Genomic DNA, 72,089 nt, shown 5'->3' with positions numbered 1-72,089 from the left:
TTTGTGAGCTCAAATGTGTAATTTTAGACGAGACTCTAAAAAAATTTTTTTTTAATATGGGACTGCAGTATTTTGTTGCTTACATAACAAGAACATATCACACTTTGGATGAAGATTTCTTCTCCCAGCTTTGCAGGTACTCCCGAAATCTGGCAGACTGAGAACAAAGCAGAAACCTTAGACATGTGAACTAGAAGCAGGAGAGGACATTATAAGCACAGGCATTAGCAGGAAATCCCGTTTCGAGGTGTCGTGACTTCATGAGACATAGAGGAATAGGAAAATGCGAGTCCTCCCTCGTGTGTGAGAGAACTGGTTCTAGTACAGACACATAGTAGCTGAGAAGAAAATTCAGAGGAGGAATTCTACTGCGACTGCAGGCTCTTTTCATCTAAACCAGTGTTTGGGGAGGAATTGCAGCTTGTGTGGTTGTTGCTATTAAGTACCATTATTTTTCATGTATTAGTGTTTTACCTTCAATGTTGTAACAGAAGAGTAAACTCTGACAATTCTTTTATTCATGAAAGGAATATGGTTATCCGGCTAAATTCCTTTTGCTTAGGCTAAGATAAAACAAAATTGGTTCTATCTTAAGGAAACAAGGATGAATGATAGCTTATTGGATCAATGAAAAATTGTTGCCATTGGATAAGAATATGCCCAGTGGACAAAAATTGGTTTGGCACCTCCAAGTTTTTATGTTTCATGATATGCTACACAAGTGCTAGAATTTATTTATTGCTATCAACTTAGAAGAAAATAAAAGTTACCCCATCAGTACCATAGAATTGTATTCCAATACTTTTCATCACCTGAGGGACATTCCACAGGCTGTGAAATTCTCAATAAAACTGTAAACCTCATTGAATTGTCTCATACTGAGTTGAATATCAATAAAACTACAATTTCATTGGCAAGCACTGGCCAGCAAAAATGGAATCACATTGATTTACATTATCATAGTTTAATATCTTTTAACAGACATTGTCCCTTAGGTTTACTTCTCAAATAACTTTCCTCTATCTTTAAACTTAACCTTTCTGTGGGACTTTATTTCTTAGGAATCTCATCTATTCCCATCAATGAATCCTGAAATTGTATTTCTAGACTTGCATTTCAGTTTCTTGATGATTTGCCTTGGATTCCTACAAGGAACTGAAATGTGGCAGGTTGAAAAATGAATCCATTCACTTCTTCTCAATATTTCCCATAATGTGCTATTCCTATTGACGTTCTCATTTCTGTAAATAAGCCTAGTGTATTAATGCAATGAATGAATGCAAATTCTATGTTTACAACGCATCAATATTTTAAACCCACATTTCCATTTATAGTCCATTTCCTCTACTGCAGAGCCTGCTAATTCCTGAATTCTTTGAAAATTTCTTCCAAATGCAACTCTTGGGTTTATTTCTTTTGCCTTCATAATTCATCTACAATAACCCACTGCTGTTTATCTTCCTTCTGCCACTCCAAATATTTACCTCTGAGGTTCCCTTCAAATGCCATTAGTTCCATTAGGGTTTTTTTCTAGTGTCACAAACATATACAGTCTCTTAAGTGAATTTTCTTATAAATATTGCCCCTCAAATACTGTCAATCATGGTTAATCCTTTTTAAAATGATCAACTCTGTATTTGTTCCCCTACTTTTGCCCCCCACGCAAAAAAACTTAGTGTCTCCTGCTGCTGAGAATGGTGTAACTTACCCTTCTATCCCAGGCTGTAATTTGTACATAAAAGATGAACAATCAACACCATTAAATTTAGTCAGCAACTCAATTCAGGCTCTGTGAATTTACAATTTATTTTCTAGCAAAAACAAATGTCATATTTTTCTTCCAATGGTTATGCAACTGAAGAATTATCTAGAATCACATCAATACCCAAGAACACAAATGCACAGAAATAACTATCGATATACTTTTGCTTTGATTTATTAGAAAGCATTTCCGCCCCTAACCTGAAGAAGACATTAATGTCTTCTATTTGGCTAAGGGGCCTGTTAAAAATATTGGAGGTTGTTTTCACTCGCTGAAGAACTGGAATATTGGCTAGAAGTTCCTGTCATTGACAGATGTGGTGTGAGCACCTTCCACAGAGTAGATGTTACATATCTTTTGAATGAATTAATTTGGATGACTTTTAATATTGAAAATAGTGTATTTTTGGTAAAATTAAATGAGACATTTTAGTTCGTCTTAGAATTCAGTAAAACCTTGATTTGCAGATAAAATCAGAGAGATATGTAATTTATATACTCAATAATTCTTTAAGTATCCTCCATATTTACTGATATCTATTTCTCTTTATTACCCAGTCTAAACCAACTTGTATTGTTTCTCCCATGATGCTTAGATTTGAACATGTGTTGAATCTAGCAAACTTATCTGCTATGAAAATAAAAATAAGTATGTTTCATTTGAGATGACCACTTATATTTTCTTGGCTATTTTTTGGGTGGCATGATTCTAATAGTACATGCCCTTCCTTAACTTCTGTTTCATAATTGACATTAAATAAACCATGAAACTCTGGTGCTAAAATAGACAATTCAACAATTAAAGAGACAGATAATGAAGATAGTATTTACTTTAACCCTGCCTCCATTATTCTAAACCGCTTAACAACAGTAATAAAATATTTTAGCAAGAGTTTCCAGATGCAATAGGAATTTAATTTTCTTTTCAGAAAGGCGAACTTGTTCATAACTCACCAGAGGAGACTGGGCTTATAAGTTATTCAGTACTTCTTATTGTGATAAAATTGGGACACAGAACAATTTATTTTTTTCAATGTGGCGGACACACATAAAGCTAAATACTTGACGTAAAAATTAATATGTGAGTTACAAATTGTTACTTTGGGAAATATAAAGTCTTGGTGGTTTCAATATTATAGATCTGAATATTTCTCTCTGCACCTTCATCATATAAAAGGTTTTGCTGATGGTTATATGTGAGTCGGTAGTGTGTAGACCATTATGCTGGCTAAGAGGCAGCAACTTTTATCCATGCTATAGTCACACCCAACCCCACTCACACGCAGGATGGGAATAGCTTTACATCTTTGCTTACTGACTGTGGAAGCCATTTAGGGTTGTCTATTGCAAGGAATTTGGAAGGTATGGATCACGTTGTCCTTTAAGACCCGTTTTTGCCTAATGTTGTCCAATTTCAGTCACAGAACTGCAGCAGATATTTGAGAAACATTATGTTCATATAGCCATTTCCATTGGCTGTTTTAGTGTGAGCAGTGTTGCTGTACATGTAGTTTAATTGTGTTTTTTAAAAAGTATTCTTTTTCTTTTTATTACAGTAATTAATGAATTTAGAACCCTCAGAAGGTTTTACAAATACATAGAAGAAAACATTCCTTATTTTATTGATAACATTGAAGTGTGTTCACACTTCATAGTTCCTCATACTGTGTATATGCATACATTTCTTACGTAAAACACTTAGTGCTCATCCCAGCAAGTGCCCTCCTCAATGCCCCTCACACATTTTCTCCTCCCCCTGGCACCCCCTCTCCCATCAACCCTCAGTTTGTTCTTTGTATTAAGAATCTCTTATGGTTTGGCTCCCTGTCAGTTTGTAACTATTTTTTTTCCTTCCCTTCCCCCATGGTTTTCTGTTAAGTTTCTCAAATTCCACATATGAGTGAGAACATATGATATCTGTCTTTCTCTGACTCACTTATTTCACTTAGCATAATACCCTCCAGTTCCATCCATGTTGTTGCAAATGGCAAGATTTCATTCTTTTTCATTCTTGCTGAGTAGTATTCCTTATTCCATATATCCATATATCTATCTATCTATCTATCTATCTCTATATATATAGATATATAGATATATATATTCTTTATTCATTCATCAGTTGATGGAAATTTGGGCTCTTTTTATAATTTGGCTATTGTTCATAATGCTGTTATAAACATTGGGGGGTACATGTGCCCCTATGAATCAGCACTCCTGTAACCTTTGGATAAATTCTTAGTAGTGCTATTGCTGGGTCGTAGGGTAGTTCTATTTTTAATTTTTTGAGGAATCTCCCCACTGTTTTCCAGGGTGGCTGCACCAGTTGGTTTCCCACCAACAGTGCAAGAGGGTTTCCATTTCTTCACATCCTCACCAACACCTGTCACTTCTTGAGTTGTTAATTTTAGCCACTCTTACTGGTGAGGTGATATCTCAGTGTGGTTTTGATTTGTATTTCCCTGATGATGAGTGATGTTGAGCATCTTTTCATGTGTCTGTTGGCCATCTGGATGTCTTCTTTGGAGAAGTTTCTATCAATGTCCTCTACCCATTTCTTCAATGGATTATTTGCTTTTCGGGTGTTAAGTTTGGTAAGTTATTTATAGATTTAGGATACTAACCTTTTATTCGATATGTCATTTTCAAATATCTTCTCCCATTCCATTGTTACCGTTTTTACTTTTGTTGTTTCCTTTGATGTGCAGAAGTTTTTATCTTGAGAAGGTCCCAAAATTTCATTTTTCCTTTATTTCTCTGCCTTTGGAGAAGTGTTGAGTAAGAAGTTACTGCAGCTGAGGGGTGCCTAAGTGGCTCAGTCAGTTAAGGGTCCAACTTCGGTTCAGGTCATGATCTCACAGTTTGTGAGTTTGAGCCCTGCGTTGGGCTCTATGTTGACAGCTCAGAACCTGGAGTCTGCTTCAGATTTTGTGTCTCCCTCTCTCTCTGCCCCTCCCATGCTCACGCTGTCTCTCTCTCTCTCTCTCTCTTTCAAAAATAAATAAAAGCATTAAAAAATTAAAAAAAAAAGAGTTACTGCATCTGAGATCAAAGGGGTTGTTGTCTGTTATCTTCTCTGGGATTTTGATGGTTTCCTGTCTCACATTTAGGTCTTTCATCCATTTTGAGTTTATTTTTGTGTGTGGTTTAAGAAAGTGGTTCAGTTTCATTCTTCTGCATTTTGCTATCCAATTCTCCCATTACTATTTGCTAAAGAGACTGTCCTTTTTCCATTTGATACTCCTTCTTGCTATGTCAGAGATAATTGGCCATACATTTGTGCGTCAATTTCTGGGTTCTGTATTCTGTTCCACTGTTCTATGTGTCTGTTTTTGTGCCAATACCATACTGTGTTGATGATTACGGCTTTGTAATACAGGCTAAAGTCCAGAATTGTGATGCCTTCACCTTTGTTTTTCTTTTTCAACATTACTTTGGCTATTTGGGGTCTTTTGTGGTTCCATACAAATTTTAGGATTGTTTATTCTAGCTCTGAGAAGAATGCTGGTACTATTGATTGGGATTGTATTGGATATGTAGACTGCTTTGGGTAGTACTGACATTTTAACTATTTTTTGTTTTTCTAATCCATGAGCATAGAATGTTTTTCCATTTCTTTGTGTTTTCTTCAATTTCCTTTATAAGTTTTCTATAGTTTCAGCACACAGATCTTTTACCTCTTTGGTTAGGTTTATTCCTATATATTTTATGGTTCTTGGTGCAATTGTAAATGGGATTTGATGTCTTGATATCTCTTTCTGTTGCTTCATTATTGGTGTATAGAAATGCAACTGTTTTCTGTACATTGTTTTAATATCTTGCAACTTTGCTGATTTCACATATCAGTTTTAACAGTTTTTTAGGGGAGTCTTTTGGGTTTTCCATGTAGAGTATCATGTCATCTGTGAAAAGTGAAAGTTTGACTTCATCTTTGCCAATTTGGATGCCTTTTATTTTATTTTGTTGTCTGACTTCCAACACTATGTTAAACAACAGCGGTGAGAGTGAATATCCCGCATGTTCCTGATTTCAGGGGGAAAGCTCTCAGTTTTTCCCCATTGAGGATGATACATGGGCTTTCATATATGGCGTTTATGATGTTAAGGTATGATCCTTCTATCCAGACTTTCTTGAGGGTTTTATTAAGAAAGGATGCTGAATTTTGTCAAATGCTTTTTCTGCATCTCTTGACAGAATCACATGGTTCTTATCCTTTCTTCTATTCATGTAGTTTATCACATTGATTGATGTGTAGCTATTGAACCAGCCCTGAAATCCAGGAATAAATCCTATTTGATCATGGTGAGTAATTATTTAATATACTGTTGAATTTGACTAGCTAGTATCTTGTTGAGAATTTTTGCATCCATGTTCATCAGGGATATTGACCTGTAATTCTCCTTTTTAGTGGGGTCTTTGTCTGGTTTGGGAATCCAGGTAATGCTGGCTTCATAGAATGAGTCTGGAAGCTTTCCTTCATTTCTATTTTTTTGGAACAGCTTGAAATGAATAGGTATTAACTTTGCTTTAAATGTCTGATAGAATTCCCCTGTGTAACCTTCTGTCCCAAGACTCTTATTGTTGGGAGATTTTTGATAACTGATTCAATTTCTCCACTGTTTATGGATCTGTTCAAATTTTCTATTTCTTCCTGTTTGAGTTTTGGTAGTGTGTAGGTGTCTAGAAATTTGCCCATTTCTTCCAGGTTGTCTAGTTTGTTGGCATATAATTTTTCATAGTATTCTCTAATAACTGTTTTATTTCTGTTGTGTTGATTGTGATCTCTCCTCTTTCATTCGTGATTTTATCTATTTGGGTTCTCTCTCTTTTCTTTTTGAGAAGTCTGGCTAGGGGTCTATCAATTTTATTTATTCTTTCAAAAAACCAACTCTTAGATTCATTGATTTGTTCTACTATTTTTTTATTCTATATTGTTTATTTCTTCTCTAATCTTTATTATTTCTTTTCTGCTGGCTTTGGGGTTTTTTGTTTCTCTGCTTCTAGTTCCTTTAGGTGTGAGGTTAGGTTCCGTATTTGGGATTTTTCTTGCTTCTTGAGATAGGCCTGGATTACAATGTATTTTCCTCCTAGGACTGTCTTTGTTGCATTCCAAAGTGTTTGGACTGTCATGTTTTCATTTTCATTTCCTTCTATAAATTTTCAAATTTCTTCTTTAATTGCCTGGTTGACCCATTCATTCTTTAGTAGGGTGTTCTTTACCCTCCATGCATTTGTAAACTTTCCAAATGTTTTTCTTGTGGTTAATTTCAAGTTTCATAGCATTGTGATGTGCAAATATGCATGGTATGATATCAATCCTTTTATATTTGTTGAGGGCTGTTTTATGATGTAGTATGTGATCTATTTTGGAGAATGTTCATGTGCACTCGAGAAGAATGTGTATTCTGTTGCTTTTGGATGAAAAGTTCTGAACATATATGTCAAGTCCATCTGGTCCAGTGTATCATTCAAAGCCATTGTTTGTTTATTGATTTTTGCCTAGTTGATCTGTCTATTGTTGTAAGTGGAGCATTAAAGTCACCTACAATTACCATATTATTACCAATATGTTTGCTTATGTTTGTGATTAATTGATTTATATATTTTGGTGTTTCAAGTTGGGGCATAAACATTTATAACTATTAACTCCTCTTGATGAATAGACCCCTTAATTAATTTCTCATTCATTCTGATACCCTATGTCTTTTGTTTGGGGCATTTAGTCCATTTACATTCAGAGTGATTATTCAAAGATATGGATTTAATGTCATTGTGGTATCTGTAGGTTTCATGTTTGTGGTAGTGTCTCCAGTCCTTTGCAGTCTTTGTTGCTTTCCACTCACAGAGTCCCCCTTAGAATCTCTTGCAAGGCTTGTTTAGTGGTCACTAATTGCTTTAGTTTTTATTTGTCTGGGAAAGCCTTTATTTCTCCTTCTATTCTTAGTGACAGGTTTGCTGGATAAAGGATTCTTAGCTGAATATTTTTCCTATTCAACACATTGAATATATCCTTCCACTTTCTTCTGGCCTGCCAAGTTTCAGTGGACAATTCTGCTACTACTCTTATGTATCTACCCTTGAAGGTTAAGACCTGTTTGTCCCTAGCTGCTTTCAGAATTCTCTTTTGTACTTTGCCAGTTTCACTAGGATATGTCCTGATGTTGACCTGCTCTTGTTGATTCTGAAGGGGGTTCTTTGTGACTCCTAGACTTGGATGTCTGCTTCCTTCCCCAGTTTAGGGAAATTCTCAATTCAAATAAACCTTCTACCCCTTTTGCTGTCTCTTCATCTTCTTCTGGAACTCCTATGCTATGGATATTATTACATTTCATTGAATCACTTAGGCCTCTAATTCTCCCCTCATGGTCTAGTATTTTCTTATCTCTCTTTTTCTCAACTTCATCATTCCCCATAATTTTATCTTCTATTTCACTTATTCTCCCCTCTGCTTCCTCCTTCCTTGCTGTCACAACATCTAGTTTATTTTGCATCTCATTTACAACATTTCTTAATTTGTCATGACTATTTCTTAGGTCCTTGATCTTTGCAAGAAAAGATTCTCTGCTGTCTTCTATGGTTTTTTGAAGCCAAGCTATTAGTCTTATGACTATTATTCTAAATTCTTGTTCTGATATATATCTTTTTTGAGCAATTCTCTGGCTGTTATTTCTTTCTGGAATTTCTTTTGAGGACAATTCTTCTATTTTGTCATATTGGCTAATTTTATGTCTTTTTATGCTTTTTACCAGTTTGTTATTTGTCCTGCACCTGTGAGTACTACTATATTAAAAAAGAGGCCATACACTGGTCAGGGTCTGGCATGTCAGGCAGTGTTTTTGGAGTGTGTTGCATGCTCTCTGTTGATGTGTCTCTGGTTGCTCATAGTGGTGGTTTAGACCTTCCATCAGGTGTGCTTTGATTTGTTTGTTGAAGTAACCCTGGAAAAAATTAAAAAGGGGGGTGCTGGAAGAAAGCTTGTAATGTGCAAAGAGAGAAAAAACAGTGGTAGAGGGGAAAAAACAGGCAAAGAATCAAAGAAACTATAAGGTTTAATCCAGAGAGAGAGAGAGAGAGAGGAAAATAAGGAAGGAGATACATACAGAAGAGGTGTAAAAACAGTAGAGTGGAAATGCCTGATTGAATAAACCAACAACCAGAAAAGAGAAAGAAAGAAGAAGAAAAGATAAAAGGTAAAATATATATATATATATATATATATATATATATATATATATATAAAATAAGAATTGACCAAAAATCAAATCAGAAAATGTAAAAGCACCAGACAGTTATCTGTTGGTGCATTGGAACTAGTGGCTTTGTCGGTCTGGAGGAGGGGCCATCTTGTTTGTTAGTGTCAATCTCACTCTGGTAGATAAGCATCTAACAGGCATGAAGGGGCAGGGTTTCATGTAAGCAGTTCCACCTCCACCATTCCAAGGTCCTTTCCCTGGAGTCCCACTGTGTTGGTGCTGGGGAGAAAAATGGTGACACCCCACTCTTTCTTCCTTGGACCAGGTATCCCAAACCACAGTGTTCAGGCAGTCCTCACAGCACTGTGTGGACAGGTACAGGCCAGTATGCCCCACTCCACAGTCTTCGACACCTTCCAGGGGTTTGACTAGGATTAAAATCCCAATGTCTTAAAGGATCCCACTCCCCAAGGCCCTGGGTTCTGGGGTAGTTCCACTCTGCCCAGATGACAAAGGGCCTCTGGCTGGTGCCTGCCGGGTCTTTTGTCTTTGGAGTGGCAATATGCCCTCTTTCCACAGCACTATGGGGAGGGACTTCTTTCTACCAATGCACCTCTGAGCTTGCTAAGGAGGCTCCCCCTCCCCTCCAGACATGTGCACCAGCAGCAACACAGGCACATGCATAGGAAAGCTGCCCCAGTCCAGAGAAAGTCCCACAACCCTGGATCATCACTCCCAAGGCTGTTTGCAAAGTAGAAACTGGCTCTCTCCATTTTTTCCATTCCCAGATCTGTGGTCCAGAGAAATTTTTCTCTTGTCCAAATACAATCCCACACTTGCACAGCCTCTCTTTCTTTTCCTTTTGTCTCTCCACAGAAGTGGATCCCTCCCCTCTGTGCCTATGCCACCGTTTTATCTCTCCCAATTCACAATCATGCATCTATGGACTGCCAAGCTGTCTCTGTGGGCCTCTGGAGATGTTTTTGTCACTCTATAGCCCAGATTCCTGGAATTCCAAGTGCTCTGACCTCAATACTGCTGGGTTTGAGGGACAAGGGAAATTCTCTAGGTTAACTTTCTAATGTTGGTGACCGATTTTTGTTTCCCTATCTTCACACTGAGCAATTTCCAGGATGTGGAGCTCAGTCTTCTTTCCAGCCTTTCTTCACTTGAGGAAGTCTTCATTCTAAAGATTTCAGTACTCAGTTCCATGTAAATTGAGCCTATTTTTGTTTATACAGATCTTACCTCTTACTAATGGGAAAGACCCTTGAATCATAGACTGTACGATTTTCCCTTATTCTATATATCTAATACAATTTTATTAGCACTGCTACCATTATCAATAGCAATGCTTACTCACTACTGCATATGCCAAGTGTTGTGCAAGGTACCTTTTTATATTCATCTAAATTAACCTTCACAAAAATTCTCTGAGATGCCTATTATTATTTTCATTTCACAGGTAAATATGTGAGTTCCAGGATGCTAAGTATTTTTCCAAAGTCTATATGACCCTAAAGAACAGATATAACCTATTACTATTACCTATTACTATTACTATTCAGTCTCATTATAAGTCATACACTACACAGAGTATTACTGTATTTACAAATAGTTCCTGTGTAAGTAAATTGGTTTTTTTTCTTTTTTTTAATTGTTTTCAGGTTTATTTTACCTATTTTTGTGAGAGAGAGTGAGAGAGAGCGAGTGAGCACATGGGTGGGATAAAGAAAGAGAGAGAATCCTAAGCAGGCTCCACACTGACAGCGTGGAGGCTGATGTGGGGCTTGAACCCATTAACTGTGATATCATGACCTGAGTGTAATCAAAAGTCAGATGCTTGACTGACTGAGCCAGCCAGGCACCCCAATTCTTTTTTTCTTAATAACTAATTCAAGATTCAATATGTAAGTTAACCGTGGAGATCAATGATCCTGAGAGAAAGCAATTCAGAATTTGAAACTGAAATGTGAGATGATAGATCATTCCCTTGTTAAACCTGTACAGTTTCTTAACCCATTATCTGAGTGCATCCCTTTCCAACTTGTGAAGCATGTTTCCATTACTCCATTCTGTTCTTTCTTGTTCTCCTCAGCTGGAGGCTGGATAATGGATGTGAGGTTGGGCATAAAGGATTTTGTTGATGAGTGAACAACACAGCCACAGATCTGCAGACCATGTAGAACAGTGGGCTCAGTATTGTTGTTAATATGAATCCATTCCAGGGAAATTTTTCTGTCTTTGGCTATGCAGCTCTCCATTAACTTCCTTTCTTTACTTCTTATGGCTTCAGAATGCCTTTCTCTTTCTTTTTCCACCTCTGTTGCTACTTCTTACTAAGATGTCTCTCCTGAATAATGTGGTCTCAGTTATTTGTGGCTCTTTTGAAGCTTTTCTTTTAGACAGGTTTCCTTTCCTGTTAGCAACAAAGGACAACACAAGTTTATTTGAAAAAAAAAGAAAGAACAAAAAGAAAAGATACGGCTAAATTTCTCCTGTAGGAGTGAAGTAGTCCTGAGTCCCTGGGCACTGTGGTCTAGGTGTTGAGAGCATGAACTCTGAGTAAAGACCTGGATTTTAGTCCCAGTTCTTTTTTGTTACTTGGTCAGCTGGTTTAACCTTTCAGAGGCTCAAATCCCTCATGTCTAAAATGAGAAAGCTGTAAAATTCAGCTGTATTTCATAGCATGGTTTACAATTAATGTCTTCTTTGTTTTGTAGCAGTGAACAAAAAGGGAAAGGGGAAAAGGAAGCCCTGACATTAAGTGAACGGCTGTAGATGACGACTCAGCCAGCTGGGGGGCGCTATCAGGAACCTGTACAGGGTGGGTAAGTACTTCCCCTTGCTGTCAATAAATATATGCAGTTTGACTGATTTCAAGTTTATTAGCCACAGATAATTATTGCATTTTAAAGCATAAAGTATATTAAAACTGTCATTAACCTTGTCAAATTGCTAAATTTGAAAAATGTTAGTACAATTTTCACTTCAAAAATCAGGTTATTTCCTTGATCCTTCCCCACATTCTTTCTCTTCATTGCTGGTTGCTGAACTGCATATTACCTTTTTAATTCTGTACCTTTGTTTCCTAGCATACCCTCATTTGCATTTCTAAAATCAGATGTTCCTTTCATATAAAACAGTATCCTAATTAAAATATTAAAAGATGCTTTTTGAATGAAGAGAATTTACATTGCCATAAAAAAATTCTGAGTGATGCAGGATGTTTCCTTTTTATATTTCAATGACACTTTCTTTCTGAATTATTTTGAGTTATGGAGTTAACCCTATCAGCCTTAAGGAGGGATTAAAAGTGTGAAAGAGAAATAGGCTGCAAAAAGAACTATGGTAAAAAAGGAAAATGTTGAATTTATAGTCGCCTTTGGGGGAAAAATTTGATGTACTTATTTTCTAATTGACTCTAGCCAAGGGATCTTATTTTCTTGACTGGTTGATTGATCGATTCATTTGGTCTTCACATGCAGAGTCGAGCTAATCACATTTTTTTTTTAATTAGTTCATGGCTTATTGTTCTCCTCAGTCTGAGGAAATCATACTTTTGTTTCATTTTGCTTTTCCTTCTTTCCCTGATGTCCATTCTCATCCTACTCAAAAACTTGCTTATATGTATGAAGCAAACCCTTAAAAGTTTCCTTTAAATATCTATCTACATGTTTATATGTATTTTAAATTAACTAAATGATGTATTATTCTATTTACCACTCTCCTAACTCAACAGTATGATTTTGAGGCCTGAATATTATTGCTGAATGCACCTTTAGCAACTTTCTGCTCATTGTTATCATCACTACTTTATGGATAGACATCCGAGTTATCCTCAACTTCCTTCGCCCACCTGCAACCCATGATCAATATCTAGCAGAACCCTGTGTGAACATCAGAGTTCAAGCACTCTGAATTCCAGTGTCTACACACGTTTAAGATTCCTAAAACCTTCACTATAGCTTCACAAAATGGCTGGACCTGTTTGGTTGCTCTAGAATTCTTATGTTCCCCTCTTCTGCAGAAGTGTGTACTGTCATTCTCCTCTTTAATTTTTGTATTCTGATGGGAGTAAGTGATAACACATCAATTTATTTCCCTGTTCCAAGCACAGTTCCAGAGGAGACTGCACAGTTGGCATCTGGACTCTACCACCACAAACTGCATGACTTCAAGCAAGTTTCTTAATCTCTTTGTCCTTCAGATCTTCATTGGTGAAGGAGAGACATGGCACAGAACTCTTATTGGTGCTGTGAAAATTATATTCACACAGATAAATAAAAGCACTCAAAACCATGACTGGCTCATTATAAACCCTATTTAAATGTCACTATCATTATCAGTTTATTTATCAAAATGTAAACTCCATGAGGGTACATTTCTCTTTATTTACCATTTTAAGCCCAGTGCCTAGAATAGTGTTTTTTAATGGTGAAGTACGTTGGTGATGCTGAATCTTTATTACATTCCTGAAAAACACTGAACATAACTATAGTATACCATTTTTAATATATTAAGAAATTCAGTTTTCTTTCTTTTTTTTCTGTATTACAGTCACATAAATCTAGAAAATAATCCACTAAAGGCTATATGGCAAAAAAATGAAAACCATAAATTAAATCCTCCATCCCATGCTCTCTTGGAAATCTGCCCCTCCCTGCCTGAGGGCACTTGGTCACAACCCTCCCCCAACAACTTTCACAGCCTTTATTCTAGTTTTTTCAGAGCTCATTTTCTAATTCTATAGCATTCTTGTGCTAAACTGTGGGAGGGTCTCAGAGGCCTCAGTCAGTTTTCCCCTTTCTTTATTAACTGAATCAACTTTGCAGATGATCAAATGCTGAGAGGAATTACCAATTCATTCTATGAAAGAATTACAATTCAAAAACATGTTGACTCAGATGAAATGGTCAAAATTCAATTTAGCATAAACTCAAATGTAAAGTATTACATTGGCAATCGACATTTCTATTGTCAAGCAATGGAATATGCAAGGATTAAAGGTACTTTGTATTAAATTATTGGGAGTAGTTGATCAACGTGTCTAGTATGAGATAATGCAATGTAGTTTCTGAAAAAATCTTTGGGGGATATCTGCTTCTGGTAGACTAGATATTTTGATAGGACCTCCTACATCAGAAAACTACTTTCAAAATAAATGTCTTTTGATGATGACATGAAAGTATAAGAGAGGTCTCCATGGACCTTGCAAATTCAAATTCTTCTTTCTTCTTCTCCTTCTTATAATTACCATCTGAGATCTTGTGTCTGAGTTGAAACAGAGTAGTGAGACATGAAGAAAAGGAGTTGTCCTGGGAACAGATTCCAAAAGCAGTTCTGCATTCAAGCACTGATCCTCAGGCCAGAACAAGGGTTTTGAGCTGAGGTTGAAACATCTATTATTGATCTGGACCTTTAAATGGGATTGGAGACTTCCACATCACAGGCAACTTTTGTCTTCTAGACAGTATAAGTCTTGTCTAGAAGAAAGTATTGCCAGTTAGGTTCATAAGACTCTTAAAATTGAGATTAATAAAGAGCTTATAGAGATGACCAAGCATATAAGAAGGGAAGTCACCACAAGTACATCTCATCAGAGACAACTAATATGGTTCTATATCCCCCCATTCACATCCCAGGCTATAGATATTGGGACTTTCAGATACAGGCTATAGAATAGTTGTGAATAAAATGTTTTTTTTTAAATATATGAAGTAAAACATATGAATATGTGACAAGTGACTATTAAGGATGACTAGCATATTGAAAAAGAAACAAATAGAAGTTCCAGAAATAAAAATATGATTACTAGAAGCAAAAACTTGATACACAGATTTACAGGGAACCTGTATACCTGAATAGATAATAGCTTACATAGATATATATTTATATATCTATATCTACCTATATCTATATGTAAAGATCTATCTCTATCTATATATCTATATCTGTTTATATATCAATATATTTATCTATAATATACCTATCTTAAGGAAATATACAAACAGAATAGCTTATGAAAACTATCAGAGAGAAATTAGAAAAAGATCACAATAAGAATATCTAATCAATCTTTCAGAAAGAAAGACTAGGGAGAGAGTAGAAGAGAGGCAATGTTTTTAGAAATAATGACTAGGAATTTTCAGAACCAATAAAACACATAATGCACAGACTTAAAAAAGGTTGGGAAAGAAATTTGTTCACAAGATTGTGGTATGAGTAAAGTAAGTTCTGGGAACTTTGCAGTGTGAAATAGACAAAGAAAATGGCAAAGACTACTCAAGAAAGAAATGATAATTTTATTCAATAGTAAAGAAAATTTACTGGCAATTGGCACTATCTGTACATTTAAGAAAATAACTCTCCATCCGAAACTTTTTGAGGGGACTGTCTATGACATTTTTTGGTGAAAAGTATGATCAGTAGGTTTCTGGAACTCTGGCACTGTAAGATTGTGTAATTGAAGAAAGTTATAGGATGTGAGCAAGATGGCAGAGTAGGAGGCTCTGGACTCTTCCTCGTTCTACATATGTACCAAATAAACAGCTTCGTATAGATCAGTGGCCTCTGAGGGAAGTCAAGAAATCGTTCAAGGCACTTCTAAACACCAGGTGACTGAGAAAATACATCAAATTGAGTAGGAAAACCTGAGACACATTCACATCATAAACCCCACTCCTGGCACAACACCTTACAATCATCCCCAACTCTCAGGGTCTCCCTGGGAAGAGAAGGGTTTGCATCACATATCTAGTGTTGCAGATTTTATAACTGCCACCTGAGGGACTGAGTCCCAAATCACCAAGATGTGAGCCAATGGGGCTTAACATTTGAAATACTCCCAGGATAACAGAAAACATAGAGGCAGTTTTAAAGGGATGAGGAAACACTTCCCATAGCTATCCCCCTTGGCTTAGCACATAGGGAATAGACAAAAATGATAAGCTCCCAGTTTCTCCATGGAAGAGGTTTGCGCACTTTTCCAGCTGTAGCCTGAGGTTTAACTTCCAATTTCCTTGCATCTGAGAGCTGATGGGATTCTGGGAGACCAAATCAGTTTGTAGGCACTTACCATGCCTCCCCCACTGCTGGCCAGCTCCAGAGATAAAACTAAGTCTCTGACTTCTTCCTGCAAGGAGACTGTTCACACATCTAGCACGCTAACTTTTATGGCTGCCACCCAAGGGGCTGACTTCCTAATCATCCAGTTCGTAAAGTCAATAGAATGACTGACTTGTGAGTATCCCAAGACCACTGAAAACGAAAAGACTGTTTTGATTACTTTGCTATCCCTCTGAGCTCAGTACAGAGGGAACAGGCAAAAATGCTCTGCCCCAAGATTCTCTTTAGAAGGGGTTTGACTCTATACTTTCCCAGCTGCTACCAAGGGAATTTGGGTTTTAATTAGCCTATATCTGGAAACTGATGGAGCAGGTAAAGGACTTCTTTAAAAAATATATAAAGAGCTCTTAAAAATGAACTATAAGAAAAAAACCTGCTTAAAAAATTAGCAAAAAGTCTGAATAGACATCTCACCAAAGAAGGTATACTGATGGCAAATAAGTATGTAAAGTGGTGCTCAATACCATATGTCGTCAAGGAAATTTAAACAATAATGACATATCACTACATATCTATTAGAATGACAAAGATCCAAACAATTGGCAATACCAAATGCGGATGAGAAGGTGGAGCAACAAGAACTCTCCTTCATTGCTGGTGGAATTGCAAAAATGTTACAGCCATTTTTGTAGAGTGTGGTAATTTCTTACAAAGATAAACATAGTCTTACTATGTGATGCAACAATCTCATTCCTAGATATTTTTCCAATGACTTTGAAAACTTCTATCCACACATGGACATGCAAATGAATGCTTAGAGCAATTTTATATGTAATTGCCAAAAATTAGAAGCAAACAAGATATCCTACATCAGGTTGAGAGGAAAAGCAAATTGTATATATCCACACAGTGGGATATCATTCAGCAATAAAAGAAGATATGAGCTATCAAGCCACAACAAGGCATGAAAGAATGTTAAAAGCATATTAATAACTTAATAAAAACAGTCTGAAAAGACCACATACTGTATGATTATAGTTATGTGGCATTCTGGTAAGATAAAACTTAGAGTAAAAAAATCGGTTGCTGGTAGGGTTGTGGGGAGAGAGAGTTTACGATTAAGAGGTGAAACACGGGATTTTTAGGGTACTGAAACTATTTTGTATGACATTCTAATGGTGGATACATGACATGTGTTTATCAAACACAAGGAAGTGTACAACATCAAGAGTAAACCTTAATGTAAACTATGAACTGTAGTTAATAATAATGTGTCAATATCAGTTCATTAATTTTAACAAATACACACACCAATGCAAGATGTTAATAATAGGGAAACTGTGGTTGGTGGAAGGGGTATATGGGAGCTCTCTGTGTTATCTACTCAATTTTCTTTTTATAAATCTAAAACTGTACTAAAAAGTCTGTTAACTAAAAAATGCATTATGCCATATAAAAATAATAAATTTCACCTAATTTTGATCTATGAAAACAGCATTTTCATATGGTTCACATTTATATTATCCACACAAAATACTTGTGTTAGGTACTAGTTTAATATTTGAATTTAGAGGTAAAGCTCTAAAGTATTGTTGAATTTGATTTGCTCAAATCAATACTCAAAAATTAGAAATAATTTTATGATCTGTGTTATCTAATTACATACATATGTATCACACGGCTTCCAGATATTCATTAAAGTGAATGTGGCATATACACAACCTTAAGGAAGCATTAGGATTAGACACAAGATCTTCTAAAATTAATAAAATATAGATATTTATCTTGTTAATTGTTTTGGTAATGTAAAAATCCAATTAATTTTTACTATAATGATGACTCTTATTTTACTGGATGCATTTGACTTCTCTATGATGATGAGGTAACAACCCAAAAGAGTGCTGAGTAAATGTGGTTCCCTCTTTTCTCAGTTCTTCCCATCATTTGTTTTTGGAATATTTTCTTCTTAACTCTAGTTTTCTAATACTGTTCTGACTTCAGGATTCACTTTAGCCATTCATTTCCTGCTTCCGTTTCCTAACAAGGATGGTACAATGTAGAGAGCATCTTTCAGGTATCCATACAGGGTCACATAAAAAAGTGAATTCAAGTCAATTGTATGCACCACAATGAGTTCATTCATTTACCAGTCCCTGAGATGACTTCCCTGCTTTATAGGCAGATAAAGCAACATTCCTGAAGAGATAAAATAACTCATTCATTTTTTTTACCACGATTCCATGATTTTAAAACACATAAAATTGTACCGTAGTGAAGTTTTCACCTCAATATCTTTCATTGGTTTAGTAATGCCAAAGGGCACACAACTAGATTAAACATCTTTTACATAATTATATACAATGAACTAAGATATACTCAACATCACTGTGGATGATTTTGCCAAATAAACTTAACATTAGATTTATTATTATTTTGAAGTTAAAGGGTAAGTTTTTATCTGGCAAAAGTTTTAATGTATGTAAAAATGATATGTAAGCTTTTATGTATGTGTATATGTATGTATTCCACAGTCATTAAAAACTAACTTACTCAATGTCTACTATGTAGTAGGCAAAATTGCAGTGGGAAATAGGGATGTAGAACATTTTGTAATTATACAATTCTCATTTAGAAAGTTATTGTTTCTGTTTTTCAATTTGAATTAGAAATTGATCTTTAAAACACTTAAATACATCTAGCATTTGAGGAAAGTTTCAATTTTCTAAAAAGTTAATCAAGCACATTTCCTATACTAAATATCACAAATAAAAATGAGAATAAGAGCTATTAAAGAAATTGCATTAGAAATACATACACAAAACTGGCCCATAACAATATTCTTCAGAGGAAAATGAAAAGGAGTGATGTGAATATAAGATGTTAAAAGTGTGGAAGGACAGCAGATAGACTGACAGAAGGAAACTAGCTGTGAAGAGGGACACTGGACTTCTTGACTTTGGCATCTAGGAGTTATTTTAATGTTCTCTTTTGGCTAAATCCCTTGTTGCACCCTGTCCTGCTACGTAAAATCAACATACATGTATACACACTTTACCCAGTACCTAACTTAGCTCTACTGGAAATTCTTCCTGTGTAAATTCCTATCTTTTATTCAGTTAATAATTACCTTAAGTATTTGTCTTTGTACCTAAATTAACTTTATCCCCTCATTGTTGTTTTGTTATTTCAATCTTCAATTTATTTTTCCCATTATAAAAGTTATATTCACTAAGTACAATTTCAAACATACAATTTTAAAAAAGAAAACAATGCTCTCTACTTGTATGTCTTATTCCCCAACCCAATCACAATTAGGTTGCTTGACATCCCACCTATTTTTAAAATTTAATCCAAATGCATTTGAGTTTTTCCTCCTAGGAGCCTTCTTTGGGTTTTTGAATTTAGACCCATTTCTAGTCTTGAGGCACCATGTAATTCCCCCTTTTAAGACTTAAAACATTTTGCATTGAATATCTGTTTAATTGTCTGCATTAATTTACTTTCCCACCCTTGCATCCCCACCCCACAACAAGGTTGTAGACTCTAAAAAAGAAGACTCTTTCTGTCTTACCTGTCACTGTATTCCTAGCAGCTAATAAAGTACTGTGCACATAGTATGGTTGATAAATACTCATTCCATGTATGAGTAATGATCATAAAAGTGTGTATCCTCCTTTTTCAATTAACATAATAGCATAAGTATTTCTCTGTATTACAGTATTTACTTTTAAGTATTTTTATGTGGTTCACCATCTGTTCACTGCATAAAAATCAATTTCAAGATTGTTGGACTCTTTGACTTATGTTTATCACCACTATAAACCAAGGTTCTTAGCAGTGCAATCTCCCTCATCAATTCTCACTGTATCCCATTTCCTCTTCACTTCTATAAATTGCAACTAAATCTTTGTTTAAAAAAAGACTGGAGCAAAGTCCTAATTCAAAGACTAATGAGCATAGCAAAGCTAATGAGAAAAACCCCAGAACTTCTTCTGTGGTTTTGTATGCCTGTTGGCTTATTTTGTAATTTAATGACATCACAGTAAGTACAAAAGAACCATCTTCTTTCTTAAAAAAATGTCCTCTGTTATTCTAGTTAAACTTAAAATTCCTTTTCTGGACTCTAATCACCCCATTTTACATAAAAGCAGTGAACAGGGTATGAAGAGATTTTCTAGTTTTAAATTTGTTAAATTTACTATATTAGTATATCTTTTAAAAATTTTTTTAAATGTTTATTTATTTTTTGAGAGAGAGAGAGAGAGAGAGGAAGGGCCAGAGAAAGAGGAAGATACAGAATCTGAAGCAGACTCCAGGCTCTGAGCTATCGCACAGAGCCCAATGTGGGGCTCAAACTCACAGACTGCGAGATCATGACCTGAGCCAAAGTCAGATGCTTAACCGACTGAGCCACCCAAGCGCCCCTACTATTTTAATATCTTGATTATATATTCATTCACTAATATAATTAATATATATTAGTTTCATTGCAGTGCAGTACAACAATCACTATGGTATCTTGCAAAGTACTGAGGCCTAGTTTAGTGGTATGAGCAGCCACACAAGCTAAAATTTATTACATACTTCAAAATCAGGATTAACAAAGATACGTAAAGTATGTAAAGATAAAAGATCTTTATTTTCTTTGTGTGGGCTTTCATTTGAGGGAATGATATCTGGGAAGCTGCTGTAACAAGTAGCTGTGGTCTATGACTTAGATAAAAATTTGCTTTATGGGTAAGGGAAGATTTGTCATATTTTTTAAAATTTATTTTTATTTTTTTTAATTTAAATCCAAGTTAGTTAACATATAGTATAATAATGATTTCAGGAATAGAATTTAGTGATTCATCACTTACATATAACACCCAGTGCTCATCCCAACAAGTGTCCTCCTTAATGCCCATCACCCATTTAGTCAATCCCCCCACCCAACACACCTCCAGCAATGCTGTTTGTTCTCTATATTTAAGAGTCTTTTATGGTTTGTCTCCTTTTCTGTTTTTATCTCATTTTTCCTTCTTTTCTCCTATGTTCATCTGTTTTGTTTCTTAAATTCCATATATGAGTGAAATCATAAGATATTTGTCTTTCTCTGACTTATTTTGCTTACCATAATACACTCTAGTTCTATCCACATCGTTGTAAATAGCAAGATTTCATTCTTTTTGGTGACCAAGTAATATTCCATTGTATGTATATATGTGGTATATACATACATACACATCTAAATGCATTCATCAGTCAATGGACATTTGGGCTCTTTCTATAATTTAACTATTGTTGATAGCACTGTTATAAACATTGGGGTGCATATGCCCCTTTGAATAAGCATTTTTGTATCCTTTGGATAAATACCTAGTAGTGCAATTGCTGAGTCATAGGGTAATTCTATTTTAATTTTTTGAGGACACTCCATACCATTTTCCAGAGTCACTGAACCAGTTTGCATTCCCACGAGCAACCCAAAAGGATTCCCCTTTCTCCACACACTCACCAACATCTGTTGTCCCCTGAGTTATTAATTTTAGCCACTCTGACTGGTGTGAGGTGGCATCTCATTATAGTTTTGATTTGTATTTGCTTGGTGATGTTGTTGAGCATCTTTCCATGTGTCTGTTGGCCATCTGGATGTCTTCTTTGGAAAAGTGTCTACTCATGTTTTTTGCCCATTTCTTCACTGGATTATTTGTTTTTGGGTATTGAGTTTGATCATCATATTTTTAAAATAATTTTTATAGTTAAAGTATCTGGCAAGAACACTATCTAAGCTTTTCTGAAAGCAATGCAAAATAGTTAGGCAAGCTCATTTTGTATAGTTTTTAGACGGGATAATCTGAATTGACAATTATAAATCTATATTCTTAATATATAAAAAGTTATCAATGTGAAAAACTAACAAGTGTGCAAATCTATGTAAGTATTGCCTCTTGACTCATTTTTAAAAACCTCCTTGGAAGCTTAATAAATTGCCAAACAACATTCAGTTAATTACATATTGGAAAGGGACTTCTATACCTCTTGGAGAAGACTAAAGTTTGGGTTGTCATCATTGTCTGTGAAAACATGAATCAGTTTAAAATATGTTTTATTTATTTTTTGTTTTGTTTTGTTTTCTTTTGTACTGGAATGATATCTTTCAGCTGGGAGTTCTGAGTCTTTTATGCAAATATTGTTACCTGAGTATATCTGAAATTTCCTTTTAGAATCATCTTCAAAGTAAGGACAGATCAAAGTGCAGGGTCCCTAGATCAAAACAAGCAATGCCTTTGTAAAAACTCCTATTTTTGCTTTAGTTCAAAGCAAGTTAATAAATGCACTCTCCTCAACTCTCTGTTAATGATAGTAACATCATTACAGGGAAGGAAAATTTAACATTGGCTTTTTCATAAGCTTAGCTTGGAGAGCAAGAGGGCCTTATAAAAAATAGAAAAGTGGGAGACTATATTGTTTCATACACTGAAGAAAATTGCAAATGCTAGTGTTATAGAAAGTAATTAAAGGGACGCAATGGAAACACTTGTAAAATCTTTCTGCATACTTCTGTTTTAGTACTTATCACACCGGGCTGTGATGAGATGCTTATATTTTGTTTACTGTATTATAAACCTCTAAAGGAAAAAACAATGTCTTATTTATCCTCATTTCATCAGCACCTGGAACAAATATCCACTTCACAATAGCTCCTTAATAAGAGTTTAAAGAACTGAAAAAATTTTTTAAAAACACCCTTTGATAATGGAGTGTTTTTGAATGACTATGTCATGGACAAGATCGAACTTTGCCTTGTGATTAATTTTGTCATATGTAAAACCTAAAAGGACCTGTAAATAGACTAATCAAATTAACATTTACTCTGGGGTATTTTTCCATCCATTCAAACAAGCGCATTTATTTTCCTTAGAGTATAAAAGCAAGTCAAAATGACACTATCACATTAAAGATATAAAGCTTGCTTTAAGTTTTAGTTTTTTAAAAAGATGCACTCATGTGTCACTAAGTGAGAAAATTCATAAATTGAAGTTAGTCATTTATAAGAGTTTAAATGAATTACACAAAGCTGTAAATAAAACAGATTACCTGATATTAACATGCATTCTATTTTTACATTATTTGTAAAGAATTTAAATAAAATACAGTAAAAACCTTGGATTGTGAGTAACTTGTTCTGCAAGTGTTCCGCAAGATAAGCAGATATTTCTAATAAATTTTAACTTGATAAATGAGTGCTGTCTTGCAATATGAGTAGTATGTGATGCCCAGTGTCACATTATCACAAATGACCCAATGGTTTTGGAAATTCGCTTTGATATACTAGTGCTTTGGATTACAAGCATGTTCCTGGAATGAATTCTGCTCGCAAACCAAGATTTTACTGTATCTGGATTACTGACACTTCATATGTACTAAAATGAGCCCTTAGATTGCTATATGAAAATCTTCTAGGGGCACCTGGGTGGCTCAGTCAGTTAAGAGGCCGACTTCAACTCAGGTTATGATCTCACAGTTTATGGGTTTGAGCCCCGCGTTGGGCTCTGTGCTGACAGCTCAGAGCCTGAAGTCTGCTTCAGATTCTGTGTCTCTTTCTTCCCCTCCCCCACTTGTGCTCTGTCTTTCTGTCTCTCAAAAATAAAAAAATGTAAAAAAATGTTTTTTAAATCTTCTATATATTCATGACAATGTCAACATTTAATAAGAAAGATTGTAGCAGCAAATAAGCCAAACATTTTATACACAGATATGATTTGAAAAATATTCTATAGACTTGTAATACAGTTTTAGAAAATTGATATTTCACAGAACATTGTCTCATGAGGTGTTCCTTGGAAATAAAAAGCTAAGTGAAACAAAACAGCAAACTAACAATGATTAAATAAGTGTGGGGTATACTGAGAAAACAAAGTTTAAAAGGTTTATCACAGTCCTGCACAAATCCTACAACATGCTAAGGTCAGTGTTAATGTCTATATGGATGCTATAGTGAGTTGCATTTTGTGGAGGTGTTTGGGGGTAGTTACTACCTACCATGCATGTAGTTGGCCTTTTTGAGAGGAACACATTGGCCTTTCCCAGAACAAATGTGTTGCGGCACCCGTTTTGGAAAATTCTGTGCTATCAATTGGCATCCACAAGATAGCAGTATTCTGTGTTTGAAACAATGACATATAATTGAATTATTGTTTGGTAAGCTTGACTTTGGTATATGAACACGTAGTTTTCTTGCTCATGAAAGTAACGAACATGGAAAAAACGTATTTCAAAAGGCTTAGTTGCTAAAGAAAATGAAGACATAGTTTGTTACAAGAAGGAAGTTGAAATGGGAAGGAGGTTGTTGTGAGTGAGCTATGGAGTCTGTATGAAGAAGACTTTCTGAGCATAAATTCCTGAGAAGTTGGGGAGGATGGGCTTCTGAATACAGATGGGTGAAGTGGATTGGGTAAGAAGAGAGACACCAGGTCTAATGTTGCCTGAAAGAGGGAGGAGAGGTAAGGACAGATATAAATCTGTTTGCCACGGATGGCTTCTGATTTCTCTGTAAAATGGGGTCAGTTATAAATCAGTTTCATTGGTACAACTTTGGAGAAAGGAAGGGGTGTATGTCCGTGTGTGTGTTAAAGTAGTTCAGAGGACAAGTGCAATTTAGCGGAAAGAACCTGGGTTTGGCTTCATGAGAATAGATTGTACTTTGATCCTTCACTGTGTTGTTAAATGGCATTACTTGCACAACTGATCTACTCTCTCTGACCTTTGGTGTCTTCAGCTTAGAAATAAGGAGATCCACCCAGATAAATTCTTCTTAAGATTTAATAAGCATATGAATCATCTGGGAGATCTTATTAAAGTGCTGTTCCTGATTCAGTCAATTTGGGACAGGGCCTGCAATTCTGTACTTCTAACCAGCTCCTGGGTAATGTAATGCTGTTGGTCCATGGAACATACTTTGAATTGCAAAAGCCTAAATAACCTGATCACCAAAATTTTTCTACATTTCTATGTAACTGTTATATACTGAGAGCAGGCATATCAACTTCTCAGACTACCATGTGTTAGGGGTCTTTTGTTGTTGTTTGGAGACTTTACCAATATATTTCACACTATGATGTAATAATAAATACCCACATATTCATGTTAGAGTTCAAATCTGTGTGAACTTCAAGTAATTCTTAGATGAATACTATACTACAGCCAATATAATAACATGTGAAAACACATATGAACTATTATAAAAATATTTATAATAAATAAATATTTCTTCTCCTAGTCCCTTCTTCTGTTTCTCTCTCTATCCTCTGTCTTCTTTTCTCCACCCCCCCCTTTTTTTAGATACCTAAGACCAGAATTCAGAGGTAAGAGGATTAAACCACAAATGGTCATAACTTATTTATAACATGTGTAATCTGTGGATAATCAAGAGGTGATGTAATAAGATCACAGTGGTGTAGAAGATTCTGCATTGAAATTGATACCTTGCTTGCTTCCTTGTAGGAACTGAATATAAAATAGTCCTGGAAACAGATTGTTTGGTCTGAGTATATCATTGAAGACCATTTCAAATCAGATATTTTCAGGTAAGTATTAAAAATATCAATTCACCATAATTAAATGCTGCTTATATTTAGTTCACATGTGTCAAAAACAAGAAAAATATTTTATTTTTCAATGAGAAAAAGCAATTGTAGTCCCCATATTATGAGCAAGTCCATACAAATGTAGAAGTAGAGATCAGATTTCAGTTTACTACCAGATGTATACTTAATGTCATCAGTCGACATCTTGTATATACTTTGTCTATATTGACATCTACATTAATATTACAGCTGTGTCTGTACCCCAAATGAGTCCCCATGTTAGCAGCAATAAACAAAATGTACCTGGCCCCTGAATCTACCCACACAATATAGGAACTCAGCCTTCTGCAAAAATACCATAATTATTTCTGCAGTTTTTCACGATTTCTCAACAGCATTTATAGTCTCTTCATGTTCTGCTCAGGCTCTTTCCTCACTGGTTGTTCTCTGAATAGCTGGTTGACAGCAATAGCTTTCCAATACTCTATCAGCACTCTGCAGAGAAGGTCAATGTCTAATCAAGAGAGCACGTTCTTTGTGCCCCCAAAGCTGCAGTGACTCAACTAAGAAAGAGAAAAATGATGTTACCTAAGAAAATAACCAAAGTAAGACTGATACCAAAACTAAGTTGTCAAAGTATATGAAATACTTACATTTTATTGCATATACTCACTAATTAGAATGGTGTCCGAGTTTGCAGTACTGAGAATCAGTTTCAAATTCAGAAATTCAAGAGAGATGAGGTAAAATGCCATGGGTAAAAGGTCATAAAATCATAAAAATACTAGTTTAGAAAATGTTGGCAAAATAAAATCCATGCGTTGTACTTTCCAAAATGAAGATATCTTTAAGAGAGTTGGGCCTTTGTGAAGCTCTTAGAGAAAATGAAAATGTGCTTGTAAGATTTGTTGTTTGAGGTTACTGGGGACTCTGAGGAGCAGGAGAGAATGTGGGCATATGGGATCGAGCAAAAGACCTTAGATGGTAAACAAGAACTTATTAAGTACCTGCTGTGATGCATTAGTTGGAAAATTAGCTCTATTGGTTATGGCATGATGCTAATGAGCCCAAGGTTGAGTGTTCCCCATTGACTTCAGGGTCAGTTAGGTGTGCTCTTCAGTGGCCTCTGATTACAAGAAAGACTTGGCAGGCTAGTTACATGTGCTGCTCAGGCTCAGGGTACAGAGCAAACATGGCAACTCTATATACCCGTAATTTCTACTGGATGCACACTCTCAAACCATATGCATTTCAGGGCCCATTCCAGCAACATCGGGATATATATAGTCATGAATAAAAACAAAACTACTTCTCTTAATAGTTGTTTTATTCATATTTTTCTTTGATGTTAGTGTTGGAGAATGCTGCAGTGAGGTTTCAAGAAAGCATTTTGTTATGTATAAGAAGTCGCACAAACGTTCATATACTTTAACTTAAGAATCTCTCCTGAAAATTTAGCGTGGAAAATAATTTGATAACTAAAAAAGTTACATGTATAAATTTATTGTGGAATTGTTTATGTCAGGCAAAAATTGAATGCGAGCTAAATGAAATGTCAAATCATAGAAGAATGGCTTTTTCAGTCTTAGAACATTACTGTATAGAATGTTATGCATGAATAAAATAAAATATAATTATGGCAATTGAAGGAGAATATAGGAAAAGCTTATGGGAGAAGGCTAGAAGAAAAAAGCAGCACAAAATGTTAAGTACATTATGAATACTACTTTTGAATATTTTAATATGAATACGATTATTTGAGTACACATACAGAGAAACTAAAAAAACATAAGAACCTCGTTGAGAAAGAAAACAGTTGGGTTCAAGTGGTGGCAGGCAGTAGAATTCTACAGATTAGGGCTTAAATATGTAGGAACTGCAGTCATACAGGCATGGTTTTGAATTTTAGCTCCTCTGTTTACTAGATATGTGACTGTGGGTCCATTATTTCAACATTCTGTACCTCACTTTGCTCATCTGTAATTCTGGGATGATAAGGATAATTAATTATAAGTAACTATTACTATTATTCTAATAAGGATTATTAATTATTACCCTAATGAGGTTATTCTAGCCTTATATGAATGTTTGACTATAGGATGAGATCATTTATGGAAGAGCCCTGGTCATATACTGGTACTTAATGTATATTTACTGTTATTAAAGCAATGATAGCAGTAATTATTATTTTTGTCATTAATAATTTTGTGTTTTTCCAGTTTTCACTTTTTAATTTTAATCATGTTAGCAGTAAATATCTATTTATTTATTTATTTAAGTTTATTTATTTATTTTGAAAGGGAGAGTGAAAGCATGCAAGGTGGGTAAGAGGGAAGGGAGAGGAGAGAGAGAGAGAGAGAGAAGGAGAGAGAGAATCCCAAGCAGGCTCCATGCTATCAGCACAGAGCCTGACTGGGGGCTTGATCTCACAAATTTTGAGAGCAAGACCTGAGCTGAAACCAAGAGTCAGATGCTGAACCCACTGAGCCACACAGACACCCTTAGCAGTGATTATTTAAATGTTTATCCTTTGTCAGGTGGGGGCCAAAAGCATGCACTTTGGAATCAGGTACACCTGGGTTTGAAACCAGCCATATAATTTACTACTTACTCTGTATTTAGGTTCAGGAACTCTGAGATTTCTGAGATATCTTGATATCTTGATATTGAATGGCTTAAATGCTCAGTTGTCCCCTCCTTTGTCCGGGACTAGTAGATTGCTCACACAGCTTGTCACTTTCCTGCAGGGCAACTCCTCACTCCGCGCTCCCAGTTATAAGTCTCCAGAGGGTCTGGGAGTTAGAGGGAAAGGGCTGTTTTAAGACATTCCACAAGTAATCCTGCAATGGCCAAGAGGAGAGACAATTTCACACCTGCCTCTTCAAGTTGACTTTGGGTAAGAAAAAGATAAAATAAATAGCAACCCTTTGTAACATAGCATAAAAAGACACTTGACATTTAAATCAAAATGTTATTAATATCTTAGCTTGTTTCAATAAATGTTAAAGAGAAGTATATATATTCAGATATTTTCTCATCTCATATATTTTGAATCCACAGTCAAATGTTTTCCTTTTATATTCAGACTCCCATACCTTTTTCCATTTGGAATCGCGTCAATCAGTTTTACAGCTGAAGGCAGTGACGTGCTGACAGAAGGTGAATGCTACGCGATCTGCTTTATGATTACATTTGCTGTTTACTGCTCTAAAAGTTTGGAGAAATTATTTTCTTTTCAAACTGGGAATGAAAGCTTCATAAATATTCATCTCAGTTAATAATATTGTGGGAACCCTGGATGCCAGAGGTAAGTAGCACTCAGTTCATGACATCTTAGCTTGACAAGGGACCAGTTTTCTTATTTGGGATGTGAGTCTGTCCTTGATGTTTATAAACTGGTTCTTGGAACTTCCTTTCTTCTCATGACACCATGAACCAAAATGTAGTGATTTGCCTTTTTCCATCTCATCCATGAGAGGTGTTGTCTTTTTTTTTTTCTTTTTTTGGCCTTTTCTTTTCTTCCAATAATTTTCCTTCTGTTTCTTAATTATTTGGTTCCCACCTCTGTTTATAGATTATATTCCACCCACTTTAGAATCCATACTATAAAAATACCCAAAGTTTCATTTTTGTGTCTGAAGGACACAGTGTTAAATCTCCAAATACCAATATATATTACCTGAGTAGCTATTGTTACCTGACACCATTGTCAGAACAGAATTCATTTATGTCTGTCCAAATCAGCTTTCTTGATGTTTTTATATCATCACAGTTCTAAACATAGATGCAAAATCTCTGTATCTTCTAGGTTTAAAATTTCCTATTTTTCTTCATCTAATTCAATCAATTATTGGTTCTTATTTTTTGCTTATAATGCTCTTAAAATTTCTTTTTCCTAGAATGGTTGAAGAATTATATTTAAAAACTGGGAATATTAACATCTTAAACTTATGCTTAAATGATATAATGGCCAGCCTCCAAGATGGCTCCCAATGCTATCCACATCTTATGTTCATGTCCTTATGTGATTTGTTTCCACGTTTCATTAGGCTAAGTTTGAGTGGTAAATAGAACTCAGCAGAATTGATTGTGTGTCACTTCTGAGATTCTGTCATAAAAGACACTACAGTTTCCATCCTGGCCATGCTTTTTCTCATGCCTTTTCCTCTTGACTCATTTCCACCATGAGATAAAAAACTCTACAGAGAAGTCCATGTGGCAACTGGTCTGAGACTACTGTCCAAAGCCAGTGGAGACCTACTGCCGGCAGTCAAGTGAGTGAGTTCGGAAGTAAATCCCTCATCCTCACATAAGTCTTTTGGTAACTATAGCCCTAGTAGACAGCTTGTTCACAGCCTTATTTGAGACTCACCTCAGAGACACATAGCTAAGCTTCTTCCAAATTCCTGACCTGTAGAAACTGTGTGAGATAATAAATGTTGGCTTAAGCTAAGTTTTGGGGTTAAATGTATCAATAGATAACTAATACATGACTTTCTAATATAAAAATATTTATATGATTCATTGTCTTGAAACAATCAAAGAAGGTAGAGGGGTCCAGCAGAACTCTGCTGAAGTCATACAGGCTTGAGGAGAAGAGTCTGCCCCCTGAATGGGGAGAGGGGTCAGTGGCCCTGGCATGGACAATCTCTACTCTTGAGACGCTATCAGAAAACATAAAGGATTAGAGTCAGAAGAGATGTTAAGAGTTATCTAAGTTTACCCAAAGCAACCATCTCCCCTGTAGCCTTTTGGAAAGTGACTGAAAGGATCTGTAAGGAAGAGATTTACCTAGGATTTTTGAAAGTTATGTGGTAGCTGTGGGAGGATTCAAGTAGCAGCTCAAGCTCTGATGAGAAAGACGAAGAAGTTGCTTCTTTACCTTTTAATCACAATTATAAAACATTAACTGACAACCTATACATATCCAGATGATAGATCTGGCAAAGCTACTAGCACACTGTGTAGAATAGCTGGTGTACAGAATGTTTTTCTTCAAAAACAAAGTATTCTTGCAGTGTTTCATGTTCAAGAATATATTCATCAAACTCCAAGAGTTTTGGCCAGACTTCAGATAACAGGTAAGCATCCATCAAAGAAAGCAAGACTTCCTCGGAAACAGGCCTAGTTGCTAAGTTAGCAGCATATGCTCAATATCATGCCACCTTGCAGAATCCAGTGAAAACTAAAGCAACATCAGTCTCCATGGTACTTCTGATTATATAAGAGCTTTAGCAGTAGCCTTATGAAATTGTTACTGGTGTTAAATACACACCAATAGGATTTGCCAATGGAATAGCTCAGAAAGCATGAGAAAAGCCGTGTAGAGTTTTCCTTACATACCACAATGTTTTGGACTTTTGTAAGTAAGAAATTTGTTAATTTTATTGATCTATTAAGATATTAGTCATTGGAAATGAACTGAACTTGGATGTCTGATACAATATATGTAGTTATGACTTTCTTCATGTTGGTTCATGTGTTGGGAGTGCAGGAACATCTTGTCCACCCTAGAACAATTTAATAAAAGTACACAAATTAGAAAGCTTTTCTAGTGGAATGACTTAATGATGCCAAATGCTTCTGCCTGACTTTTCAAAAAAGAGTTTCAGAAAGTGTGCAAGACTTTCAGTCTTTGAATGAGAGTTCAAATGGTTGACAAAGCACTTTAAGTCAAACATGAGTAATAAAGGTGAAAGTGTAATTGAAGAAAGATGTACACCCATGCAAAATAAAGTGAAGATAAAACTGAAGCCATATATATGGCCAATTAATTTGTCATTTTGGCTGATCTTGAGATATAGACCATTGATTCAACATATATGATATTATTAAGAAATAGGATGGACATTTTGAAACATTTATTTCTTAAGACAGAATAAGTAGAACATAGTAAAAATGGTTTAAAGAATAAATAATATAGAAAAATATGGACTCAGTAAATCTTTTTGTGGTATGTTTTGTAAACCATTAAAAATGTGCAGGCTGATGGATTCTTGTGATTGGGATCAATAGTCTAATTGGTTTTGTCATATGCACCTTACCTTTCTATTTTCTCTCTTGGCTCCTGTGATATTAACATAATTGAGTTTATTCTACTCAGAAGTTATACAAAAACTCTTTTTGAATGTTTTAAACACTAAAGAAACTGGGTCCATCACAGAACCATCAACACTGTTTTCAAACAGAAGTTTCAAATCATAGCTATCACATGGGAATAACATTAAAAGGGATAGATTTTTATGAGACCACAATTAGTATGTGTAGTCACAGTAACTTGAATTATGCATTTTCTCTTGAGGATACATGTTGATGGATGGAAAGACAATTATGATCAGTGGGTAGAAGGTGAGGCCCTGACCTCTAGTTTGTAAGATAGTATCAATTAAAAAGACACCAACTACTCCTTGAGAAAGGCACAAACGGATTCGTCAAAACAGAAAAGTCTCAATCACAGTAATTCAAAGTATATGAAAAAGTTATATTGCATCTGACAAGAGGATCGTGATTTTGATTCAAGGCATATCTGATCAGTACATTTCACAAGACCCATCAGCTGGCTCAGAAACCTTGGAAGGGGAATTTAACATATAATAAATTCACTCAAATGTACCACTACATTTTTCTACTGGGAAACTGTGTTAAGCATAGAAGACACATAAATTCCAGATTTGTCAAGTGTGTGGAGAAACTGTTTTAGTCAACATGGCAGAAGGGTCATTGTGTAAAGGTAGACAATTTTTCTATATTTGAGATTTTTGGAAGAATTTTGTAGTATTTTGTGGATGAGGATTTAAATCCATTGTTAACAAGAACTGAAATTTTAACTCTTTGATAAAATTAAAGTTATCAATAGCCAGACTAAAGGAAATGATGGAAGAGTAGAGTTGTAAATATATAGGAAATACAGATACAAATGAGGCTTTTTGGTATGGGTTTAATATTTGGAGGTTTTAGAATTAATTTCTGGTAGCCATATCTTCAGTGTTCCTTCCTGTAGAAATATGTAACAATAATATCAGCATGCTTAGTTTATTACCTGGTTATGGAAGCCATATTTAATTCTGAGTTTGTTTACATTTGCTGGGGCACATTGTAAAATTTTACAAAACTATTTTTATTCTCATTTTTTTAAATTTGGAATTCTATGTAAAACTAGAAAACACCATGTATCCTATGGTATGTTTCATATATTTATATGTTATATTTTTTAAAAATCAAAATAATCAAAACTACAATATTTAACTGGAATGTTTGACAAGATTTTATTCATGGGCTCTCATTCTCCATGTTGAAGCACTGGGGAAATACAATATTGTCCTAAGTTGATTTTATTTTTCTTAGTAAAAAATACTCCCCTTCCCCCCAAAATGGAATTCAATTGTTTTCTGGCATTTCCCTCAGTCTCTGAAGTAATACTTGGTATAACCACATCCCTAAATTGTTGTAAATTGCCTAAGAGAATCAAACTGAAAGTTGCTTGAAAGTAAATCAATTTCAGATTTCAAAACATTTCCAGCTCTACTTTCAGTATCCCAAATTTGTTAAAATTTAATCTGCAAGTGAAATTCTTGATTTTTTCAAAAATTTGGTACATATGGTTGAGATTATCTTTCACTGTATTCAGTAATAATTTTCACAGTAATTACAAACTTGAGTGATTTTAAACACTATTTTCAAAAAAGTAAAAAATAAGATACAATGGTAAAGTATTAAATATTTGCTTTCTCTATTAAAAAAAACTTTCTAATGAGTTGTGATGGAATAAGAGAGTTTTACCATTTTTCAGTGAGGTCCATAAACTGAACCATCAGAAATTAACTGCAAATGCTCTAGAAGTGTTGCTGGATCTTAGCCTGCCCTCTTCAAATGGTAGCATTGATCATTTCCTCTGGAATACAGGTAGATCTAATTAGAAATTAATCAGAATGATTAACCTCTGCATTTTTTTTTTCAGCCAATGAGTCACTTTAAAAGATGTCAATGGAAAGTCCCAGGAGACCATCTTAGGTAAGATTTTCATTTGAAGTTAAAAGTACACTGAAAATTAAAAACTAACAATTTACTAATCTAAAATATTGCCTTATTTTGGAGTATAATAGCACTGATAATATTCACAGGTTTACTTCATTTCCTGCAAGAAGCACATACGTACCATAACATATACTTGCTAGTAGAAGTAAAATTTGTTATTCTATAACATAAGAGTATGTGGACCTATATGTCTCTTTGGAGATGGAAATATAGATCAAATCAGCCCAAATTATTTTTCTTGTGTCTGTAATTTGAGCTGATAAATTAAAGGATACATACCCTAAACCAGTGATTCTCAAAGTTTGTTCTGTGTATCAAGTGTATAAGCAGCCCTTGAAACTTGTTACAAATGCAAATTTATGGGCCCACCCCAGATCTCCTGAATTAGAAACTCACAGGATCTGAGCCAGCAATCTAGGTTTCAGCCAGCTTTCCAAATGATTCTGATCCATACTCAAGAAAGAGAAACATTGTCCTAAGCCAACACTGGGAAAAGGGTCCCACTAATAAAGGTGGCAATTCTCACACTTTTCAAATCTTGAATGTTGAAGAATCTTCCCACAAAACTCAAATTCTTTAAAATCCCCAAAGCAAAGATTATAACAGCTTTTGTTTTTAAGCTCAGTGAATTAAATTCAAATCTTGAATTTTAAAACTCAGGTACAAAGCCAGTGGTAGGGGGATTCTCTAGGGAATTGGAAAAACCAGGGTGGAGGTTCACATGATTTGATCTCAATAAATTCTGGAGATTAGTTCTTTGAATTTTTCATATGTGGACCTGTTTTTATTAGTTTTCAATTCTAAAGCAAAATGAGGATTGGCTATTTTAGAATTTTCCACCCAACTATGACATATGTGTCAGTAACACCACTGCAAAGACTTTTCCTTATCTGAATCCTGTAAACAATAGTTAGAAGGTAAGGGATTCCTAATGTCTAAATACAGTTTGAAGTTCTGTTCATTTTGGGGTTCTTTAACTCTGACTGATAATGAACAGAAGATAATAATGCATTGCACTTTTATATCTTAGCTATGACTCCAATTGTGTAATTTAATGGCCAGCATCTCCTTTATGGTTCAAAATGGATTACTCACCTTGTATCCGTCTTTGTTTTTTCTTGTTGCTATGTTGTGTGTGTGTGTGTGTGTGTGTGTGTGTGTGTGTGTGTGTTTTGGGGTGGGCAGGGAAAGAGGAATTTAAACTCATTCCATTTTTTTGCATATATAAGGAAAACTAAAGCTGTTAGTAATTTAAATCCTATGAATATCTATATTTGTATTATGAAACTATATATTTTATAAAAATTTGTTAATATGGAAGGTTATTTTTTATAACTTTTAAAATATAGATTTTTCAACTGAGTTTCTCTTTAATTCGTATTTGATAGATGTCAAAGTACATTTCATTATTTGTATATTTTTGAATATACAGATCATTATTTCTACCTAATATTGTTTGCCTAATCTTGGATGCATTCATCTTGTGGCTTTCTATTTCTTTATGCCTTGTTAACCCATCGGTGCAAGCTCAGGGAATTCCTAAGCTTATTCCCCACAGTAAATAAAAATATTTAACTCGTGACCTCACCTAAACTCACATACTACTCAACAAATGATTAATTAGCTTACTTCAAGATAGGGGCTGGTGGTAAGCAACTCCAACTGCTCATGAAGGTAATGAACTATAACCACGAATGTCCTTCAGTATCACCTGAGGAATTTAAATATGCACATGCACTTGCAGAGCTCCCCCAAAAGAGTTTTCAAGTTCCAAAGCCCAGGACATTTTGATTTAACTCATGGTAAGAAATTTTCATTTAAAACAAATAAATGGGCAATATATGATCCATTCGAAATTGGAGAAAATTAAAGAATCTAGTATGTGCTGCCATTTTCAATGTTTTGCTTTTCTGGGCTTGACTGGGAGGACTCTCACAACTAGTATTTTGGTTTCCTCAGATCGTTCTCCAGCTCTTCAATCCATTCTGCTTTTTGATTTCCACGTATCCCCAGAACATCAGGTGGTTGTCTTTTTCCGACCTTCAGAACATTGGAGGCTTCACTTCCTCTTGTGTTGTTTCCCTTTCCCAAATTATCTATAATATCAGTGGCTCTTTGTGAATAGAAGCAGAAACGTATGTTTAGTCCACCGTATTTAATCAAAATTAGAATTAGCGTGACTCATCCACATTTTCTTTTCTTTGGGTGGAAAAAGCTTTTCTTCTTGATTATAATTTTGCTTTTGTTCTAATTGACCAATAATTCTTGTAGTTTAGACTTATTTTGCAGTTTAGACTGGAATTATTTCCAGTTTAGACTTATTTTGTTCATCCTCTATACACAGTTTACTTTTGATTGGTTTTAATCTTTTTTTGTGTGTGTTCAAAGAAGGGTTTTTCAATTGTTCTCAGGTTTTCCTTCACCCTCTCTTCAGATTGCCCACAGTGTCAGTCCCATATCTTGCTGTCTACAATGTAAATGTTACCTCTACTATTTTTGGTCTCCTGCATTCTGCCTTATCTCTCACCCACCACTCTATCCTCCCCAGACTATTTTTAAGATGCTCCGCCCATAAGTATTAGAAATTGAATGGTCTTTTAACATCTAAATGGGTGGTTCAAGTCTAATATTCCTCAGGTTCTATCCAGAGTTATGCCCATCTGCAGGGTAATACATCTCACCTTTTTCCTTTTTCTCAGGCACATGTATTTGTTTCTCTCTATCCATTGCTAGTAAAAAGAGATCACCTTACCAGCCATTTACCAGCATATAAGACGACTAACCTTGATGATACTCATAATAATCTTTCACATATATCTACTTCTCTTCCCAAATACTTCTTAGTCCAGTATACATGGTCTAATAGCCAAAAAACTAGTGTAGCTTTTTTTGTTTGTTTGAGATGCAGTGGAAAACAAGAAAAGAACACAAAGAATAATAATAACAAACAAAAACCATAGCCTAGTTTTCTGGCCATTTGAACTTTTAGTTAATACGAAAAACTATCACAGTCCCTTTTATCTTTTCCTCTACCTATAGTACTTTCATTGTTGAGATAATGTCTCCTAAGATACAATGTAAGCACTGTGCGTGCGTGTGTGTGTGTGTGTGTGTGTGTGTGTGTGGTCTCATGAGAATCATTGAGTTCAAACTGATAAGAGGATATGAATGGATGTTTTGCATAGCACATTAGCCATAGAGCTGGGAAGACTAATGCATAGGCTTTTGATTGGTAGAGTCTCTGGTTCTTTGAACCAGAGGGCAGGTGAGTGTGTGGTACTGTCTATTTTGGTGGGGTTGGAAGAATAAAGAGTTAGGAAAGAACACATGTTTCATACCTTTTGTAGGAGTATATTTCTAGTAGCAAAATATGTTAACTCTGAACTGTCATTCAGTTTAAATCTATTCTCTTGGTTAAGTAATCTATTTACTTTTATTTTGGATATGGATTAATTGTTGCTTTAACTGCCATTTTGTGAAGTTTTGTCTTTAATTAGGAGGAATTTGGAATTGGTTATATGAGGAAAATAGACATCATTTTTATAGGGTTATATGTTAGTATATGTAATCAAAGCATACAGAACAATACTATGAGTTAGTCACTGCTCAAAAATCCAACATTTATATTTATGGAGTAATTCATTGTTGTGGGTGAGCATGGCATTTGAGATTGCGCTTTCCCAAACATTGGAGTGGCCAAATGTCTTAAATAGGATTGGCATTATAATCATTTTAATGAAAAATGGGACCTGAATATTGAACTGCTTGTTAAGATAGTTGCATTATTATAGGACGAAATAGAAATAATTTTTTTTAAAGACAAGTAATTCTAAATTGGATATATACTTTAATGTCTGAATCTTTCCTTTGACTCGTCCTTTCTTTTAGAGGAGAATATTGTACTTCAAAAATTGAGGGAGGATATTGGGCCCTGAATGACTTTCTGGCTTTTTAAGTGTTCCTCAGATAAACCACATGTGTTCCTACTAGGGTATTTGGGTTTACTGTTTCTTCTGACTAGTATACTATTTTTCTAGGATCAATTCCGTCATTACCCTACTTTCTGCAAATTTATGTCAAAATATTAATTCCTCTGAGAGGTTTTCCTGGATCATTATGCATAAAACTGTATTTTCCCGGTACCTACTCACTTTCATTGTGTTTTTCTTTGTAGTACTTATCCTTTCTTAAATTATATATATGTTGCCATTATTAATCTTTCCACTACATATACCTTTCATAGGATGATATTCCTAGTTCTAGAATAATGATATCATGTAATTTATGATAGTAGGCACATAGTATATACTCAGGCAATATTCATAGCATTAATGAACTAATGAGTGAATCAATATCATAACTGAATGACTTTCATTTATGGTCCTTAAGTGGCCTTAGAAATTACTGTACTGTCCTCCCAGAGGACAGAAAACACAGCCAGGATACAACACCATGTAGTCAGTAAGGTAGAAAACATTAGTGGACAGAGCTATATATTTACAGTCCAACTTACAAATAGGCTGCATTGCAAAATATTAATTTTGCTTCCAGCATATTTTTTGATTCTGAAACAGTGCAACAATAAAGATTTGTTCCCCAACTGACTCTTAAAAATTAACCTATATTGTAGCTGAATTATAATATTAATTTCCCATTTTTTTCTTACTGTCGCTATGGAGATTGTTTCATTTAGGATCTCAGACCCTCTATAAACATATGTCCACTTTCGTGAACAGTGGCCAGGATAGTTCTAATATGTATTAGACCATCCAGAACTGTGAAGATCAAGGCCTTCCAAATGCTCATATTTATATGCATGGGTGAAAATTGCTGCAACTGAACTATGTCATTTGAAGAAATACTTTGGCATAATTGCGATTTTAGACCAGCATATACCAAACACTTAGAGTTTTATGAAAGAAAGCCATGGAGTTTTCAGTCCCTCCTTTGTGCCAATAGCCCAAGAGATCTTGCTTCACTCCAGATAGTCTTGTTCATTGGTTCCAGGTCTCCACTGCTCAGAACTCCTATCTCAGCTTCCTACTTTCATTCTTGCAAGTGTTTTGTACTTCTTGACTGGTATTGTGTCCTCAGCTTGAGGCTTATACTCTAAGTAATTTAGAGTCAAATTGACCCCTTAATTTTTCTGCTTCTGGTTGCCTAAGATACTTCCATACTCTGATTCCTCAGAACCTAAGCCTTGACAATTGTTAACATTGTGAGTATTATGTTTCATCCCATGTGGCTGAAATTGGAGCACCCAGAAGTATAGTCAAATGCATTGAAACTATCCAAAGTAGTCTACGTGTTTTTATCTTTATAAATAACAACCATGCCAGTATTCATTTATTTCAACTCTTCTTTGATTCTAGGGTGGTTATTTTCTGTGTATTTTGTCTTTCAGCTCCAAAAGAAAATATCCCCACTCGATGCTATTTTGCTGGTTGAAGGGAGAAGATTTGTCCTTCTCTTAAGCCAACTACTAAGGGAATTCCTTAATCCCCTTCTCTAAGCAGCTCACTCCATCTGTGCTGACAGCAGAATCATACTGCTGTGGATATATCAAGAAAGGATTTTGATTATGATGATTTAAGAAAATTCTATCCATATAAAGTTTCCATAGCTTGGGAAATTATTGAATTTCTAAAGTGATATCATATTATTTTTATTTCTCATTAGTTATTCACTGTTTCAGTTACCTGCTGTCACCATAAGAAGCTCCATAAGAAGCAAGTACAGAATCTCAATAGAGCATATACAGCAACAAGCATGCATTGCTCATATTCCTGAATTGATCAGGTTAGAAGACTACTTATCTTGGCTGGGCTCTTTCATAGGTGGTATCAATAGGCTGCTGGACAATCTAGGATGACCTTGGCTGGATTTGCTCATACACTTGTAGGTCAGCTGGCTGACTCATGAGTCTGTGGATTGGTTCTGATCAATATGATTCATCTTCCTCCGAGGAACTGTAGGTTAGGGAAGACTTATGTTTTAGTTTGTTTGTTTGCTTGCTTGTTTGTTTGTTTATGGGAATGGCAGATAACAAAAGAAAATATCTCTAAAGTCCAAGCTCATTTCATGCCTCTGCTTATATTGCATATGCTAAAATCTTTTCGTTCAAAGCAAACAACATGGCAATTCAAGAGCTGAGTGGGAGGACACTACAAAGTTACATGACAAAATCCTTAGACACAGAAAGGGTAAAGAGTCAGGGACATTAATGCATTAAATTACCACATTTATTGTACACATAGAAGGAAGATATTTAAGGAGATGGACATTGCAAGTCCAAATAGTATAAAACATTCAGAAAAAAAATTTGTAGTATTACCTCTTGGAAGTCTTCTTCTAAACGAAGTCAAAACTGCTGGCACAGTTGGTGAAGAGACATATCTGAGGGAAAATTGCTACTCCCATGAATTGCTTTCTGTTAGGAAACCAAGATTACCTAAGTTTTTGTATTAGTTCTGTTTTCATAACAAAGTATAGATCTTCTGCAAATTATGATAAAATTATTTACAATAATTCATCATAAATTGAAAATGACCCAATTTTATAATGTATTTACTGTACATAACCGATCAAACACCATAGCTTAGCATGGCCTACCTTAAATGTACCCAGAATATTACAGCAACCTCGCTGGTCTCAGGGGTTAACTTGCTTCTTGTTAACACAGTCCTTGCTTGTTGCATTAAGGTCCTTGATCTGTAACAGACTGAATTTACTTTCTTTGAGATTTGCAGACTACTGGCCTTGGGGAATAAAGGACCAGAATGTTGCCAGGCCACAGAGGCCAGCAAGTCTGTTTCAATCCCCCTTAGCTTTCTGATTAACTCAATAATCTTTTAGCAAAATGTTTTTCTTTTTTAAGATCACAAAAATGACTTTACTGGCTTCCCTTTGTACATCTGTAGACCTTGCCCTCTTTTGTAGAAAGAACAGAGTACTGTTGTACAACTTCTGGGTACCAAGGAACCAGACTTTCTTGCACAACCTCTGAGCACCGAGATGATGCTGTAGCTGGTGTAAGTCTGCAGGAAATGAAGAAATGTCATAGATCACTACACTCCCTTAACCAATTGAACACCTTTAAAAATCTCTGGGCCAGGCAGAAACCTGAGAGTTGGCCTTTGGGCAAGAGCCCAACTTCTCCCCAGATGAAGTCTCAGCTTCCTGAATAAAACTCATATTCTTTCCCAATCAAAACTCATCTCTTGAGTATTGGCCTTTCAAGCGAGAGGCAGCCGAACTTGGGTTTTGGTAACAAGAACACTTAGGTTAACCTACAATTGGACAAAATCATCTAACACAAAGCTTATTTTATAATAAACTGTTGAATATCTTATGTAACCTTTTGAATACTGTACTGAAAGTAAGTAAGTAATGGAATGGTTGTATGGGTATGGAAAGGTTGTAAGTGTACTGGTTGCTTTACCCTCATGATCAAGTGGCTAACAGAGTGCAGCTTGCCCGCTGCTGCCCATCATCTGGAAGAGTATTTCACTGCCTTATCACCAGCCCAGGAAAAGATCAAAATTAAAATTTTAAGTACTGTTTCTAATTGAATGCGTATTGCTTTCACACCATCATAAAGTCAAAAAGTCAAAAGTTGAACCATTGTTAAGTCGGGAACCATCTGTATGTGTAGTTTGTTTCTGGTTTAAAAAAATATTACAGGAGTGCCTGGGTGACTTAGTTGATTGAGCATCTGACTCTTGATTTTGGCTCAGGTCATGATCTCAGGGTCTTGGAAATGAGCCCCGGATCAAGCTCTGTATGGAGTCTGCTTAATATTCTCTCTCTCTCTCAAAAATAAAAACAAAAATTCAAATTCAAATTCAAAAAAAATTAGAACCCTAGACTGCTAATTGGGGATGATGAAACATTCCAGAATTAGATAATAGTAATATCTACACTATTCTGCGAATATACTAAAAACCATTAAATTATATACATTATGAGGATGAATTTTCAGGTAGGAGAATTAATCTTCATATAAAGCTTTTATTTAAAATTTGAAGAATTTTTAATGTTATTGTGAGAAATATATTGTAAGGAATTATATATATATATATGCATATATATATACACACACACACACACACACACACACACATATATATATATTTAATTTCCAACTTTTAATGTCTGGATATATGAACAATAAAGAAAAATGTTTTTGTAATTATTTGTTTTATGTAGAATTTTGAAATGCTTTCCTAAAACTGATTTTGACATAGTTTTCAAGTAAATGCAGTATAAAACCTTAAAATAAAACTAAGCAAAATAATGTGACTTAAAGTCAGAGAGAAACATAAAACACTACAAAAAAAGCATATTATTATATTAAGCAAATGGGTGAAGTTTGTGACTTGCAAAGTATTAAATATACTGTTAACATATTTATCTATTATCTAGGCTCCCCACCGCCTGCCCCAACTTCCATTTATGGAAGTTCCATTAATTATGTTACTTTAATGTTCCATTAATAACATTTTTACACAAAACATAATACAAGAGCTCTACGAAATGCATAATAAATACAAAGTACAGGTAGTGGGAGAAGGATAGGAATATACTGCTGATTAGGACAAGGTCTCTGCCTTCAAAATTGAAGAAAATTTTAATACTTAGGTTTTAATTAAAAAGTTGTTTTCTGGATTTATTTTTGTTATTTTCCTGGGTTCTTTACATAATGAGCCATTTAATTAGAAAAGATGTTATTTATGCATTTTCTGACATTATACTATAAAGTAAATATCTGCATTCTTAAATTGTGATGCTAATGTTCTTCCTTAAATTTCTCAAAAAAAATTGATGTGATTTTCTCATAACAACCTTATCATCTACACAGGTAAAAGTACTTGAGCAAGCTTTTGTTACTTACAGTTATGAGACTGCGGTATGAGTCTTCCATTAGAGAGAAGTTCATAAACTAAATATGCCAAATTAAACTAGGTTTTGTGTACGTAAATATCATTATTTTTAAAAGTGTTATGAGTATAAATTAGTCTGATAATTTGACTTAGATACTCTGAGTATCTTTCTTTTCAGATGATTTGGCAAAAATAAAGGCCCAAATGTGCCCGTTTGAACACAGTGCGATTGTCATTTTGTAAGCCCAAATGGTCAAATACTGACAACTTTGTGTGGCTTAAACAAATGAAAGTGCTACTGATAGAGGATATATTGAAATACACAAAGACATGTTTGCCATTTCTTCATGAAACTGGATTTTCTTTTCTATATTAAGAAGATATTAAGTAAAGTCCTGAATTGGTTGGCAAGAAATTACATCATGGTATAATCCCTCAAAATGACTGATTCCTGGATACAGAATCAGCATTTCTATTCATCTATATCTTTGTGATTTTATTACTAACAATAATGTAGATTTTTTTTTTTGAAGACAACTTATTTACTGCAATCAAAACCTGTGCCACTCTAAGTGGATTTGCTGGGTTACTATCTAATCCAGATTCCCTCTCAAAATTAATCTAAACCTGAAAAGAGGAGGGAGAAGCAAATACAGGACAAAATGTTGTATTTAATATGAAGATTTATCTTGAAAAGAGTATTATAGGGAGAATCATTAAAAATTACTGAAAACATCATTGAAGTTTATCAAGCTTTGGAATAGATCATCACCACATAAGCTGGTTCGAAGCATGACTTTTCCAGTTAGTATAAATATCTTAATTACTTTCTGCATGAGTTTTTAATCTATATAATATTAGTCATAATATAATTCCTCAGCTTCATTATATATATAATGAAGATTAAATATGCAATATTTAATTAAATGTGTAATATACGTAATATTCAAAAACACTTGCAAAATAAAAATTAATGTAATAAATTTTAACAACTACTATTTTTTATTAATTTAAAGTTGCAACAGTGCAATCCCCTAAAAACTCTGACAAAAGCAGTTTATGTAACTTTATTTCAAAGTGGTAGACACTACAAAAGACGAAAGAAAGTGGCTCTATTTTTAAAACATTAGCATAATGTACTACATTTTACATTTATAATAATTCTACCATCTAGAAGTTCTTTCTCCCAGATTTTGTATGTAGGATTGTGTTTTCAAATCTCCCTGAAAGAAAGCTCATTCAACTGTACATTTTCAAATTTATGTATAATCAGAAATATTATCATAGCCTGAAATATCTCTTTTCTTCAATTAACTAAATTACTTTTATTGTACCACAACATATGAATAATCTTTTGCCATTCACATTGAAGATAAGCATACTCATACAGTAAGTTGTCTATCAATAACTATAATCTGCATGTTAAATATAAACCAACTTATTGTATTAGGGGAGATGCTTGCAATTGAATACACAACTCAAATTGCTAAAAGATCATTTATTATCTAATATAACTATATTGTGCCATTGGTCCAAGATGGTTTGACATATTGGTCCGATGATGTACTTGAAGACATGAGGTTCTTTTCACCTTTATTCTCTACCATGTTCTGTTTGATTTTATGTTCATAGTTGCAAGAAGACTGTAGTAGATTCGGATGAAATATTAAGATACAAAAATACCCAGTGAAATAAGGATTATCTCTTTCCATATTCTCTATGGAGACTTGAAACTCCTTATAGGACTTTTGTTCACAATTCATTTGCCAGGATAGGGTTGTATGCAAATCACTGCCCATGGGAATAAGATTGCCATATTGGCTATGATAAATCATTTAGGGTGAAAAGATGTTGGAAAGTCAATCACAAAAATCACCTTAATTGTGCACTATTTCATTATTCTCATGTAAATTGCCATCATATGCATAAATCTTAACATAAAAATACAAGCTTCTGAAGTTCTTATACTTACATGGAGAGGCAAGAGGAAATCTTGCACTCTGGATTAGCACCTAAGTAGCTTCCAATTGATGAGCAAAAGAATCAAAACAAAATAAAAATTTTGTTTTATCTTACCCCATGTAGTTGCTAATTATGCATGCCTTTGTTTTCTCTACTAAGGTAATCTCTTCATGTCAGAAAATACATTGATTTATCCACTTCCCACAAAGATTTGAAAAGGCAAGATGTTGACCGGTACATCAAAATAAGTTCATTTCATTTAATTTCAGAATTTGCATGTAAGAGTAGTTGAAAACCTCAGTTTACATCCTAAAAATTTTAGTATTTCACTATCACATATAAGGAGTTGAAAAAGAATTATCAGACATTTGAAGAAAGCCTCTAACATAAAAAAAGTCTTAACAAAGAAAGGGGAAAGGGAGAATTTGGGGGAAGTAGAGAATATTTCATAAACAGAAATATCAGAGAGAAAATTTTTAAGTATTGCTGTATGAAACAACATAGGATTCTATAATAAAGGACATATTTAAAAACAATTAACTCTGGACATTTATTGCTAGATACAAAGATATAGTTAATGAATATTTCCAGCAAGTTTAAAAAACAAAAGGTAAGGAAAGCTATAAGAAAAATTTGTCAGTTTAAAGGATTCATAAGTACCAATATCTAATAACAGGAATTTCAGAAAAATATAAGAGAAAAAAATTGAAATTTGTATTTAACAGTCATGCAAATTTCCCACAATTGAATAATAGTCTCCAGAAGCATTCAAGGAGTATCCACAGCACTGACTGGAAAAAAAATATCTATACCAAAACCAGTCATCTTAAAATTTCCAAAAAGTGGATATAAATATCCTAAATTCTTAAGGAGGGTTAAAAAAGAAAACAGGTCACCTATAAGGACTCATGATACAGAATGCCCCTATACTTCTCACTGGAAGCTAGGAGCATGTGGGATAATGTCTTCAAAATTCTGAGACAAGATAGTGTATACATCCTGCCAGACTACCAATCGTGTGTGAAGTTTGTAAAAAAGATTTTTTAGATATTTAAGGTCTTGATGCACATACATATCCTCAGGAAGCTACTGGAGTTTGTGCCCTGAATAGTTAGTTGAGTGAGAAAAACAAGAAAGGGAAAGAGCGGGAACACTGGAAAGAGGGCTTTCCCACAGAAGAGAAGTGAAAGGAATTTGCAAGATGATGGGCAAAGGAAGGAAGTCCCAGGATGACCAGTAGGCAATGAGTCTAGAGACCAAATGGTTCAGATTCATGCTGGAGGACAGAGGACTTCAGGAGGAATGCCTCCAAGAAAAAGTTAAACTGAATGTGAATGTGTTTAGGTCCTTTGAGAACATATTTAAAGATTGTTTGAAGATGAACTAATGATAGCCACACTGAAAGGTGACCAAATGAAAAATTAAACTCTAGAGCTACAAAGAATTGTGTAAAATATGAAATGTAATTTTAATAAACTATGTGGAATAGTCTAAATGGCTTAGCTATGAATAATATTTACATAGTCACAATAATGCAAATTCTATTGACTTAACCACTAAACAGTAACAACCTGACTTATATCATTCTATTGGATGAAAGTGTGTGTGTGTGCGTGTGTGTGTGTGTGTGTGTGTAAATATATGTATGTTAATGCATGCGTTTCTGTAATGTGTGCTTTGGTAGAAAGAGAGAAGGGTAAAGCCCAGGGTTTCTCTTCTATTGTCCATTTTGGGAAGCCCATAGATACTGTTTATGATTGAGTAATCAAGAGACAGTTGAATACACATGAAATTTAGAAAACAGAGGTAAATAACAAAAGAAACAGCTAAATGTTGAACGTGATAACTCTGGGGACTGATAACCGAGATATGGAAGAGTAGAACAAGAAAGAGACTGTTGTTTGGTACAAGATTCATTAAATTATTGAACTCTTTCAACAATAGCTGGTATAATTTTGATAAAATGAAAACTAAAGAAACAAATCAATAGATGACTTATTCCTGAAAACAAAAGACAAGCTTGCATTTATTAGTCTTCAAGTAAAGAAAGAGAATGTCTGTGGAAGCAGTGTTGCTTTTAATTTGTCAATTATTTTGTACCTATAAAAAAGCATGTCCCGTGCATGTATAATATCTTCAAAAATCAGTAATGTGATACAAAAAGGAAAAAAAAGAAACCCAAGTACTACTGTGATATGTAATAACGCCCCCCAAACGTACATCATTTTAATGAAATAAAGACTGAAATATAGGCACAAGAGACTGGGCACAAAATAGACAACAAGTATGTATGGAATACTTTGAAGAAAATGGTATATAATAAAGTTCTCTCTTTCCAACAACTAAATGTTATTTCATTATGAATATAACATTTAGCAATAGGGAATAAATATCAAAATTAATCTTTCTTCAAAAACTGTTACTGGACAGTTGCTTATCTTCATGGCTTTCTGTTAAATAGAAACAAGTGATGCTCCATCTTCATGATTTCATAACTCAATATTTTAAAAAATTAACATTTTCAAAGACATTCATTTTTTTTATATTATTTGTATTCCACCAAGGGAGTTTGTAAATAGAATGTGTATCTATCCCAGGATAGCAACTACCTAGTAAATAAGTCCAGATGTTTCGGATAACAACTTTCCACCTGCATGTCTTTAGGATTCCTTTGCCTTCTTCCTCTCTACCTCCCGCCAAGTTCCCTTCTGTCATATCTTATTTAATGTAGCAGATGTGGATTAACTAGAGATGTACAACAGCTTTTTAAAATCGAACAATTACAGATTTTATCAGCATGGTAATAAAAGTTATCATGTCTTTGAAACTCAAAAAACCATTGGGTGCTAGAAAAGATTTAAATAAGTTTATAATTCTCACATTAAGATTCAGTGGTTTTTCCAAAAATAGTTCATATGACAGCTGTAAGAACTTCGGAAGGGGGATGGATTTTTCTTCTAAAATACATGGTCCAATCTAAACTTAATTGCTGCATTTGAAACCAAGTAGGGTTAGAGAGATAGGGAGGTTTGGTTTCCTGAGTGACATAGAGACAGCATTCAAAGGCCAAAGAGGTGTCTTATGTAAAATAAGGAGCATGTCTTTCTTTAAACATTTTTTAAATGTTTATTTTTGAGAGAAAAAGACAGAGCATGAGCAGGGGAGGGGCGGAGAGAGAGGTAGACACAGAATCAGAAGCATGCTCCAGGCTCTGAGCTGTTGTTAGTTCAGAGCTTGACACGGGTTCGAACCCACAAACTGCAAGATCATGAGAGCTAAAGTGGGACGCTTAACTGACTGAGACACCAAGCCACCCCAGGAGCATGTCTTTAGGAAATCCTGTCCTGTTCAGATAAAGGGAACTCTAGTAATATCTTGAATGTACCCAATGACTGATCTATCCTTATGCAGATGCAATAACCATGGTTCTGTATCACAAGCTCGCTTCCGTGCGTGATGCTCTCTCCTGTGCCAAACTACTGAAGGAGAGAAAAATGATTATGCTATATATCCAATTGATTCTGCCTCTCTTGTGGAGTGTGTCAAATAAATTGCATTTTTCCTGAGCCCATTTAGATGGAGTATTATCCTGCTGTGTTCTTTTGGATCCTGTACAGATTTCTGATTGCTGAATTGTAACACTAATCATAATAATTATCTATGTAATAAGTTCACAATATGAATTGTTACAGATGGTCACATTTTCTATCACAGAGCAATCAAGCTTATTTGTACAATCTACTCGCTCCTAGATAAAACAAAAGGCAACATGTAAGTTTCTGTATGTTCATCACACATTATAAGTGGCAATTTAGGTCTAGTACATCAGAGAAAATGAGAGATGATAAGAGAGAGTGCTAAAGAACTTTTCAATAAAAGCATATTTGGATTTTGCTATTAGTTTTACAGATATTATCATTATATATCCAATTAAATACTAAAGATATGTTGTGTTTTTTCACAGCAAGCAATTTCTTTTCTCCTATCTAGAATCTGAAATTCATTTTGATGAAAGAAGACATGCAAATGAATTATAATCCAAATATAATAACAATATAAATTATTGAAATAGGATGTACAGCATATTTATGACCTTCAAAAAAATGGTCTTCTAGGATTGATTGCAACTGGAAACTATTTGCCCTCTCTGTCACTTTAACAGTGACATGTGGTGCTTTAGCTGATGAGCCAAATCTGGTCTCCGTTCACAGGTAATATAAGAACTGAAGAGACACTTTGCTGATACTAAACCTTTGTTTTTGTTTTCTTGTTGCTGTTTCCGAAACATGACCCATTATGCTTTCTACTCCTATGCCTAAAAAAAAATTAATTGCAACAAAGGTAAAATTACTTTCTGACATTCATTTAAAATGTCATCAAAATCAAAGGAGACTTTTACTTTATGAGGGTAAATTCATAGAACATACTTGAAAAGACTATCCACCTCAATTACTTGTCCTATGCTATCTTATATCTATTCATAACCAAATAGAAATGTATATACACACATATATATGTTTATTCACACATATATATTCATATATACGTATATACACACATATATATGTTTATTCACACATATATATTCATATATACGTATATACACACATATATATTCATCTGTAAAGTCAGTTTTACCCATTTGTATGCCTTTTGAGTTCCTTCTTGGTTTTATTAATGATTTAATTTTTAGCCACTAAAATATACTGATCAATCCTGGAATAAAAATCAAACATGATTTTTGCTTAGTAATTTCATATAATAGTCACCATTATATACTGTACTATTTACACTGTATCCTCAGTATTAAAGTAATTTTTAGAAGTGGGGTGCCTGGATGGCTCAGATGGTTGAGTATTCGACTTCCGGTCAGGTCACGATCTTGCAGTTTGTGAGTTCAAGCCCCACGATGGGCTCTGTGCTGACAGCTCAGAGCCTGGAGCCTGCTTCGGATTCTGTGGCTCCCTCTCTCTCTGCCCCTTCCCCCCTCATGATCTGTCTCTCTCTCTCTCTCTCAGAAATAAACATTAAAAAATTTAAAAAAAAGTATTGACAGTATACTTATTCAGCAACACTTTAATTACACATATGACTTAATAGATTTTAAGCTGAATGTCATAGACCCATATGAATAGACAAGCAATACTTGTGTTACTTGAGAAGTGAAGGGTTCAGATATTCTTCAGAAAATAAAACATGCAAACTGGACATTCTCCTTCAGGCTTATCTGATGGTTTATCTAATTCATATTAACAGATTATAATTGATAGATATTAATAGATAGCTAGCTTATTAATATTAATAAGATAGCTTATTAATGGATTAATAAATAGCTAATGCAATCTTTAACTTTCTCTTTTTTTTTGAGGTACAATTCTGATTTGTTTCCTAAAAATATGATTTCCTCCTTATTATAAAGAATGAATCTTTACATTTCTTAACCCTCTAATTTACAAGCCAAAAAATGAAGTAAAATAATTAAAATAAAATAAAATAAAGTAATGAAATAATAAAATAAAGAAAACTGTTCTCTGGGATAGCCAGAAGACATCAATTAATTCATTTAAACTCCAGGAGAAAATTACAAAGATAACAAACATTATGTTCCTTTTGATGCCTGGAAGATTGTTAACTGAATGATTTAAAAATGTTCAAATGTAAGTAATTCAAATGCAACATTATTTTCACAGGTATTGAAGGATGCATAAGGAAGTAAAAGTCATGTAAGGCAGGGATTTCCATAAATACATATTCGTGCTGATTCTCAAGGACATGTCACCTTCTAAGACATTTATGTTACATAAATGATTTTTAGGCTTACCTACATATTTATCTTGTTAGTTTTCAAGAGTGAAAGTTACAAACATCTATTTTGTGCTTATTTAGCTATGTATTGTGGCAAAAAAAATGCTCTCTTTGGATTATTTTATTCAATTTTCACAACTTCATGAAGAAGTTATGAATATCATTCCCATTTTCAGTTCAGCAAACTGAGGTGTAGTGCCATTACTTAATTTACCCTACCTGGGTCATTCAGCTGGATCTAAACATGTTTCTTTCTCATTCCAGAGTCAAATATCTTAGATCTTAAACATAGTTATCTTCAAGAAAAGTATTCAATGGTATAGACATACAGAATGCTCTATAAATATCTTTTCTTACAAAATACTACTTCCAGATTCTAGGTGTCAAATCAAGTTAAAATTATTACTGACATTAAATTCATGTTTGTCCAAGGTTTAAGTCATTAATGATCGAGCTAGTAAGAGTAAAGCTTTTGCAAAGAACATTTTGAGTAACCAGGTGTTTATGGGCATTTAAAGGGCTAGAACTGGCTAAGGCCCAAGAGAGCAGTAAAAACCCAAAACTGGAGGTTATTTTTTTCTAATGGACATCATTTACATCTTTACTAACAGTAACAAGTTAATGTGTAACTTCCAGAGTCTAAGCCCTTAATTAACAGTAAAAGCCAAACAAAAGCATCCTCCCTAGAGGATGAAATAATCTTTGAGTGAGCTCAATAAATAATGTCTCTGCAGTTTCTTGGCCTTATTTGCATATTTTCAATAATTTTTCTTTACCAAATTATCAACCCAATTCCTGATGATTTGCCCGAAGCTCTGATGTCATTTCTACCCCGAAGCTCCTTTATCACTCTCTTCCTATTTCTGCCTTCCTCACTCCGTCATGTTGCATAATTTCCTTAAAAAGTATGAGTGTAGGTTTTTCTTTCTCATTCCTCTTTAGCACTCTGAAAGGCCTTTAACCTGAGATATCATTTGTAAGAAAAAAACCTGGAAAATATTTATTCATTATGAGGTAATAATATTTGAGGTAAAATATTTATACTGTGAAAATAATTATCACTCCACTTTTATTTCTTCTACTTTTGAAATAGATAAATAAATATTATTTTTCATATATTGGCACCTTTGCTTCTAGTCTCTCTATATCTAAGCTTACCTTTTAATCTTTTGTATTTCTTTGTTATTTCTTTCCTCAGAACATTCATATATTATATATATATATAATATATATAATTACATATATATGTGATTGCATGATTATATATTTATATATATATTACATATTCTGTTGATTTTTTATGTTTTTCTTCCTTTGTTTTATCTTGATAATATCTTCCCTTTTTCTTTTAGTTTACTTTTGTTTGGCTGACTTTACATTTGATAAATGTGTTTTAATATTTCTCCTTTTAACAGAATCAGTAGTTGTATGTCTCAAGGGTCTTGGCTGTTTGTACCTGTGAGTTCATTTTCCTTTAGGAATATAAACTACTCTGTCTTTCAATGCTTATGAGGGAAAGGCAGACTCTGTCACTCCAATGTGCTAAAGGGATTTTGGGGGATGAGGGATAGATGAAGTCAGTCCCAGAGTGGAAAATCCCAGGCACCAATAAACCATTAGTAATGACTGCCTCCATTAAACACATCCTTAGCTAAATGCCTTCCTCCTTTACCTCCTAAGGAGAATCAGCATTAGGACAGACAATTCCTTACAGTAGTTTATAATCTGCCAATTTAAGGAGTTTGGGGACAGTGTGGGGAAGTGGATGACTAATGTATCCCCCACCTTTTTGTGTCAGCTTTCTATAAGCACAGGGCTTCTGCGCTATTCTAATTTTATTCTTGAAGACACCTACCTGTACCAGAACTCTGAGTAGTCACTGGGGTTGGGCAGGCACTCTTTGCCCCAAGATGGTTCTAAGGGAGAGGCTGAAATAAGTTGCATAGGTCTCTCCTATTTGCTGTTCTCACAGGTCTCTCCTTGCTCAGTCAAGAGCTCCCCCTCACAGGTGACAGTTCAAACTTCTTGCTGTCACGACAAGATTTATTACATTATATTTCCAGTTCTTTGATTTGTTTCTTACTTTTATTGTTCAAGTCATATAAAACTTGAAATAATACTTTTTCTCACAATACACAAATTTATAATAGAAGCAAGCAATGTAAAGTGAAAAACGCTCATAGTTCAAATATAAATACTTTATTGTAAAGTTTCTGTGAAATGAAATAATAGTTCTATTATTGGGAATGTTTCATATTCTTATAGGCATTTCTCTGCAGTCTTTTTTAAGTGTGTTTCACGAAGTAAAAAGAAAACCTAAATACCTATCAATCTTGATTTTTTTTTAATAGTGGCTATAACTGAATTATCACTTGGTAATGTTCTATTTTTCAAGACAAGGAAATACAGCAAGAATCTTTAACATTTATTTAGACCTAGTTGAAAGGTGGCATGAAAATAAGGCCTCTCATCTCTTCTTGAATGATTTCTTATTCAAACTCAGCTGGAGTTCTGAAAGCAGAATGTTCTGCTTTCTTGGCTCTCCAGTCAAGGGAACCTTTAATTTACTCTGCTTAATAATAAATCTAGGAAAACCAGTTATGACAAATATGTGATGGTGTGCCTACTTGAATAGTGCACAGCTTTCAATTCTGCCGTATTGTATATTCCCCATTCATTGATTTATTTCAGGCAAAAACATGTAAAACAATGGGTAAATGACATATCCTTGGATTGATTTTACATATAGTTAAGCTTTTCTAAGCAATTTTAGGTTGAAATTTTTCTTTATTGTTTGCGAGGGGTCACAAACGAGTTACTTGGTTATTATAATATGGAGCTCAGAGCTTAGGTTTTGTGTATTGATTATTTTGCAAGATATTATTATAAATTCGTGTGTTTTTTCTTTTGTGCTTAAGTTTTAAACATGCATGGCATATGGTTATCTGAAAACTGATACAAGTACTTGTGATTTTTCACTTGTGAAAAAAATACTCTAAAAGTAAATTTTAATTCGGGGCACCTGGGCAGTTCAGTCAGTTGAGTGTCTGACTTTGGCTTGGGTCATGATCACACAGTTGGTGAGTTTGAGCCCCACATCCGGCTCGCTGAAGTCAGTGCATAGCCCACTTAGGATCTTCTCTCTTTCTCTCTGCCCTTTCCTTCCTTGTGCACACACTCTCTCTCTCCCTCCCTCTCCAATAAAAATAAACATTACAAAAAATGAAATTTTAATTTGAAGAGAAACTCCATGTCCTAGAACATGACAGAAAGAAATCAGTAATGTGATTCCATGGAAATAAGTTGGGGAATAAATTCCATTTGATGTGTGAGATGATTCCTACTTACTTTGGAAGAATTAATGATTGCCATCTGTAGGATCACAGTCACTGTGTATCAGGATGCTACTCTCTAGAGCACTAGTTCATTGGAAATACTGACGTGACTTCTTGATTTATTTACAATAGCACAGGATGTCTTTCTTATATCACCTCTGGCAGAGGCAAAAAAGGACTGGAATGAAAATGGTTTAACTCACAGGTGCTTCAACTACCATTGTGCTTTTGTATTTCAAGTTATAATACATGTCCTTAACTCAAATCCCATTTTTCACATAATGTAATAACAACACTGCTGTTACATGGTGATTGGTATTATAAAATGTGCTGTGAGATAAATGTTGTTATTATGAAAATCCTATTAGCAAGTCCCTATGTACTGTACATGCAGGGCAGATTGATTAGCATACACTCTGTAGTCACTTTCCTGAAAACAGTTTTACCAGCCATGAAATACTATGCAATAATGCCATTAATAAATGTATCTAATTGCAGTATATAAAAGTGAAATGTTGAATGGCTTGAAATGGCTCCTGTGAATAGTGAGATTATTTCAAGTAGATGCACTGAGCAACGCATACGCTGTATTCCCCCTTTTTTATGCTGCCACATGTCAAGTAATAGATCATTAAAGTGCATAGTCAGACAGTTAGGCTAATGAGAAAATGTAGGTTCTTACAAAAAACTGTCAGTAGATGGCAATGTGACTGTTTTACAAGCCATTTTTATTCCATTTGGAACTAAAAACTTGAGATCATTCACATTTGCTACCTAAATTACTGTAATTTTCCCCCAAAAAGGGCTCCAAGAGCCATTTTAAACTATTCTTTAAATAATTGATAGTTACAAATGAAAAGTCAAGCCTAGAATTTCCAAAATGATCAAAGTTGTTTTAATTTTCCATTGGTCATGGTTGAATAAAAATAATGTTACAAAACTATACCATCAATAACCAGGGACTATGGAGGCTCATTTCAAACTAAAGCAATTTTAGCAAATCCATACTATGCTCTCACTTAAGCACTATGACCAGCTATGGCCCACTGGTAGACTTTTTCTTACAAGACTCAGGAATAATGTTGCATTGAAAATTTTATTTTGGTTTGTTTTCATCTTTCCTTTTATCCTTTCAACTCTCTTCTGATCCAAATAAATCACCTCTATTGTTTTTAGTGATGTTTCATAGAAGTACTCACATAGTAACGTACCATATGAAATATTCCTAAGAAGTCAAAGCTTCTTAGGGTGTCTGAATATACTTCAAGAGGCCATAGCTTCTGAATTCATTGTAAGTTATAAAAACCAAAAATTATATTCTGGAGAAATTCTGGGACTTGAGTTTTGGCTAATGTGGAAATTACAAGAAAAGGAAAAATATGTTAAAATTCTTGAATAATTCCACCAGAAGAAACAGAGATATTATTCAGCCCCACAGAATGATTTAATTGTATTGGGCCTTAAACCTGTGATTCCTTTTAGCATGTATGAGGGTAAAGGAAGATAGAGTGTCATGAATGGAATTCTGTGAATGGGCAACTGGTACAACAGGGAAACACTGATTAGCACTAATCAGTTAAAAAAATATATGATTACTTGCCATAGTTTAACCTCCAGGAGAGTCAATTAAATTATATGGGTTGCCATTTTATTCATAAAATGAATGAAAATAACTTCCAATATCTAATGTTTCTTCAGCTGTGATTAGTGAGTGATTGAAACTCTAGCCTCACTTTTGCTCCATATTGATTAGCAAGACATATGGATCTGATTCAGGCTACGATCACTGAGACCCTATTTAGAGTCCATCCTAAATGAACTTAGAACTAATCAGTTCACATATCAGAAATTGGGATTTTTAAGGGCTGGATTCTTTCTTTCCATAATTTCCTAAAAGAAGTCTTCTTGAATGTGGCTATTGAAAGTCCATAAACCACAAAGGATCCTTGGATCCTATCCATAAAAATAGATATATATTTAAAGAATAATTTTGCTAGTGTTTAAAAGTAGGGATTAATATCACTTATATAAATATACAATTTAGTATTAACATACATTGAAGAAATAAGGGAGATAGTAAACTTGCTTTGATTTTTTATTTTATAATTTGAAAAAGATCAGTAGCTCTCACTTATGATTTATTTTGACAACCTTAGTAGTAAGAACAAATATAAATGAAAAAGAAGAGGCTTGAGGTGAGTGACTGGGAGGCTCAGTCAGTTGAGCAGCTGACTCTTGATTTCAGCTCAGGTCACAGTCCCAGGGTCATGGGATTGAGCCCAGCGTTGGGCTCTGCCCTGAGCATAGAGCCTGCCTAAGATTCTCTCTCTCTCTCTCTCTCTCTCTCTCTCTCTCCCTCTGCCCCTCTCCCCACTTGTGTGCGCTCTCTCTGTATCTTTATAAATAAATAAATAACCCATCCAACCAACAGGTTAATTCTCACAGTTGAAAATGGGGGAGGAAACTACCTTCCCATTCTTTTTATCAGAGCATTTACCTTAGAAAACTTGCAGCTGTGGTATGTTCTCATCTCCTTGATATGTATATAAATTTTTTTCAAGACTTTTGGTCAGTTGGCCTGTTGTAACCGTTATGACCTAAGAGTCTTTCTCAAGAACCTGCTAGCCATCTCTTTGGAAGGCTAACATCAAGGAAGATAGACCTCCTATCTCAGTTTCTGTGGGGGATAGGAGACTAAATTCATGGTGGTCACCTTGTTCCAAGATGCAAAACTACCTCTAGTCATAAAGGTGAGAAGTTTGTTTTTCTTCTAGGTAAAGCTAGTTAGCTAATACAGTTGGTCACTCCAATTAGCAAAAAAAGTTAGGTTGAATTATATGTGACAAATGGTATGGTCAAGTCCTTTTACCTGAAGACCAGTTATTGTTTATCTTGAACAATGTTCACGTAATGGGTTGTATCTGTTTGGCTATATAAAAGAGTGAGATATCTTTTTGTCTTTGCATACTCTTAGCTGATTGCCTGAGATGCTCATTACATTTTGGTGTAATGCTTATTCAGTCATTTTTTTTTCCTCTACAACCTTTGTGGAAAGGATTTCTAAGTTGGGAGATTTTGTTTTTAATTATATTTCCCCAAATGTATTTAGCCAGAATTCAGATTTAATTTTCCTGCTTTGGATTTTCTTTCTAGCAACTCAATTTAACATTACATATTTCTCTGAGGAAGAATCTGATTTTTATACTGGTTACCAATTCTTATTGATATAGTTGCAATTTATCTTCATGATGGTTCATTCTTCATTGAAAATAATTGTGCATCTTGTATCATGCCACTTTTAAATAAAGCAATCAAGCAATACATAAAGAAGAAAGCTATCAGAGAAAGTATAATAGGTCTTAAAATAAGGAAGCAAACACTTTCAATGGACTGAGCCACACCCCAAATTATGTACATTTTCTTTTAAAATAGAATCTTCTTTTCAAAGAAAACATAAGGCAGAGACTTTTGGATTTCCTTTGGAAGCAGACATGTTAAAATAATTGAGAGCCATATATATATTTTGAAACATCTTTCTTTAATCATTTGTTTCATTGGATATTTCTCCATCTGCCAATATCACATATATGTGAGTGAGAAAACTTGTTCTGGAAGGTGACACTTTAATAATTATTTTTAAGTCAAATGCTTGGATAGAAGGTTATACATCTTCAATTTTGCAAGATTTTGTTAAAAACCAATTAAAATACAAAAATATAATTTTCCTTTATAAAAGTCGTAACTTCCTTCTAAAAACATAGATTTTTCTTACTATAATAAATAAAAAATAACCATAAACCATCCGTAATCCATTTCTAAGTTCTATCATTCTTGCTAGGTATGCTATAAAATTGTATACAGAGACATAAAATACAGCCCATTGACCGAATTTCAATTCTATCATAGACTTTGGAAATCAACCTTAAAGCATAGATTTGATTGTTCAAGAAGAGGAAACTGAAGGAGTAGCATGTATAATCTGAGTATTCTGAATATCTGAACTCTACAATATCCAGGACTTCTAAATGATTAGGTGTTGAAGGTTAGATTGGACGTCATTCAGAAGACAATTTTCCTTAGACTGGAAATAATATCGTAGACTGGCCTAAGACCTCAAAGTCATAAGTTATTACCAATCTGTCTTCAGAAGAGATGTTATATTATAAAAATCTCTAAGGTTAAAGGAAGAGACTCAACTTGCATTAAACCTCTTTTGCCTCTCTTGTTTGAGGAATGATATACAGAAAATTTTCTATACTTATTTCTTCTGGAAAATTCCATGATGAATCAATTGTGAAACTTATTACTTTTAAGAGGTTGACATTTAAACACTGATTTACACCAAGTATATTTTCTGCATGCAATCAAACTTTATTGATTAATGTCCTTAGTGTTCTAAGTATTATACCAGGTATATCTGAGTGCTAAATAAGACTGGTGAAAGTAAAAGCTTTTTCATTTCTCCATATACTTACTCTGATTTACTTAGATTTTCAGATGTAATTTGATATAATGCTGAAGATTAAAAATCTGAAAGCTAAATGGAATCCTATTCTTACAAGAGTTGGAAGGATACTAAGAAACTTTTAGTTGGTTTTTCCCTTTAGTCAGAACTACATTATCTCAGATATGTGAGAATAATTCCAAGAATACTTTCAAAAGTAACAATCTGTTTTAATTTGTAGCAACTCTGAGTCTAAGGAAATTGTTCATATAACCAAATCTGTTATTTAAAAAAATGTTTTTTGCTTATTTTTAGATGGAATGGAATTTAATGAAAGCTTCTTTGATATATTTTGTTGATAAGACAGTTAACAAAGTGTCTTCAACTTGTGACTTTTCTATTGGGCTAAGTAAATTCTTTTATTTTCTACGATTTTAGTCATTGGAAGGTAAATATGCATAATTTACATTTTAAGATATATCTTGGCTTTGAAATAATATCTTGATTTATAATCATATTGCGGCAATTATATTACATTTCTAAGGAATTTATTTAAATTTTAATTTTTTTCTGACTTAAAACATCTTTTTATAAAGGGAATAAAATGAATAAAATTAATGCTGCCTCACTATTTTTTTTTTCAGAAAACTAAGTACTCCAGTGTTTCCATGTTTATTTTAAAATTCTCTAAAGTGAGATATTCTTTGGGAACAAAATATTTTTCATTTGATAAAAATTAGATCTATGTATTTAGTAATGAGTATTTTAAGTGCATAATTGTTGTGATTTCAGATATTTAATAATTATTCTTGCATTGATGTATACCCATAATGATGGTATGATCATTCCTTTTCTGGAACATCTTCAACGACATTTTATGCTCTGGTCTTATGGAGGACAACTTGGTTTCATATGTCATCAACATGCTACAAATGATAAAATAATTGTTTACTTAGGACTAACTAACTTATTTTAATAGCAGCCATAGCAAATAAAAAAGAAATTGGATTGATCAAACTAAAAAATTATTAGGATTTTTATGTGCTGTGAGCTCTAAGGAACCATTGTGGGGATTCCTTAGAGCCAATGGGGTTGGCTCCTGAGTTTGTTGTAATTCCTCCAGTGTTCCTACTGGGAACGGTTTTAAGCAGTTTTAAAAATTGTTTTATTTTTTTATGTATGTAAAATAACAATTGGCAGCTGGTGGCAATAAGCTAGGTTCCTATTATTCCCAAAGCTTAGGAGTAAGTTTATCCTTTTTCAAGATTGGGTAGGAAAGGTCCTCATGTACAAGTATTTTTCTTGGGAGAAAATAGCTGAATAATAGTACACGAAATGATAGCAGGTACATGGCAAACAAGCATGTATTAGAATGAAACACTTTAAATAAGAGGAAAATCTGTACATGCTTGGAAATTATTTACTACTTCTATGTCTGAAATGGGCAAAGATTTTTAAAATATATGCATGAGTATAAATATCATAACATTATTGATATTCATATCTGAATCAGATATGCTTTCCACAACTAATATTTACATTATGATTTCATTACTACTATTACAATTTACATTATTCATTTTACAGGTCACTGTATGTGTATTGTTAAATATTTTTATAGCTTCCATTCTCATTTTCTAACACACATTTATATAGGCAAATAGAAAATATTCTATGGTGCTGGTACCCACCTACAATAAATCTTCACTGCAAAATTAGATGAAAATTAGCTAAGATATTCCCAGAACTCATACCTTTAATGACATAGTTTCATTAAATGCATCATGAGTCTACAACACTACAGGTCCAAAATATATTATCTACAATGCTGAAATCCAAAAATATGGATATCACAAATATTTTTTGAACTAAATTTTAATAGAAACTTTCCCAAACTGATATTGCTATTTGTAGTGTTTGTCTCTCTTAGAATGGATATTCATACATTTTACTGCATATATATTAAGGTTTGATTATTGTGTAGAATGCCAACCCAGCTGTGAGAATTACACAATACACAATATATACATCAAATTAACCTTACAAAACTTGACGAATTCTAAATTGTGAAGCACACCTATCCCCTATGATTTTAAGTAAAGAATTGGGACTTGTATTATTTAAATCAAGGTGAGATTTTAAACCATTCTGTTCTGAAGTTATGTATTTCCAATAATTTGTGTGCCATCAATTTGTTATTGAAGGTCATACAGAAAAACAAAATATTAAAGATGGAAGGTATTTAGAAATCATGCCCTTCAATCATGCATCTTCTTTTTTAAAGCAGAAGAAACTAATGGACAAGGAAGTAAATTACTTTATTTAAAATCATGCAGCTGGTAAGTGAAATGATGGAAGAACTGAAAACAACTCTTTATAAACAACAACAGAAATAAATAAAAAGTGGGGGGAAAACTTGCTTTGCAGCAGCAGTGCAGAAAAACGTGATGAGGGTGCCTTAATGGCTCAGTTGGTTAAACGTCTCACTCTTGGTTCATGAGTTCAAACCCCACATGAGGCTCTGCAGTTACAGTGAGGAGCCTCCTTGGCATTCTCTCTCTGCCTCTTTCTTTCTCTCAAAATAAATAAATTAATTAATAAACATTTTTAAAAAAAGAAAGTGATGAGATTCTGTAATTCAGTAGGGGAAATGATGCTGGAGCATTTGGATAGTCACATGGAAAAATGGACTTTGACTTCAACCTCACATCATGCACAAAATCAGTGCAAGATGAATCAGAGTCCTAAATGAAAAAAAGTAAATCAAAAAGCTTTAAGACGAAAACATTGTCTTTCTTACCTTGCTGGAGACAAAGATTTCTAAAGTCAGGTATAATAAGAACTAACCTCAAAAGGAAAACAAAGGATAACCTGAACTTCAAAAAAAAACTTCTTTTTATCAAATGACACATAAAAGGGAGGGAATTGCAAAATGCCAATAGAAAAAGAATGTTATCCACAAATTTCTGGAAAATATATCAGGAATATATACAGAACAACCACAAATCAATAAGTAAACCATGCTGTTAACACACACACACACACACACACACACACACACACAATCACAGAGTAGAATTCACTGCACATGAGAGAGTATCAAAAACAAACAAACAAACAAACAAAGAACCCAATAAGCACATCAAGATTCATCATAAGGACATGCAAATTAGTCCACAATGAGATAGCACTGCACCCACCTAAACTGTGAAAACTAAAAAGACAGATAAATCTAAAACTAAAAAGACAGATAATAATCAAGTTTTGCCCTGCTTGTGGAGAAATTGGGACATTCCATCATCTAGAGGGAGTCTAAACAGTGTAAACACAAATACACTTTGGAGCATTGTTTGGCAATATTTGCTAGCCCTAAATATAAATAGATTAATCTTACAGATGTTATAGTAAGTGAAAAAAAAAGCCAAAAAAAGGGGGGGGGGTGCTACTGTATGGTTTCCGCTTTATGAAGTTCAAGAGCAGACAAAATTAATTATGGTAAAATTTAGAATATTGGTTGCCCTGGAGAACATGTAGACTGAGAAGGGAACCAAGGGAACTGAAGAGGGCAATGGAAATATTCCATATCTTGGTCTGGGTGGTGATAACGTAGGTAAGTACATGTACAAATTCTTCCTTGAGCTGCACACTTAAAATTAGTCACTTAAAACACTATGTTTATGATGTACCTATATCAAAAGATGAAAAAAAATTCAGGGAACCTAACTGGGTAAATTCATTTCATTTCATTTTTTTCCAATATGAAATTTATTGTCAAATTGGTTTCCATACAACACCCGGTGCTCATCCCAAAAGGTGCCCTCCTCAATACCCATCACCCACCCTCCCCTCCCTCCCACCCCCCATCAACCCTCAGCTTGTTCTCAGTTTTTAAGAGTCTCTTATGCTTTGGCTTTCTCCAACTCTAACCTCTTTTTTTTGTCCTTCCCCTCCCCCATGGGTTTCTGTTAAGTTTCTCAGGATCCACATAAGAGTGAAAACATATGGTTATCTGTCTTACTCTGTATGGCTTATTTCACTTAGCATCACACTCTCCAGTTCCATCCACGTTGCTACAAAGGGCCATATTTCATTCTTTCTCATTGCCACGTAATACTCCATTGTGTATATAAACCACAATTTCTTTATCCATTCATCAGTTGATGGACATTTAGGCTCTTTCCATAATTTGGCTATTGTTGAGAGTGCTGCTATAAACATTGGGGTACAAGTGCCCCTATGCATCAGTAGTCCTGTGTCCCTTGGGTAAATTCCTAGCAGTGCTATTGCTGGGTCATAGGGTAGGTCTATTTTTAATTTTCTGAGGAACCTCCACACTGTTTTCCAGAGCGGCTGCATCAATTTGCATTCCCACCAACAGTGCAAGAGGGTTCCTGTTTCTCCGCATCCTCGCCAGCATCTATAGTCTCCTGATTTATTCATTTTGGCCACTCTGACTGGCGTGAGGTGATATCTGAGTGTGGTTTTGATTTGTATTTCCCTGATGAGGAGCGACGTTGAGCATCTTTTCATATGCCTGTTGGCCATCTGGATGTCTTCTTTAGAGAAGTGTCTATTCATGTTTTCTTCCCCATTTCTTCACTGGGTTATTTGTTTTTCGGGTGTGGAGTTTGGTGAGCTCTTTATAGATTTTGGATACTAGACCTTGTCCGATATTTCATTTGCAAATATCTTTTCCCATTCCGTTGGTTGTCTTTTAGTTTTGTTGGTTGTTTCCTTTGCTGTGCAGAAGCTTTTTATCTTCATAAGGTCCCAATAATTCATTTTTGCTTTTAATTCCCTTGCCTTTGGGGATGTGGCGAGCAAGAAATTGCTACGGCTGAGGTCAGAGAGGTCTTTTCCTGCTTTCTCCTCTAGGGTTTTGATGGTTTTCTGTCTCACATTCAGGTCCTTTATCCATTTTGAGTTTATGTTTGTGAATGGTGTAATAAAGTGGTCTAGTTTCATCCTTCTGCATGTTGCTGTCAAGTTTTCCCAGCACCATTTGTTAAAGAGACTTTTTTCCATTGGATGTTCTTTCCTGCTTTGTCAAAGGTTAGTTGGCCATACGTTTGTGGGTCTAGTTCTGGGGTTTCTATTCTATTCCATTGGTCTATATGTCTGTTTTTGTGCCAATACCATGCTGTCTTGATGATACAGCTTTGTAGTAGAGGCTAAAGTCTGGGATTGTGATGCCTCCTGCTTTGGTCTTCTTCTTCAAAATTACTTTGGCTATTCGGGGCCTTTTGTGGTTCCATATGAATTTTAGGATTGCTTGTTCTAGCTTCGAGAAGAATGCTGGTGCAAATTTGATTGGGATTGCATTGAATGTGTAGATAGCTTTGGGTAGTATTGACATTTTGACAATATTTATTCTTCCAATCCATGAGCACGGAATGGTTTTCCATTTCTTTATATCTTCTTCAATTTCCTTCATAAGCTTTCTATAGTTCTCAGCATACAGATCTTTTACATCTTTGGTTAGATTTATTCCTAGGTATTTTATGGTTCTTGGTGCAATTGTGAATGGGATCAGTTTCTTTATTTGTCTTTCTGTTGCTTCACTCTTAGTGTATAAGAATGCAACTGATTTCTGTACATTGATTTTGTATCCTGCAACTTTGCTAAATTCATGTATCAGTTCTAGAAGACTTCTGGTGGAGTCTATCGGATTTTCCATGTATAATATCATGTCATCTGCAAAAAGCGAAAGCTTGACTTCATCTTTGCCAATTTTGATGCCTTTGATTTCCTTTTGTTGTCTGATTGCTGATGCTAGAACTTCCAACACTATGTTAAACAACAGTGGTGAGGGTGGACATCCCTGTCGTGTTCTTGATCTCAGGGAAAACGCTCTCAGTTTTTCCCCATGGAGGATGATGTTAGCTGTGGGCTTTTCATAAATGGCTTTTATGATCTTTAAGTATGTTCCTTCTATCCCAACTTTCTCGAGGGTTTTTATTAAGAAAGGGTGCTGAATTTTGTCAAAGGCCTTTTCTGCATCGATTGACAGGATCATATGGTTCTTATCTTTTCTTTTATTAATGTGATGTATCACGTTGATTGATTTGCGAATGTTGAACCAGCCCTGCATCCCAGGAATGAATCCCACTTGATCATGGTGAATCATTCTTTTTATATGCTGTTGAATTCGATTTGCTAGTATCTTATTGAGAATTTTTGCATCCATATTCATCAGGGATATTGGCCTGTAGTTCTCTTTTTTTACTGGGTCTCTGTCTGGTTTAGGAATCAAAGTAATACTGGCTTCATAGAATGAGTCTGAAAGTTTTCCTTCCCTTTCTATTTTTTGGAATAGCTTGAGAAGGATAGGTATTATCTCTGCTTTATACGTCTGGTAGAAGTCCCCTGGGAAGCCATCTGGTCCTGGACTCTTATTTGTTGGGATATTTTTGATAACCGATTCAATTTCTTCGCTGGTTATGGGTCTGTTCAAGCTTTGTATTTCGTCCTGATTTCTCTTCTTCTGCTGGGTTTAGGCTGTCTTTGCTGTTGTGCTTCTATTTCCTTTAGGTGTGCTGTTAGATTTTGTATTTGGGATTTTTCTTGTTTCTTGAGATAGGCCTGGATTGCAATGTATTTTCCTCTCAGGACTGCCTTCGCTGCATCCCAAAGCGTTTGGATTGTTGTATTTTCATTTTCGTTTGTTTCCATATATTTTTTAATTTCTTCTCCAATTGCCTGGTTGACCCATTCATTCTTTAGTAGGGTGTTCTTTAACCTCCATGCTTTTGGAGGTTTTCCAGACTTTTTCCTGTGGTTGATTTCAAGCTTCATAGCATTGTGGTCTGAAAGTATGCATGGTATGATGTCAATTCTTGTATACTTATGAAGGGCTGTTTTGCGACCCAGTATGTGATCTATCTTGGAGAATGTGCCATGTGCACTCGAGAAGAAAGTATATTCTGTTGCTTTGGGATGCAGAGTTCTAAATATATCTGTCAAGTCCATCTGATCCAATGTATCATTCAGGGCCCTTATTTCTTTATTGACCGTGTGTCTAGATGATCTATCCATTTCTGTAAGTGGAGTGTTAAAGTCCCCTGCAATTACCACACTCTTATCAATAAGATTGCTTATGTTTGTGAGTAATTGTTTTATATATTTGGGGGCTCAGGTATTCGGTGCATAGACATTTATAATTGTTAGCTGTTCCTGATGGATAGACCCTGTGATTATTATATAATGCCCTTCTTCATCTCTTGTTACAGCCTTTAATTTAAAGTCTAGTTTGTCTGATATAAGTATTGCTACTCCAGCTTTCTTTTGACTTCCCGTAGCATGATAAATAGTTCTCCATCCCCTCATTCTCAATCTGAAGGTGTCCTCAAGTCTAAAATGAGTCTCTTGTAGACAGCAAATAGATGGGTCTTGTTTTTTTTATCCATTCTGATACCCTCTGTCTTTTGGTTGGTGCATTTAGTCCATTTACATTCAGTGTTATTATAGAAAGATATGGGTTTAGAGTCATTGTGATGTCCGTAGGTTTCATGCTTGTAGCAAACTCTCTGGTACTTTGTCTCACAAGATCCCCCTTAGGATCTCTTGTAGGGCAGGCTTAGTGGTGACGAATTCCTTCAGTTTTTGTTTGTTTGGGAAGACCTTTATCTCTCCTTCTATTCTAAATGACAGACTTGCTGGATAAAGGATTCTCGGCTGCATATTTTTCCTGTTCATCACATCGAAGATCTCCTGCCATTCCTTTCTGGCCTGCCAAGTTTCAGAAGAGAGATTGGTCACGAGTCTTATAAGTCTTATAAGTCTTATAAGTTAGAGCACGTCTATACCTTGCTGCTTTCAGAATTTTCTCTTTATCCTTGTATTTTGCCAGGTTCACTATGATATGTCGTGCAGAAGATCGATTCACGTTACGTCTGAAGGGAGTTCTCTGTGCCTCTTGGATTTCAATACCTTTTTCCTTCCCCAGATCAGGGAAGTTCCCAGCTATGAATTCTTCAAGTACACCTTCAGCACCTTTCCCTCTCTCTTCCTCCTCTGGAATACCAATTATGCGTAGATTTTTTCTCTTTAGTGCATCACTTAGTTCTCTAATTTTCCCTTCATACTCCTTGATTTTGTTTATCTCTCTTTTTCTCAGCTTCCTCTTTTTCCATAATTTTATCTTCTAGTTCACCTATTCTGTCTTGTGCCTCTTCAATCCGAGCCATGGTCGTTTCCATTGTATTTTGCAGCTCATTTATCACGTTTTTTAGCTCCTCGTGACTGTTCCTTAGTCCCTTGATCTCTGTAGCAATAGATTCTCTGCTGTCCTCTATACTGTTTTCCAGCCCAGCGATTACTTTTATGACTATTATTCTAAATTCACTTTCTGTTATATTGTTTAAATCCTTTCTGATCAGTTTGTTAGCTGTTGTTATTTCCTGGAGATTCTTTTGAGGGGAATTCTTCCATTTCGTCATTTTGGATAGTCCCTGGAGTGGTGCGGACCTGCAGGGCACTTCCCCTGTGCTGTGGTGTATAACTGGAGCTGGTGGGCGGGCCGCAGTCAGACCTGATGTCTGCCCCCAGCCCACCGCTGGGGCCACAGTCAGACTGGTGTGTGCCTTCTCTTCCCCTCTCCTAGGGGCGGGATTCACTGTGGGTGTCGTAGCCCATCTGGGTTACTTGCACACTGCCAGGCTTGTGGTGCTGGGGATCTGGCGTATTAGCTGGGGTGTATACACAAAGTGCACGGGGGCGGGAGGGGCAGACTTAGCTCTCTTTCGTGAACTGCTTCGGGAGGGGTCCTGCAGCAGCGGGAGGGAGTCAGACCTGCCGCCGGAGGGGTGGCTCTGCAGAAGCATAGTGTTGGGTATTTGCGTGATGCAAGTAAGTTCCCTGTTAGGAACTGGTTCCCTTTGGGATTTTGGCTGGGGGATAGGCAAGGGAGATGGCTCTGGCAAGCGCCTTTGTTCCTGCCTAACTGAGCTCTGTCGTCCCGGGGCTCAGCAACTCTCCTTCCCATTGTCCTCCAGCCTTCCCCTTCTCTGAGCAGAGCTGTTAACTTATAAACTTCCAGATGTTAAGTCCCGCTTGCTTTCAGAACACACTCTGCCAGCCCCTCCAGTTTTGCAAGCCAGACTCGGGGGCTCTGCTTGGCCGGCGAGCCGCCCCTCCGCCCCGGCTCCCTCCCGCCAGTCCGTGCAGCATGCACCGCTTCGCCGCCCTTCCTACCCTCTTCCGTGGGCCTCTCGTCTGCGCTTGGCTCTGGAGACTCCATTCTGCTAGTCTTCTGGCGGTTTTCTGGGTTATTTAGGCAGGTGTAGGTGGAATCTAAGTGATCAGCAGGACACGCGGTGAGCCCAGCGTCCTCCTACGCCGCCATCTTCCCCAAAAAATCAAGTCGGTAAATTCATTTCAATTAGAAGTGCTAGAACACAATTCACAGAGGAAATAGTGTTTGAATTAAGCATTCATTCATCAAGTAATCATTATGTTTTCTCTATTTGCTAGCTATTTATTGTTATTAAGAATACCTGGAAGATTACACAATTACCCTCAAGGAGCTTAGCCAGGTAACCACAAATGGTGAATAGAATGACTGTATGTAAGACGGAAGATGATTCCAAGCTAGAAAAATGGTTGTAGTAATGAAGTGTGAAAGTTCATGAAGTATTTAAGAAATGAAAAATAGTACTTTTGATGGAGTATAGATTGTACTGAATAATATGATAATCCCAAATCCAAGTTTCTCTACCTTGAGTAGAAATATTTTTGTTGTCTTTTTGTCTTTTGCATTCTGTTTTTCTTTATCTTTTTTCTCTTTCTCTTTTTTTCTTTCCTCCTTTATTCCTTTCATTCTTTTAGTTACTCTTTTTTCTTTTTTCAATAAACTTGCATTGATCCCCAACTCATACAATTTATATATTCTACTGGGCTCATTATGTTAGTATTATCATCATATATCACCAGATACATATAGCTATATATAGCGATTTTGCCAGAAAGAGAAAAATTTAACAAGATCCTAAGTTCCTAAATAACCAACCAACCACAAACCATTGCATTGGGTTTCAAAGTGTGCAATGCAAAAGGGTATTTTGAACTACTATTCCAAATTAAATATATATATATATTTTTTACCCTGAATTCCAATGTAAAACTCTTCAACCTATGGAATCTGTCTGGCATGGACAGTATGTGAGGTATGGGATTCTTTTAAACACTCTAGGCTGAATCTCCTTCTCCCAAGCCCATATGCTATTTCTGATCTCCTAGGAAAAGGTGTGTTTTCCACTGAGGTCTAGAACAAAGCTGGTGCATTAATTTGACTCCAGGCTTTCCAGGGCAGGAAAATCTTTAAAACTTCAAAACAGCACAGCCTAGAGGTTGCCATCATAAGTTCTAGGATGGACAAGTTTGGAATCTAAGACCAATTCTGCTACCTGTTTCACCTTGAGCAAGTTGTTTAACCTCTTGATCTTCAGTTTTTCCTTTTATAGATAGTAAATAACACTTAATGCTTACTATATAAGGCAATCATCGTTTAAACCATTCTTATGAGTATTGGCTCATTTAATGCACAAAGCAATGGAATAAAAAGGACATTATTATTGTCCTCATTTTACCGATGAGGAAACTAAAGAAAAGACAGCTTAAGTAACTTGCCTGAAGTCACATTGACTTGGAAGTAACTTAAAGGCTGTTTTTGAAACAATGTAAACTCTGGGCCTTCTCACCTCAATCAAGATTGACTTTGTGGCCCCAGAAAATCAGATATCTTCTGTTTGTTTCTTCTTTGTTCTTTATTCTTTATCTTATAAAAGCTTTCTGTCTTCCAGCCATTTTGCAATTGTCCAAATGGAGACTTTCTGCTTCATGAAGTGTTACATGAAGTTTTTGTGTCACCTAAAATGTCTTCATTGATCATTTTGTAACACCAGTAACCAAGTTAAATAAAAGGAAATTAATTTAGTTTAAAATGAATCTGCTCTATAATATGAGAATTACCTGAAACATATAAATGATTTTAATAAGTATTATATGTCTTCCTAATTTTGAGAACAAGCAATTCTAACCCTGAATAGAATAAATTATTTTTTTCCTGAAGTCTAGAAACTGACAGTGCCAACCTAAATAAAGTAAGGTGGAAGAGAAAATCAGAAGTGTATGAGGGGAAAAATAGATTTCTTGGTAGATTCTTCAATTTATTTGGACTAGGGTCAGGCAAAACATAGACCTGAAATGTGTGGATTTTAATTTTGAGGTTTCAGATTCATTCAAAACCACAGGAATTTGTAAGTAACAAAGAGAAGGGAAATACATATTTCCTCTTGATAGTTAAATCTTTATGAAGCAAACTGAAGAAAAATATATTATTAGACTTCCCAAACCAACTCAACAAGATTAATTCATTATGCTTCTTCAGTTATCCAATAAGTTGTTATAAATCTAGTAGAAAATCAAAGAAAAAAATAACATTTTCCTTTGTGATCTTAAGCCATTCTTATATTCCTCTCTTTTGTTAATATTACCACATCTACTTAGGCAACTAGACCAGAAATGTGAAAGCATTTTCCATTTACATATTTCAAATCATGAGTATCTTGCAAACTGCATACTTAGAAGTAGGTCCTCACTGAATGATTAACAAATAAATGAATAGAAGGTCATTCAAATTTATTATTGAAACTAAAGATAGAGAAGTAGAGTTTGTCATTTTGTTAAATTGTCCAAAGAATTTGAGACTAAATAGATCCACAAGAAAATACTGTCTTCCCTAGTGGAGTCATTTAGTCAGGCAATGTAAATAAATAAATGAATACCATGTCCATACTACATTCTAGTCCCCTTCCTTCTCCTTCCTTTTTTTAAAAAAATTTTTTTTAAAAAAATCTTTATTATTTATTTTTGAGAGAGCGAGCATGTGTGAGCAGGGAAGAAACAGAGAGAGAGGGAGAGACAGATATGAAGCAGGCTTCAGGCTCCTAGCTATCAGCACAGAGACTGATGTGGAGTTTGCACTCATGGACAGTCAGATCATGATTTGAGCCGAAGTTGGATGCTTAACCAATTGAGCCACTCAGGCACCTGCATCTCCTTAACTTTTAAAAATGCCTCACTCAGCCAAGTACAGTGACACTAAGATAAATGTCATGACATTTTGTGATGTATTTTTGATAAAAATACATTATTTGAAGAAAAAGAAACACTATGCAAGAGTAACTTAAGAGGGAAGGCATGGGCATTCCAAACAAGCCAAAATGAATATGACATAAAGTAGTGAGGTATTGTTAACATGCATAGGGTAAGAAAGCATTTTTCTTTTCTTTTTTAATTTTTTAAGCTTTATTTATTTTTGAGAGAGAGAGAGAGAGAGAGAGAGCATAAGTGGGGGAGGAGCAGAGAGAGGGACACAGAATCCAAAGCAGACTCCAGGCTCTTAGCTGTCAGCACAGAGCCCCACGCGGGGCTTGAACTCACGAACTGTGAGATCATGACCTGAGCCAAAGTCGGATGCTTAACCGACTGAGCCACCCTGGCACCCCGAAAGTGCTTTTCAATTTTGTATTTCTTTCTACTTTGTACTGGAACTAAACTTATTAAATTATATACCTATGGAGATAACTCTTTGGAAAGTAATATCTTAGATATCTAAAGAAAATTCGTTCTGCTACAATCAACTCTTATTTTTTGTTGTTTAATTAGAAGGCACTTAAAACACATCTAATCCAAAGCTCTCATTAAATACCAGCGGTAAAAACTTTAGTGCCAATCATACAGAAACTACATGCATATGACAAATTCTTTATAATTATTATAAAAATATATTAAAAGCACAATTTCATGGCCAAGAAATTTAAATAAGATGATCCAATTTATACTTATGTGAACAAATATCTAGGAACTACATTCAAAGTTAAGTATCATCAAAATTTTTCTTATTAGTAAAGTTACTTCTCTTGCACATGAACTAAAAAATGATACGTTCTTTTTTCCTACTAAATGCTTATTATTGTTCATAGACATAAACTATTTAATACCTGTCACTTAAACTCTTAATTAAATGTTAGGATATTTTCTTCATTTGAAATTGAAGATAAAGTGATAAAAATTAAGATATATACAAAGAGAAAAATGATTAGCTATAATATTAAAATTGTAGTGAATTTTCTTAGATCTCATAAAAAATATCATGGGATGAAATAATTTATATCAAAACAGCAACACCTTCCCCCATCATTTATTTCATCAGCTACAGTTGTGGCCAGTTATCTAATCTTTTGTCACTTTCCTAATTTATTTATGTGATTTAAGTGGTTAATTTTTTTTTCTAGTGGCTATTTCAATACCTATCATTTCATGAGTTGTGAGGTGATTTATCTGCATGAAAAGAAAGCTGATGACTCAATGGTATGAATCATTACATTCAAACCCTAATTATAAACTGTCTCTAATATAGTTCATATTTAAAAGAAAAGTTTCTATAGATGGAGTTCTTTTGTACCCAGCATTTCCTTCTATAGGCCTGATGATCTTAACTTTCTATTCTTTATAGTACCACACTATTTTTTTTTTTAAGTAGAAAAGCAAATGAAAGCTATTATACCTAATGATTTAGGTTGGCTCAGTTTGGAAGCTATTCCTTAGGATTCAGTTAGATGCTTTGAGAAGTTATTTTACCTCTTAGAGTTTAAAGTTATATTAAAATACATGATTTCTCTCCCTGCCCCGCCCCTCCCCCTTTGTTTGGCTTGCAGAGCATAGAGGTAATGGGGCAAAATTTTGGTAACCAGAGATCCGCATTAAATTCTGGTTCATTTCCCAAAAAAAGGCATATGTGGGTTTTGGTTTGAGATTTAGGATAATTTTAAACAGTGAATAGCATCAAACATTGAACTGTAATTTGGAACTATCCATATCAGTGCCAACTCACACTTACAAAACACTTCAAAGTACATACTCTGTTTTCAAGTAACTTCACTTGTTGTAGTTATGCCACACAATTTTCCAAGATCAGAGAAGCATTTATAGAATTACTTTTTCAAAACCATTACCTAACATGATAATCTATTTAATAC

General features: G+C 34.8%; 2 long non-coding RNA genes across 2 annotated transcripts; both read left to right on the top strand.

The window, feature by feature from the left end:
- The first annotated feature begins 24,956 nt into the window (after positions 1 to 24,956).
- On the top strand, positions 24,957 to 29,872 carry LOC128314234 (uncharacterized). The gene is made up of 3 exons (XR_008295727.1): positions 24,957 to 25,588; positions 28,336 to 28,484; positions 28,674 to 29,872. It is a non-coding gene; the product is annotated as an uncharacterized LOC128314234 (long non-coding RNA).
- Positions 29,873 to 30,434: 562 nt separating this feature from the next.
- Positions 30,435 to 46,426, top strand: LOC128314460 (uncharacterized). The gene is made up of 3 exons (XR_008296121.1): positions 30,435 to 30,669; positions 33,546 to 33,598; positions 44,626 to 46,426. It is a non-coding gene; the product is annotated as an uncharacterized LOC128314460 (long non-coding RNA).
- Positions 46,427 to 72,089: the final 25,663 nt, after the last annotated feature.

This window comes from Acinonyx jubatus, chromosome B1, assembly GCF_027475565.1.
Source record: "Acinonyx jubatus isolate Ajub_Pintada_27869175 chromosome B1, VMU_Ajub_asm_v1.0, whole genome shotgun sequence".
Classification (NCBI taxonomy): domain Eukaryota; kingdom Metazoa; phylum Chordata; class Mammalia; order Carnivora; family Felidae; genus Acinonyx; species Acinonyx jubatus.
This window is presented reverse-complemented; position numbering and strand designations above follow the sequence as displayed.